A 72089-nucleotide genomic window follows, 5' to 3' on the forward strand; every position below is an offset into this window, starting at 1 on the left:
TTGGATTTACGTTAAAAAACCTTTGAAATTGCCTGAAAAAAACGAAGGTTAAAGTGGTGTTATGTGTAGATCTTCAAATTATTTATAATTAATGAATATTTAAACCAAAAAACACTGAAATTCACCAGCTATACATAAATGACCGAATAATAACTTGCAACGCCATAATGCACTACTTGGCAAAAGCCTTTTTCAAAGTGCAAACACACCATCTTTTTCTTCATGAGTTTAAATACATGAAAGTTGTAAAAGACATAGAAAAAATACTCTTTACATACCATAAAACACCTGTGAGGCAACTATAAAACACCATGTGCATATTTTTATAAAAAAAGAATTCACAAAAGCTTCAAGAGAATAAATATTTCCCTCATAATGGAAGGCAAGAAATGTTTTCAAATATTCATTACCTAAAAAATTCATAAGAATACATTTACGTTCCTTGCCTTCTATATTGTAAACATGCACCGCGTTTCCTTTAATATTAAAAGGAGACACAAGTTCTAAGATGGAGTTTATGACTTCAAGAGTAGAAGCAGATTATACATTTTGTATTTCCTTGATCTTACCAAAAACAAATACTATATACCATGCATCAAGCATTCTTAATACAGGACATTGTACAACTCCCAGAAAACCAAGAGAGAAAATGGTTTCACAGTAAGGCCAGGTGTAAGCAGATACTAAAATCAAATAATATTTCAAATATGGCCAAATAACCTATTAGCTAACCACAAAAAGTGAAAACACCAATTATCCCTATACACATATTTCCAATTCTTCACATAGCTAAGCATATCAGAGAAGCATATCTGTACCAGACGCGCACCTCCATCTCCTCATCCTTGTTCAACCCTGCTGGGGTCTTAGTATGTAGGTCCAGGATGTACCTGCATTCAGTGCATCTTAATTGTGCCACCCTGTTTCCTTTCCTTTAATTAGCTGGAATTTTATCTATGGCAAAGAATGTTAATTTGGACACGTCGCTCTCATGATGGACAAAAAAGTGACACACCACAGGGTATGTGAAGTCTGCTTTCCTGGCTGCTCTTTGATGTTCCAAGATGCGCTTACGTAATGGGAAGACAGTGCTTTCCACATACAACAGGGATCATGGGTATTGGAGAACATAGACACAATGATCTGGGTTACAATATAAAAAGTTAGACATTTTCATTCACTTCCTATCTGAGGTGGAATATTTTGAAGTGTTAAAAATAAATCCACAAGCCTTACAATGGAAACACTTAAAAACCCTCTTGTTTTACTCAACCATGAACCTTTCCTGGAAATTTTTATATAATAACTATGAGCCAGAACATCACCTAATGTTCTACCTTTCCTCTAGGTGATGGAGGGTTTATCAGGTAAATCTCAGCTAATATTAGGATCTTTTTTCACTATGTTCCAATGCTTGTATACCAAATGGCTTTGTGGCGCGAGGAGTTCTAAGTCATAATGAAATTGTGTAATGTTCTTCTCATTCTTTATTTTATCATTAGGATACAACAGTTGATCACTTTTCAGAGGTTCTGCTTTTTTAGCTGCTACCTTCAAGATTTTAGGGGCCCGATGTAGGTAAATATGAAATACTGATTCCTAAATACTGAATTTTACCGATTCGGTATTTAGGAATCGATATTTCATATGTAGGTAAAAAATACAGAATCTGTAATATTCGTTATTACCGAATCGGTAATACCGATTCGGTAATAAGGAATCACCTTCCCATTCATTCCTATGGGCCTGGAGGCCCATAGGAATGAATGAGAAGCCACTCACTATTACTGATTCGGTAAATACCGAATCGGTAATAGGGGGAGCATATTCAAGGGTGGCAGGGTGTCACATTGACACCCTGTTGCACCCCTGAATCGTGCATGTGGGCACATGTGGCGCACATACATGCCCTAAGGGCATGTATGTCTGCCACATGGCACCTTGAAAAAAGCAAATTATTGCTTTTTTAAAGGCATTCGGCATTTACCACCAACTTGTAGTTGGTGGTAAATAACGAATCCTGAATGCAAAAATGCACTCACTTGAGTGCCTCCTACATAGCTTTTAAGGATTCGGTATTTTACCGATTCCTTACAATAAGGAATCGGCAAATTACCGAATCCTTCAAACCTGCCTCCTACATTAGAAAGGGCTAAATACCGGTCGGTAACAGGAAAATTACCGATTTTCGGCCGTTACCGACCGGTATTTACCTACCTACATATGGCCCTAGGTCACTATCCTCTTTCTTGAAACCTTTTTCTCATGAGTTTAGTCTGCTTCTCCAAATCCTCTAAATTGCTACAGATTTGTTTGAGCTTCAGTGTTTTGCATAGAGAATACTCTCTATTAGGTTCCTGGGATGTTAACTGGTAAAGTGCAAGGTGCTGTTGCATGCCGTTGTCTTTTGATGCACTGAAATGTTAATCTTGCCTTCTGTACCACAAGATGTATATCCAATAATGTGATCGCATGGGAGCTCATAGTGACAGTAAATTTCAGATTGTACGGATTCGGATTCAATTTTATCACCTTTTCACATGCTTTTTCTTTTGCCCGTGTCCATAAAATAAATAGATTGTCAATATACTGGGTCCAAATCAAAATATTGTCAAGGAATTCCTGGCTGTTTCCCACCCAGGCCACCTGCTTCTCCCACCAGCCCATCACCAAATTGGCAAAACTGGGGGCAAAGCATGTGCCCATGGGGGTACCGATGTTTTGGCTGTGAAAAAACGTACCATCGTGAACAAAAATATTTTCCTTTAGAGAATATTGAATTATTTCAATGAACATCTTATTGTGCTACAAAACATATTCTGATCTTGTTTTAAAAAAAGACACACAAGCTTTAACTCCAAAATCACGATTGATGCACGTGTATAAACTCACTACATCAATAGTGATTATCAGGTAGGTGTCTATCCATACAACATTTTGAATTTTAACCAAAAAGTCTCTACTAGTTTTATGATATGCTGGAAGAGTCACTACAAAAGGAGAGAGAAAAGAATCAATGTAGATACCTGTGTTCTTCAAAAAGCTGTTGCTGGAAGACACTATAGGCCTGTCCGGTGGGTTTATCAGGGTCTTGTGCACCTTAGGCAATATATAACAACCATTGGCATAGCTAATAGGTCTCGCCTTTGGGACCTTATAAGTGTTTAGCCATGCAACAGTTGATGTTGTTGCACCAAGGATATTGTGCTGCATAACTAAATACCTATAAGGTCCCACAAGCGAGACCTATTGTCTATGCCAATGCTTGTTATATTTCGCGAACGTGACCAAATTAGAGCTCTTTACACGAGCATGAGATTACATTACATAAGTTAGATTCCTGTTTTTAATCACGGGGAGAATAATTTATTGCCCAGAATCACAGGACGTGGAGCTGACGCCGGGACTCGAAGCTGGTTCCATTTGTTTCAAAATCAACACTTCTGCAGAGTAAATATCCCGGCTAGAACCTAAACAAGCGCATTTAGTACGATCTTAAGTCATCTCTTCTTCATGGGTAATCTCTCTAAATTTATAAATGGTAGTATATCTCTGCGTATGTGCTTAATCCCGCAGCACATTTTATGTGTACATTCTCAAACTTTAAAGCAAATTAACAGAGACAACATGCCAGTCGGGGCACAATTTTCAGCAATTTATGTTAAATCTTAAACCAGTTAGTAAAATCTGCCATAATATAGTGCATTTGACTGAAAACACTGCCCTAACAGTGTTTAGGTCAAGTCAGATTCCTGTTTTTGATTCACGGGGAGAATAATTGAGTGCCCAGAATCACAGGAGGTGGAGCCGACGCTGGGCGTCGAAGCTGGTTCCATCTGTTTCAAAATTGACGCCTCTGCAGAGTAAATACCCCAGCTCGAATCTAAAAAACACAGAGAGGGTCTATTAGCAAAAGCAAATCTTTGAGAGCCATCGTGATTAACTCATCACCATTCCTCGTGACTGTATTTCCTTACCTAGCTGTGCAGGTCGCTCTTGTTCAGGGAGGATTTGTAAGGTGATACCATTGTAAGTCTGCGGGGGTGCTCCTGCGCGCGCTGAGGCTGGATGCCTGCTTTGCTATGCTGGCTCTCAGCTTGTGGTTGCAAGGGGTCATTAATTACTCCAATGTCAGCTTCCACCGTGCCGCTGCTACAGCTTGACCAGGCTTGAATTAGTGCAGTTCATTCGTGTTGTTACAACCTCCCTTTGGTACTAACATCAACTTGTTCTGAAGTGAATTTTTGACAGCATAAACTAACTCGGAATCTGACTCCAGGCATATGAAAGCTACTTCACCTCGACGGGGAAACTCAGTAATAAAGTAGATAAATCGGCTGCTAACTATGTTAACATTAGGAAAATAAAGTTAATACGAGACAGATGCCAGAGGCTGAGGTAAAAATATGTTTTCCACAAAAGAGCTGCTCCTAGTGTGATAACCCAAGCGAGTTACAAGAACGTCGTGAGTGTGGGCATCTCACAAAAAGTTACGGACTGGTCTCACACACCACCTTCGTGTCATGCTTCATCATTGACCAGTCCTCGCCCTCCAAAACCTTCGTTTGATGGAGGGCGGGCATACACTTGACGACAAGGATGCACTTCTAAATGACTAAGTGGGGGCCCGTGAATATGTGAGTGGGGTTAAAAATCATTATAGTAGTCAGGAGTGTTTGTTTAATGTGAATGAAAACTATATGATATTAAAATATATGTGACTGTGATTGGGGTAGTTAGTGTCCCCTAACCGTCTAGTGAATGGTCGACATGTTTCTGCCAAAGCGGCCCAATAGGGTCCATGGCATTCATCAGGACCTAGTAGTAAGAAAGGGGCTCCGTTCTTACCAAATGTTGGTAAGATGTTACCACTGTGTGAGTGTGGCGTAGGTCACACTTCACTGTTTTGAACTGCTTCCAATGGTGAAGCCCTAATTAAATGGACAACTTATCTCATGGGGGAAGGGGCGGAGGGAATCCACAGTTTTGTCTCCTTATGACATGTGGTGGATGCGTCCCGAATCCTATACGTCCGCTCCCAGTCCTCCCGAATGTAGCTATGAGATAAGTTGTCCATTTAATTAGGGCTTCACCATTGGAAGCAGTTTAAAACAGTGAAGTGTCGAGGCCATCTGTTTTCAATTAGGGTGGCCGCGTGCGCTTGTTGACATTACTCTACTCTCGCTCTCACCCTTGCCCTCCCTTGTTTTTTAATAAGCACAGCTCTCTTGCCGGGCTTCCCTTCCCTATTACCTATCGCCTGCCACAGTATGCAAGATTCGTCAAGAAAACCTGAGAGTCCCACTCTCCAAGTTATGACACTCGCATCCTCAAAATCAGTGCTCAAATCAAAACTGGACTCTCTGTATACGCCATCTTGCCTTTTCTGCATATCCTCTTGATGCATCTCATTCCTAAAGATGTCATATTTTCTGGTGAAAGTAAGTATCTGCCCCTGAGCATTATCAAGTCTGTCTTGCTGGAACTTTTGTTGTTTCATAGCTTTCACCTCTTCTTCATGTTTGGCAAATCTTTCATTAATTTTGACTTGCATTTCCTTTAGGGTGGCCTTTTCAGTTTTACTTTCAACCTCTGATTTAAATTCTTTAAGTTCATTGGATATAAATGCCAGATCCTGTTCAGCATACTTCATGTGGACTGCAATAATTCCTTTACATGATTTTGCTGTAAAGTCAGCCCATTCCTATATGAGACCGTGATGAGGGGTTTCATACAGGGGGACAGTAAATAAATGCAAACCGCGTGGGACTCGATCAACTTCAACATACCTAATAAGAGATGTCAGCTCCCACCATTTACTGATCTCCTTTTTAGCCAGTTATTCTATGTTAAACATTTTTTGTTTAAGAGTTGCCATACCCATATACATGTCGCATCACTATTATCAATAAAAAGTTTATTAAAAAAAAGAGTTGCCATACCTGACATCAAATTAGTAGCATTGGCAGGTCCATTGCTAACCCCAACACCTTCGGTATCATCAAAGATGTACTTCGCTCTTTCCAGTCTATTGGAGTCTCCGTCCATAGAATCCATGTTATAAATTTCTTTGTGGAAAGTGTCTCACTCCTTCTCGTAGCCAGAACAATTTGGTTACTGGCCATGGGCACTACCGCTGGTACCATATATTTTCAACCAGAACAGTCTTTGTAATGTGAGCTTCCAACCCTACAGGGCAGCTTCAAACAAAACGGGAAAGAACAATCCCGTTGGCCAAATTAGAGAACAATAGAAGAATGCTAAACCCTAATTCAAGGAGTTACCAAACGATTTATTCCATGCTGAAAGTGGCAACATGCTGTCTTTCCTGTCGCGTATTAGCTAATGATAGCCTTGATCACAAGTGCAAATAATTACATTACCAAAAGTTCAAGTGCTTTAAAGGACTAGTAGCCATATGACTGCTCAAGTGAAAATCATAAATATACCAGAATGCACCATGAAGTTTTTCTCTTATCTTCAAACTGCAGTATACTAGATAATACTGGCATCAATTACATCAGATTACTGCATGCAAAATTACAGAGAGTTGGTTCTCAGTGCATTGTCAATAATGGATTCCAAATCAGACTGTGTACTCCAAAGGGCATGGAAGATGTCAATCTCCAAACACAGCCATGGAAAATGAAATATGATCATTTTTAAAATTTGAAACATTCCCACACACTTTTTCACAATGTAGGCAGTGCTGTGCCACTCACATATTCTCCTTCAGATACCAAGAACAGTACCATACCCCTCTTGCGTCCCTTGCTCTAGCCCCACACTTGGTAGTATCAGGATAAGTCCTTTTCTTGTGCAAGGACGAGTGGGTCATGCTCTGAAAATCAACACCAACCAGAGCAGTCTTCATAATGGGAGCCCCCGAGCCCTACAGGGCAGCTTAAAACAAAATGGGAATGAAGAATCCCACGGGCCAAATTAGAGAACAAAAGAAGAATGCTGAAGTTCAATTCACGGCATTACCAAGCGATTTATTCCATGCTGAAGGTGGCAAGACACTGTCTTTCCTGATGCGTTTTGGCTAATGATAGCTTTCATAAATAACAAGATCACTATATATATATATTATCTACTGGCCGCCAGTAAGTAGTTATAGTTAGGACCTTGTTTCCATAGGAAGAATGTTCCTTGTTTTGCCAATAACTTTGCCGCCAATTCACTAATCCTTGTGAAATTTTCAAAACGAGTAGATGTTCACTTCAGCTGGTGTCTTGAAAGTTGTGGGTTGATCGGTCAAGCAAGGGCTGAGAAAAAGGGGGAGTCGCAAAATGTGTTTTCCCCAAGCAAATTCCTATAGGAATTTTAGACATGACTACAGTCCGAACTATTGCATGGAATTACACCAATTTGGCAGAAAAGTAGCTCTTGGTTCAGAAAGCAACCTTTTTGTGAATTGGTCTAAATCCAGTCAGTAGTTTTTGAGATATTAAAGGAAATCCAAATTTGGATATATAGGGACACAGATCCTCTGAGGATCTGACAGTCCGGTGATCAAATCTGATTGGCTGCCAACACTTCTACCAGGAAGAATTGGCAGCAATCTTGGGACTTGGTTTCAGCTGAGTCCCACAAAACATTTAAAAAAAAGAAAAGGTGGCAGAGTGGGAATACCCCTGTGACCTCAACTGGACCAAAAAGAACTTTGTTTTTATTTTTAAAAACAAGTGCAGTCTCCTGCTCTTGTTTACATTATAGCCCCCGGGTGGGCCAGGTCCCAGAGGCATGTGGGCATTTTTTTTAAACAGGGAGAGGGTCCCCCCTACTTAGGCTTAATGATGACCTGTGGATCACCACCTCACCAGGGCATAATATTAACAATGCGAGGGGGTGCTTAGACCCCTTGCTCCGGGGACCACCACCTCCCTGGGGCTAATACAAGAAATAGGGGGGCCTCATGGACTCGACTGAGCCTCGGGGACCACCACCCCCCAGGGATAAGTTAAATATAGAGCTGCCCCCCCCCCCAAGCCTCGGGGAACACCACCTCCCTGGGCTTTCTCCTTTTTAGAAGCAGGAGGGCTGTCGGGTCCCCTCCGGGACCATTCTTTGCCCCAGGAACCACCACCTCCCTGGGGCAGGCCCTTAAAAATCAAAGTGAGGGCCACACAAACCCCCTTTTGGAGCCATACATGGGCCCCCAGGGCTGGCTCCTGTTATGTCCCGAGGTGCTCACCTACGAGACATAGCTGTTTACTTTAGCTTGGCGGGAGCTCATAGCTCCACCAAGCTAAAGCAAATACTCCAAAGCAGGCGGGAGCTCTCAAAATGTTCCCATCCGCTGCAAGTTGTCTCATTCCCTGCCCAAAGACGTGCGGGTAGGGAAAGAGATGAAATAATTGCTCCTGCATGGAGGGAGCTGCCTCTTCAGCAGTTCCCTCTGTGCAGCAGGAATTCTGGCTCCCACATAACGCGGGGAGCAAGCTGGGACTGCGGAGGCCTCTAGGCTCCTTCCGCTGTGCCGAGGAAAAGAGCATAAAGAGGCAAAATAAAGGTCAGAAACAAGCAGAAAGAGGCAGAATAAAGGTGAGAAACAAGCAGAAATAGGCAGAATAAAGGTCAGAAATGGTCAGAAATGGTCAGAAAGAGGCAGAACAAAGGACAGCAACAAGCAGAAAGTTCAAAATAAAGGTCAGTAATGAGCTGAAAGAGGCAAAATAAAGGTGAGAAATGAGCAGAAAGAGGTAGAGCAAAGGTCAGCAAAGAGCAGAAACAGGCAAAATAGAGGTCAGAAACCAGCACCAAGGGGCAAAATAAAGGTGAGAAATGAGTAGAAAGAGGTATAATAAAGGTCAGCAACGAGCAGAAAAAAGGCAAAATACATCTGAGAAACAAGCAAGAAGAGGCAAAATAAAGGTCAGAAATGAGCAGAAAGAGGCAAAATAAAGATGAGAAACAAGCAGAAAGATGCAGAATAAAGGTCAAAAGGGAGCAAAAAGAGGCAGAAAAAAAGGTGAGAAGGGGGCAAAAAGCAGCAGAATAACATTCAAAAACACGCAGAAAGAGACAAAATAAAGGTCAGCAACGAGCAGAAGGACCCGGCAATGAGAAAGCCCCTCCTCCAGCCAGTTAGCCATGCGGATCTAAGGTGAATGTTGACATGGATTAGGGGGAATATCTGGCAACATGTGTAACCCTTCAGTTTTTTTCTCCTTCCTACTAAGAAAGGCCAGTACATGATCTCTGGAAATTAAATGAGATTGGAATTAGGATTGATTGTCTTTTGTGCATCACAGTAATCCAAAATTTGTTTTCATCTCTATCATTTCATTACTAATGGTCTACTCATGTTTGTTCAAAACCTTCTTCAAATCTGTTTCCAGTTTATCCACACCACTCCTTCGAGTTCCCAGTTTCATGCATTGATAGTTCTTATGTACAAACTTTATGCCACTACTGAGCAGTCTCCTAAGAAGCCTAATTTCATGATCCATTTGCTGCGCATAAAGAATTGCACTGAAATGCACTAATTTTGACACGTGTCAGACTTCTACCGCCTTTGGTGGAAGTAAAGTTATTCATCATGCATTGGTGCTAAATATATTGTAATGTATTGTATTGTATTGAAGTGTATTGCATTGTATTGTATTGTTTTGTATTGAATTGTAACGTATTGTATTGAATTGTATTGTAGTGTATTGACATGTATTAAATTGTATTGTATTGTTTTGAATTGTGTTGTAATATATTATTTTTGAATACTCTCCTGAATTCCAATGTTGCATGCTCGACTACCTATTCTGTATTGTGGGTTCAACCTGGATAAGAACACTTAGTGCTGAGTTTTTGTGCTTCTTGAATGTTTATATAACTGGCATGTTTTCACTGTGGCCTGCATTTCAGGCTTTTGGGTTGCCAAATCACACTGCAGCTAAGAATATTTGATGGGAGCTGAAAATCTGGATTACTAGGTAAACCAGGGAGTGCAGATTCCACATTCTGTAACTTATAGAACTTGGAAAATGGGTGAGAGGCCTTCTCCTCAGTGCAGCAAGCGTGTTGTCCCCTGTGCCTGCATTTCTGCAAATAATGTAAAGATATTGTAGACTGGGGAATGCAATAGGAAACAACACTAGCTAAAGAAATTTGCTCAACCAACTACATTTCCATACTTTATTCTACATTTTGGTATGTGTGAATGATGCCCAAAGATATTGTAAAACTCCCTCAATGGCAATGCCAATCCAACTACCCAAGGTGTTTAAAAATGCAACACTGTATTATTTCTGCTAACATTCCTCGAGGAATAGTCGTACACCCACTGTAAAAGTTTTTACATTCTGTTATGCTGAGAAATATGTTACTGGCCGAGGGTCCTTTAATATGTACCCCGTCAATTCACATTGGCCTGAAAATTGCACGCCATTTCATGTATTGAACTACAACAGTGAAGAGGATGCCCACAGTTAATTTGGTCCAGGGTGTAAAAATGGCTCTACTCACACTATTTGAAGTATAAGCCACCAAAAGGCTTTGAACTAATTGTGCCTGTGTTCACAATCATCAGCCTTCCCTGGCATTGTGATGCCAATCTGCTGCCACAGCGCTGACTCTTAAGTCTGAAGAATTGTAGCTACGCAATCACTTCCATGCTCGCTCTGCAGCTGTGGAATTGTGCCTAACTTGGTGCAATAATGATGACGTGGAATTTGGCCCTGTTAAGCTAAAGCTCGCAATAAAAAAAAGTCCCCTTGATAAATTAACAAAAGATATACATCAGACATTTAAATAATTGATGCTACAGAATTGTGTCAGACTGTAACGAACTGAAACAGTAACTAAAACGCTATATCATGAATTGTCAAATTCTATAGATAAGTGACTGAACAACTCAGTAATTTACACCTACGTCAGTAAATAATGAACTGTCTCAAAAGCTTACAAGTTCAATAGGTAGCCTCTTCTGTATTTCACAGACTGTATACGTAATTTACATACTATATAAATAACTTACGCAACCCATTGATAACTAATACGCTGTAACAGGTATTGACATGCTGTTGAACTAGAGCGAACGCCATATGCATAAACTACACATTAATGGAGCTATATAACGGGTAGTAATTTAAAGTGTGGTTATTGTCATGTTGAAGCATTAACTGTCACAGTACCAGTAAATAATAAAGTTTGAGCTAGAGACCTACCATTTCCATAACACATTGTTATTCAAAAGACCGAACTGCCAAGCAATGAGGCACAGGGTCAAGACTGATTCGCAAATAGCTGCGTCTGAACTGGGGTGGTGAAGTCAGCTAAAGAACGATGATGGATTCGACCCAGATCTGTGACTGGGGGTGAGTGTCTGACAAATTTCAGTGCTCTGTCCATCATCTCCTTGTGTTTGCTTTGTTTGCCCTAAGTTAGCAGATTACGCCCAGACGTGGGTCCCTTGCTTGTTTTGCCACTGGATTCAAGCTAGCATGGCTGATGAAAGGTGTTACCCCGAAACCGGCTTTACGATGCTTGTTTCCGGTCCAGGGAAGATCTGGCTTGGCAGTTCGGGCTGGACTGTTCCCATGAGGCACAGGATCAAGACTGATTTGCATATAGCTGGGTCTGAACTGGGGTGGCGAAGTGAGCTAAAAAACGATGATGGATTCGACCCAGATCTGTGACTGGGGGTGAGTGTCTGACAAGTTTCAGCGCTCCATCCATGATCTACATGTGTTTGCTTTGTTTGTTGCCCTACATTGGCCAGGTATGCCCAGATGTGGGTCCCTTGCTCATTTTGCCACTGGATTCAAGCTAGCCTGGCTGATGAAAGGTGTTACTCTGAAACCGGTCCTACAATGCTTGTTTCCGGTCCAGGGAAGACCTGGCTTGGCAGTTCGGGCTGGACTGTTCCCATGAGGCACAGGGTCAAGACTGATTTGCATATAGCTGGATCTGAACTGGGGTGGCGAAGTGAGCTAAAGAACGATGATGGATTCAACCCAGATCTGTGACTGGGGGTAAGTGTCTGAAAACTTTCAGTGCTCCGTCCATCATCTCCTTGTGTTTGCTTTGTTTGCCCTACATTGGCAGGGCATGCCCAGACGTGGGTCCCTTGCTCATTTTGCCACTGGATTCAATATAGCCTGGCTGATGAGGGGTGTTACCCTGAAACCAGTCCTCGGATGCTTGTTTCCGGTCCAGGGAAACCCTGGCTTGGTATTTCGGGCTGGACTGTTCCAATGAGGCACAGGGTCAAGACTGACTTGCATAAAGCTAGGTCTGAACTGGAGTGGCGAAGTGAGCTAAAGAACGATGATGGATTCAACCCAGCCAGATCTGTGACTGGGATGAGTGTCTGAAAAGTTTCAGTGCTCCATCCATCATTTCCTTGTGTTTGCCCTAAGTTGGCAGGGTATGCCCAGACGTGGGTCCCTTGCTTATTTTGCCACTGGATTTAAGCTAGCCTGGCTGAGGAGGGGTGTTACCCCGAAAGCGGGCCCAGGATACTTGTTTTCGGTCCAGGGAAGACCTGGCTTGGCAGTTCGTGCTGGACTGTTCCCATGAGGCACAGGGTCAAGACTGATTTGCATATAGATCGGTCTGAACTTGGGTAGTGAAGTGACCTAAAGAAGGATGATGGATTCAACCCAGATTTGTGACTGGGTTTGAGTGTCTGACAAGTTTCAGCGCTCCGTCCATCATCTCCTTGTGTTTGCTTTGTTTGCCCTACGTTGGCCAGGTATGCCCAGACGTGGGTCCCTTGCTCATTTTGCCACTGGATTCAAGGAAGCCTGGCTGATGATGGGTGTTATCCCGAAACCGGTCCCAGGATGCTTGTTTCCGGTCCAGGGAAGACCTGGCTTGGCAGTTTGGGCTGGGCTGTTCCCATGAGGCACAGGGTCAAGAACGATGTACATTTAACTGGGTCTAAACTGGGGTGGCGAAGTGAGCTAAAGAACGATGATGGATTCAACCAAGATCTGAGACTGGGGGTGAGTGTCTGAAAAGGTTCAGTGCTCGGTCCATCATCTCCTTGTGCTTGACATCACGCACTGTGCCATTTTGCGTCACGCCGGTGGCATGTATAATCTTTCGTCTCTGGTTGGTTATCTGCTAAAAGATTGTGAATTCTGTCCTGTCTGATCAACAACGCACAAAGTATTTGCACATGATAATGAAGAAAACACTGTGTCACTGTACCATTATTGGATGTGTGTTTTACCTGCCTTTTATGGTTTATGGGCATAAAAAAACAGGTAAAATTCTGTACTTTGGTCTTGCTAATAATTGTGGTGTGACTCCATGATCATGATAAACACTATCTTCCAAACATGCCAAATTGACTGTGTTTCTTTTATTTAGCTTCCACAGAATCATGAGTAGGCAAGCTAGGTAGTCAACAAAAGTGGCACTTGGAGTGGTGGGCTCCCAAGAAAACTTTGGCCTCCTGTGCTTATTTCTAAGCCTGGGCAAAGCACTACGCTACGCTCGCGTAGTTTGCGAAGTTTGCGCTACTTCGCACTACGCGAATTGCACGTAGCACAGTGCAAACACGCGTAGCGTAGTGTTGCGTAGTACAGCGGTCATTTTTTGCTTGCTCGCGGTCCTCAACGACAAGTTGGCGACCGCGAGCAAGCAAAATGACATCCCGGCGAGACTTTTTCCTCGTTCGCGATCAGCAACATCAAGTTGGCGATCGCGAGTGTGGAAAATAAACCTCCCGGCGAGTTTCTCAACGTGAGGAGGTCACGTTTCTCATTGCGAGTGGTCGCGCATGCTCGCGACCACTCGCAATGAGAAACTACCAGTCCGCGTTGAGAAAGCTGCCGCTCGAGTAAAAATCTACTCGAGCAGCAGAAAACTACAGCTCGCACTGTGCAAGATGCCGTTTTCAATGATTGCACAGTGCCGGTTGCTTGTCCGCACTGTGCAATCATTGAAAACGACATCTTGCACAGTGCGAACATGTTACTACGCAGTTCGCGAAGCTCGCGTAGTGCGAAGTGCACTTTGCGTAGCTTCGCGTAGCGCTACTTCGCGAACTACGCCCAGGGTAACTTATTTCTTTTTCAAACTAAGCACTGTATTGGGACTTCTGCCGAGCATAGTTCCATTAGATGTGCTAGTGTTATGCACAGTGGTGCTTGGTGTCTTTCAGATCACATAACATCATGTGCTGTCTCACTGTATCAGTTATTGGCATGCTCTAACAATAAATAAACCTCTTTAGCATTAATGGACACAGTTTCAACAACTGAAGAATTAGATAGTGATAACTGATACATGTGTCAATTTATCAAATTTGAAAACTGCAATAGACATTCATTGTCACTCTACAAACATGACACAAGTACTGCAAGACCTAACGTACACAATTTCTGTCACAGTTTTGGGCTGAATAGTTTTTTATATAGGTGATGAATCACCTTAAACAATGGCGAATGGTTGTTTCTCACAAGAACTTTAAAAGGCTGTGCTGCTTTTGACTGAAAATGTAGCAGCATTTATTGACATTACTAAAGCAGACAAACAAAAATAACACTGTAACACAGAAAGCAACATAACAACACCATTAAAACATAAAACAACAAAACAGTCAAAGGAGAGCACAACACACCAACCACAGTACAACACAGGATCACATTACAGTATTGCAGTAGAAAACGCAGCAGCAAAAAACAGAATACATAAACACCACAACAAAATAATATGCACAAACATTCTTGCAGCACAGTAACACCTCTGAAACTTGTTTTCGTAATGCCATAGTAAAAGGTATGTCCACCAAACACTGCCTCAGCGTACCACGAAGGACATGAAATAGTGCAAGTCAAAAATGTTTTGTGAACCGGTTCAAGTTTGTATGTGTTAAAGTGCACATTGTTTGAAAATAACAATCGGCTAATGCCACACTGTATCAGAACTTGGCAAATTATCACAAAATTAGGATCTACCGGTGCTTGATCGAACATATATCATTGACTGACACAGTATATCAGTAAATGACATCTTGTATTGATAATGGCCAAACTATCAGTAATTGGCACACCATTTGTAATGCACAACAAAATGACACAGTTAAGTAACTATGTGTATCAGTAATACCAACACTGTTAGAATCTGGCCCTCTAAGGGTACTGGAGACACCCTATTGATAAATGCAAAAACAACAGTTGATGGACAGAATGCAGAACAATGTCATACATTCACCCCCGTACAGAGATCTGGGCATAATGCCACTGGATTCAATATAGCCTGGCTGATGAGGGGTGTTACCCCGAAACCAGTACTTGGATGCTTGTTTCCGGTCCAGGGAAAACCTGGCTTGGTAGTTCGGGCTGGACTGTTCCCATGAGGCACAAGGTCAAGACTGATTTGCATATGGCCAGGTCTAAGCTGGGGTAGCATGGTGGGCAAAAGAATGATGGATTTAACCCAGATCTTTTGACTGGGGGTGAATGTTTTGATTTGTTCTGCATTCCATCCATCAATTGTGTGTCTTTTGCTTTCTCGTCCTAAGTGCGCCAGGTATGCCCAGACGTGGGTCCTGGGCTCACTGTGCCACTGGAATCAAGCTATCCTGGCTGAAGAGGGGTGAAACCCCGAAACCGGTCCTAGGATGCTTGTTTCCGGTCCAGGGAGGACCTGGCTTGGCAGTTCGGGCTGGACTGTTCCCATGAGGCACAGGGTCAAGACTGATTTGCATATGGCCAGGTCTAAACTGAGGTGGCATGGTGAGCAAAAGAATGATGGATTTAACCCAGATCATTTGACTGGGGGTGAATGATTTGATTTGTTCTGCATTCCATCCATCAATTGTGTGTCTTTTGACACCCTATTGATAACTGCTATGCTATTTTGAAATCAAGAGATTATATCAGCAGGCAGCACACTATTGGTAGGTACCAAAGTGTCTGTACTCCATACACCATATCAGTAATTGGCACACAGCATCGGTAATTGGCACAATCTGTCAGAAATGTTATGCACTCTATCAGTAACGAACACCATGAACCGGAAAGGTTCACATTGGGTCATATATTCATGCATTCTTATTGGCAATGGTTGGCTCAATCTCTTTCAGACTAGAACGACGTCAGATATCAGCAGGCAAAGGCACAGACCGAGGAACTGCACTTGGCAAAGAGACTCAGAAATTGACACAGACCACGACAGACATTTTTCCTTTACTTTTATTATTTTATGTTCACGAGGGAGATCCAAAAGACGTCTTTATTTTTTAAAAAAATAGATGGAGTGAACAGTTTTTTTTTTGTTTTTTTTTACATCCAATCTCTTCATGTCTTTCAGCAGTCCATCGGGGACACCAAAGGTCGCGGTAACGAGGCACTATTGAATGAATGAATCTGTGAGCATGTCCAGGGCAGCAGCATAAAGCAGAGATCCACCCCATAAAAAGAAATCAAACAGACCCCCACCACACCAGGGGATCTCTGGAGATCGAGCAGGACGGACCCAGGAATCATGGCTTTGCAGTCCATTTTACAGATTATCGGTCGCTAATTTTGTACGCTGGGAATCATATCCAGTCTTGTCAAATGCTTTTTAAAAGAGATACCACGAAAACAAATCTTGAATAAAACAATGATGCAGAAGTTGAATATTTTACATGAGTACAACACAATACATTCTACAGTTTACAAGCTGAAAAGCTTTCGTCTTGGGTTTTCTATCTCTGCATGGCGCCTAGACACCCCAGGGTATTACAGCGCTTTATAAATCTATTTTTCATTTAATTTCATGGCTGTGTCATGTTTCGCTACATGTGGGGCTACAATAAATCAAAACTCGAGCAAAATACACAGCAGGCTTCTCCTACACCTTAGCACCCACCCTCAAAGCCTGCCCTTCTAGGGTCACTCCTCAACCCCAGTTCCCTCCCCTCCTCACATTGAAGATTGTTCATGTCATTAGCCACCTGCCAACTTCTCTAAAATATTTACCATGTGAGGAGGGGGCGGGGCCTTGAAGGGTTGGACCTTTGTGACAAGCACTGCCTAAGAAGTACGTTGACCCTCCAGTCCTTCCCCCATCCCCCAGCAAATTAAAACACAGACCTCCTGAGACTGCAGCCAATGTCCAGGAGAGGTTTAAACACAGATAATGGACATCAGCTGGGCAGAGCTTAGACAGATGAGCTGGAGACATACGCTGTGCAAGGGTTTCCAGCTCCAATGGTGCTCACCATGTGATATTGACTCTTCACCAGGTGGTGGTGTGAAGAGAGCCCATATCGTGTGAAACACAGTGGCAATGTGTGAGTTGCAGATCTCAATTAGGGCTGTGCTAAGCCTGAGAGCTTACTTTATTTATTTATTTTTAAGTTGACCATTAGCAAAGCTGGTGAATCATGTTTTTTATCACTATAATAAAGAATGGTATCCTGTGTAGCAGCATAAACTTTCCCACTACCAAGCAGGGTCCGTAGCAGCACCAGTTTATATTTTTTGGCAGAGGTGATGTGGTTCCAGGCTGAGACTTTCAAGAACAGGGAAAGGAGATGGTGTGGCTTGAGTGACCACCTTACTTCATCATAGATCATTTTTCATAGTCCTCAGTTGTTAACCTAAAAATCATTGCTATCAAGTGTGTTAGTCTTATTTATTCAATAGATGAGAAAAAAACACAACCACATCCAGATTTCAGGAGGTTGCTACATTAAACCCGAGGCTGGAAACTGCATGTGTATAGGTATGGGGTGAGGTTTCCACCCTACCTACCCATTATGTTTCTCCATCTTAGTGCAAGTGTCAATGTGGAAACACACATCTTTGCAACCCTATGTCTCATCCCTAGGCACAATTCAACGTTGCAACCCTCTGGCAAAATTAGGACATTTCTTTATCTTTGGAAAGTGTAACATTACAAGAATTTGCAAGACTATACTGACATAAATAAAATGTAGCCTACCATAGCATACCCTACCCTGAACGGTGCAGCATTGACACGCACCATGGCAGAGTTCAGAGGTCTGTTTCTGCTGGTCACACTGTGTTAGGAATACGCCATTTTATATTGGGCCTTTACATAGAGTATTACTGGAACAAGCAGATTAATCCTCAAAACGAGAAAGCTAAACTGCTAATCCCAGAATATAAAGTGCTATTGGCTAAAAAGTTAGGCCCGGTTGAAGATGCCTTTGCAAGTGTAGGTCCGGTTAGCATTTATAATCACATTGCAGTTCAATATATTGGGCAAGGTCAGAAATAACTCAAGAAGTTCCATGCAATGTTTGTTTGATTTTGCTACTTTCAAATGTAATCATGATGGGGCAAGGCCACCAGAATGCTAAGAGAAACTGTCTGTTTGGCTTTGCCAATGTTTTTGTAATGTTGTGTACACCTTTGTTGAGAAAACATTTAAAAAAGAAAAAAAATGTTATTATTTTTTTTTTTTAAGCACATTCGCCCACCAGTCCCTGACAGAGAAGGAGAATACTTTCTGTCTGGGTAACAATACTGTGCTTAGTCAAAAGTGCCACTACTCACAAAGAAAGGAACAAATAGCTAAAGCTCTCTGTCCCTCTGTCCCATACTGAATATTGTGGAGGGTGGAAGCAAAATGTGATTAAGCTACTGTAGACCAATGAATGAAGAACCCTGGCTGAAAGCCTTTCTACGTAATTATACTACATGTAAATTTTTTGTAAAAATCAAAAGATCTTGGCAAATTTCTACGTATTTATACTACATGTATATTTTTTGTAAACATCAAAAGATCTTGGCAAACATCACACCTAAAAAAGAGACGAAACAGGATGTAGAAAAAAATAATGTAAAGTTTTTCCTTTGCAAAGGTTGGGTTTTTTCAAAACTTTTCAAATTTCTCCACCTTTGCACATTGATCTCAGCAAAAATGCACTTTTAGCCAGAAAATGATTATGCTAGAAAGTTCATCAGTGTGTAAAGTTTTGGGAAATGTATGAAACATTGCAGCCTTCGGGAAGTGAGAAACTTTTAGAGTTCTCAAAACTTTGAAGGCAAAATTAAAATGGCACCCACACTTTGATGGATGTCCAGCTCACACCTTTGTGAGTCATTTTGAAATATTTGAAGGAAGTGAACTGGGCTTTGTTTGCTAAGTAAGGTCTTCAAATAATTTAGTACAGGTCAGAGCAGCTAAAACATTAGGAAGTCTGGATAGAGCGTAAGTAATAGTGCTACTTTTCCCATAATAATTGGCATGCATTAGTATTTAGCAACTGGATTTTGGTAGCCCTGATAAGATGCATAGACAGAGTGCATAAGGGGCTTACAAAACGTAATTCAGTATGCACATATGCTTTGTTGTGTCGGGCGCTCGTCAACATGTGTTTTCAGAATATTGAGTCTTATCCAACAGAAAAATAACAGAGCTAGTTTTAATCTCTCAGACCAGAAGAATACTGCAAGAAGAAAAAAATCTGTTCCTTAATGATCATTAGGCAGATTTATAAGAGAAAATAGGTTATTTCAAACTCCCAAACAACATCTTTAGTCTCGCTATAGAAGCACCCGGAAAGATGTGCCTTGGTGGCCATCTTTCCTAATGCAAACCAAAGACCTTAGTTATAATCCGAGATCTACCCATTTATCTAAGAGGTGTGACCCTCGGCAAATTACTGGGAGAATATTCTGCTGCCCTACAGTAGGAGGGAGGCATAGAAATAAGCTTAAACAGTACTTTTGTTATACCAAACAATGGATGTTCACATGTATCTGCTGAGGGTAAATCTTCATTTTACATGTATCCAGCAAGGTGCCTGTTTACTCTCAGAAAACGCAGCCCTCTCTTCATTACTTTCAGGGTTATATTGCCACTTTGGTGGTTGCAGTCAAAATGGGTGGGTGGGCGAGGTGGTTGGCCACACTAGGCTTGTTAAAAACAACTTATCGATAAAGGAAGGGGGCCCCTTCGCTACAGGACTCAGTTCTCTTTCTTAGTCGTGCTGTTCGTTTGAGTGTCCTTTGTACTATTAACCTGCAACGATGGCGTTTTGCTACAAGACGGAAACACTTCAATCGCGCTGAACTAGCACTTACCTGCTACCCAGACACTCTTTACTAGGGAAGTGTCAGCACTTTTGTGGAAGACCGTGCTTTAATCAGACCGATCCAGCCAAGCTCGCTGGCTGTCACAGTGAAGCACTTTAATGTGATACTACTACAATCACTTATGAGGACGTCTGTAGCACTTTAACTGTGCAGAAACACCTGCAGGAACCAGAATCTGTTAATGTGACAGGCAGTACCAGCAGTTGCTTTTCCGGGATGAAACTCTTTAATGAGACCTCAGAGACGCCTCTCATAATAACTAACGCTCTTAAATTCGACAGTACAAGCAGCACTTTGCTGGATTAAGTACTGAAACACGTTAATGACGCAGTGTGAGCACTGAATGGGGCAGGCAGAGTAGACCACTGCAGGAATAAGACACTTAGTACAGGCAGGTCCTTTCATAAAAGACTGAAACACTGGAATAGGACAATGTCTGGACCTATGTGCCACACTCAAGCACTAATCCAGGGATCTGATCACTGTTTTGTTTTCAATTAAGTCCTGCTTCTTGAAGCACCTACGATTTTATCCAAACTCTGCCACGTGCTGGTGGCAAGACAGTTGCCTAAAATCACACGGCGACTTTAATGAGCAGTCAAGATTGAACCGCAGATTTCAGGCTCTGGACCTGAGATGATTCGGTATAATTTCCACAAATGTACTTACGTCTTTTTACATTTAATCTGTGCAACACAATTAGCGCTGCCCTGTTTCTACTATATTAGCAAAAATAGTCCAAAATCCTCCTTAGCCCCGGCGGTTCACTTTACCTCCTGGCACACTATCCCTGTTGCACTGTGGAAAGGTGACTGTGTAAAAGGATGGCCTAGTCAACTCAAGTTTGGGTTTATCCATATGTGTAAACTAGAATCGTAGCATATAGCGCTGCGACTCTAGTGGAAACATGTTGATTATCCAAACATTTTAAGCCTTCACAATCTGCCACATTTAACAGAATCTCTTTGGCTCCCATGAAGACACGTGACATAAACACGTGCCCATCCTTCCAGAGACCAGAGAGTCCAGAAAAGACAAACAGAGAGGCAGATGTCTAGCCAAGTTGGCCACCAGGCACTTCCCACCAGCCTTGTCCCTCTTCAGCTGCCAAAAGTGCTCATCCTATAACTTCTCAAGGTTTTACCCACCCGCCCAGCTGTTTCTCCACAGGCTGTCTTTACGTTCATAGAGTTAGTAAGGAATGTTATCCAGTACTGAGTAACATATTTTAGTTAGTCGTGTATCGTATCTATACAGTGCAGCCTACGTCATCAATATGTCTCTTTGGGCTAGCTTACCACACCCAGTCTTTTGGGACCATAAACATGCTTGCAAAAGTTCGTACTGAAAGGAAATATGTTTCAAGAAATATCTGACACCAATGTCTTTCTTTTCATCTGAGAAAACTAGTAGGGATTTTCTAGCGATCAGAAGCCAGTATCCAGCGTGAACTCCAACCTGCCTGTTCTCCCAGAATGCCTCGAGGTATAAAACCACAGGTCAGGCTGCAGCCTGGTAAGTAGCATGTCTATGTTTCTCACACACTGTGAGGGTTGGGGTGCTGTCTCCCATTAATTTTGTGGCAGGAGCTCCTGCAGCCACCGTTGGGCATTCTCTTCCCCACAATACAAACGTGTTGGGGTTTTTTTGGGCTGGGGTGGTGGTAATTTGGGAAAACTGACCGAATAATGTATTTATCTCTGTTGCACCTTTTGAGAACTCCAAGGCCTGTTTAATATATTAGTGCGTAAATAATTCCTATGTCAGGTGAGTAGTTAAAACGCGAGAAACCCAACCTTCATGATCTGAATCGATCAGAAACGGGTGAGGTATTGGCAACATCCAGTAAGTACCAATATCACACCAATAGTAATGTTAGTCTTGCAAACTCGTTTGCCTAAGGATCAGAATTTAACTCCGAGTTTGCACTCAGGACCCAGTGAGTGTATGATTACAGTGCAGCCCTGTTTCTGCCACCACTGCTGATGGACACCACAACCCTTTCTATAGTCGCATGGTTCGAATGTTGGCCACATCTGTCACCGTCTCCATCCTGCTGCTCTATTCCACTCAGGAAGAGCTACCACTCACTCTAGAATTGTCCTACAGCCTCTCATTACTTCCTTTTCGTTCAGGGCTCCTCCCACTGAGTTTTAACAACCCTTCTCCAACACCTGGTCCTCTCCAGTCATCCCGGCCCAGACACGTATTGAATACAACCTCCATTCCAGAGGTCTTGGAGCTATGCTGGGCCCGTATGTATGTGGCCGATCTTTGACATGGAAAATTTGTGTGGCGGAATTGTTGCGTTTGCAACTTTAGGTATGGGATTGTAGGTGGTTCTGTACTCAGCAAAAAATGTGGGTGCACATGGAACATTTGTGGGTGTACACAGGGCTTTAAGTGGACCAGGTCTTGCCAGTGCAGAGAACCAGCAGTTTTTTAAACGGAGCCTCGTAACGGGTTTCTATCGGGCTCTGTTTTGTGCCTTGACACAGGCGGTCCGTTTTTCCCGGACTTTAGTGACAGAAGGCACATAGATGTGCATGTGCTCACACTGCTCACTTCTCACTAGTGGAGAATTTACGGCATGACGTCTTGTCAGGTGAGAGTTGAAGGGGAAGGGAAATCCTTAAAGAGAGTCATTTTCTCTCTGGATTTCCCTTCTATTTTTGAAACTCAGGAGCAGCAACATTGTCGTGGTGACACCAGGACTTTAAGTCGAAGCTTATTCAATATTATATACAAGCCATAGTTGCTGCTTATTCATCTTATACATCTAACAACCATTGACAAAGCCAATAGTCGTGACTTGTTGTAGGTAAGATGTTACTTGTTGTATCATATATCTGGATGCAATGACAGAAACAGCAAAATAAAAGTCGGGCGGCACACTGTGCAGAAACACAGATTAATTACATTGATCACGCCCCTTAGAGAGACCCCCCTGTTTTTTCATCCAACTTAAAGCCCTGGGTATACACACCACACTAGCTGCTGTCAAAGGCAAGATGGGAATGTGGTATGGAGCTCCACTTTATTTAATGGTGCGTACTGGAAGGGATTTCTTCCCAGTGAAAAAGATCTTCTCTGACAAAAAAAGACAAATATGCCCACTTCATGTACATAACAAGGTAGATAAGAGAGAGAAAGGGGTCCAGGAAGTCTAGGGCAGGATATGAAAGAAGAAGAAGAAACCAATGAGGGACTAAGGGCATGAAAGAGAGGGGATGGTACTATAGGATGGAATATGGATAAGAGCGACAGGAAGCAAGTATTGGGGGGGCAGGGAAAATAGGGGATGAAAGGGAGAGAGAAGAATATGGGTCCCAGTGAAGAGACAGAACTTCAGGTGTATAAGAATAAAAGAGTGATGGGAAGTCATTTTAAAAGTACTATAGAGGAAAGAGATAAAGCAATAGGAAGCCAGCCTGAGGGATAGGGAAAAAGTAGAGAATAATAGAAAGGGAGAGCACAAAGAGAGAGAAACCCATCCTGTGGGATACGACAAAGACAGAGAAGTGGAGAGAGAGAAAGAGTCAGAGAAGAGGAGAGAGGAAGAGAGAGATAGTGCAATCAAGAAAAAGCGAGTGAGATAACGAGAATGATAATGAGAGAGGGAGTATGAGGCCTGGGGAAGAGAGAAAAAGCCAGTGTAGATAGATAGGAGACTCTGCAATCGTACCTTTACTAAACGTAAGTCCATTAGTGAATCAGGGCCAGAGTTTGTTTGTGTCAGAGAGAGAGAGACAGAATGTGTGTCTGTGCGTGCGTACCTGTGTGTGTGGAGGAAGCCAGTTTCAGTCAGAGGGAAAAATGGAGATGAGGCAGAGAGAAAGAGACAGAGGGAGCGAGAGATAGAGGTGGAGAGTGAAATAGAGAAGAAGGAAACGTGGGGCATTGGAAAAAGAAAGAGAGGGGGAGAGTACCGGCGAGAGAGAAACAACAGGAACCAGGAAGAGAAGTGGGGTACCAGTGTTGAGCTCAGAAAGAGGGGAGTGAAAGTGATTGTGGTGAAGTGAGTCTCCGAGAGCTCAAGAGGGGGTGTAGCAGCTGCAGGGTGTCCAGGTATGAGACGGCTGGGAGTTAAAAGAGAATCCGGACATCGCACTGTTTACCGTCCAAGAGGCAACATCGTTTCCTGTAGCTCACGATGGAGTCAGACAAGTAGAAACTCCGCTCTAAATAGCAGGTTCGCACTACGGGGCACTGGGGTAAAGCCGGAAACCCGCCAGGCTCAGAGGCAGGCGGGGCTGCAGGAGCCATCAGCCGGAGATCTATGTTTGTTGTACGTTATGGGTCTGCTTCCCGTGTTGAACCAGGTGAGAAATCTACAGGTGTGATGATTCAAACCTGTGGTGTTACAGTTTCCACTGTGTTTCTGTCCACTTGTATTTATTGCTCGTATTTTAAGCGTCGTAAACCCTGTTTGGGGGGTTCTGCCGCTTTCCAGAGTTTGGGGGCTCTGCATTTACCAGCCTTGTCGCTGGTGTGTCAATTTGCATTTCCTGCCCACGTGTGTTCTTTTGAGAATCATCCTGAAACTCCTCAAGGCGCTATCTAAAAAGCGACATCCGACTGCTCGGCGTGGATGTGCCTGGAGGGATTCGGTTTTGTGTGTTGTGATGCACGAGGCTCACCGCTCGCGCCAGTGCCCAAGCTGACGACAGCTTGGACAGACAGACAGGCAGATCTATAGAGCTGGATCTTGCCAGCGCTAAAAGTCTATAATTGACAGCTCACCGGGTAGAGGAGGGGGTGGGGCTTTGAAGGAGCGGAGCTTTGTGTCAAGAAGATAGCTCAGTTGGGTAATGCATCTGCTGCAGAAAACTGTGCGAACTTCATGAGTATCAGGAACATGGAAAAAAGTAACACATGTAATTCGCAGGAAGGTGAGACCAAGCGTAGACAAATAAACAATTATTATTCATAATTATCCAGAAAATCCACGCGATTCACTAGCTCTGGACAGCTGCAGACAGAAAAGTGAATATGTCTGATTTTGATGAAAGTATAACTGTTTGCAGTTTCTGCAAGAAATATGAGCAACATCCGATCTTTAAAGTGCTTCTTCCCTGCTAGTGGCGCTGATCGGAATGCTGACTTGAGCTGTGGACTCAGACCACTCTAGTTCCAATCTCGGCGTTTCCACCTAAAGGGAATGATCCTGGGCAAACCCTCCTGTCTTCCTTCTTCCCCGTTCTCTTCCCTGCCAAAGGGCAATCAATGTGTGCTTCCAAAAACCACATGAGGGGGCGATGGAGGGGAGCGGTGGGTGTTGGGTGCTGGCGGCGCGTGGCGCTTTATAGCACTTTGTACACGTTTCAGTATGAGGAGGGAGGGGCTTTGGGCCCAGGGTGCGTAAACCTAGCTACAGAGGCACAGACCCTGTAATACAGCGATCTGCTGTAAAAAACGTCTCTCATGCTAATGCCTTCGTTTTATGTGCACCGATAATAGCCTTTTTTGTTGCTTGTCATTATATCATCCGACACTGTGGAAAAAGTGAAAGTAAAGTGGTTTCTTGCTGCTATTATTCCCCACGCGATGTACTAGGATTTCACGGTATGGAATCGGGTCTGTTTTTTAACGCTGCATGTGCGTGCGTGCACCCCCTCATGTGTTTCTTTCCCACGGCAGGGAAGCCCGGCCAGTCACTTTTTTAGCTCCACGCGCCATCTCGATGGGAAAGGTCAGGTTTTAAATTCTCCCCAGGGTGTTTGCGTTGTCTGCTGTGGAAATTAGCGTTTAATTATAATTTACAAAAAATGTTGGCTTTGTCTTTTGCATAGCATGACAGCTCCCTGTGCTTCAACCCACTGAAAAGTCAAAACCTAGCGCTCATGGAAAAATGAGCATGCCTGGTATTAGGCGCTATATTTAAAGAGAACGGCTAGGGCCTTTAAAGCCGGGAGAGAGTGAACCCATTCCAATCATTAGACCATAGCACGGCGACCCCCCTTGCCCCCCAAAGTGCCAGATCTGCCACTGTGTAAAACGCGATGGGTTTGACTAGAAAATGGACTTTTTACATTAAAAAAAATCTTGGCAGACCAGACCCTCGAGAGAAAGTGAGTGAAGGACTTCCACTGCACGTTGAAATGCCAACTTCGGCTCCTACCAGAGACAGGAGGGAGAAGAGGGCAAGCGGGTGAGACAGTCATTTAAAGAGGCACCGCTTTTAACTGCATGGCTGCAGGTACCTTCTGAACCCTCGTGAGAACACTGCAGCCTGCGCATACCTTGAAAGGATGGCCCTTTAACTTGTGTACATTCCCACGTAACCCCGACAGCTGGTCTGCTCTACATTCAACTGACAGCATGGGAGGGAGCAGCCTGGAAGTGGCTCATATGGACACGGCTTTCCCTGGGCTTGCACCCCCGCCCTCCGTCACATGTGTGTGAGCCTTGCCTCTGCATAAGAAGCTGCCATGGAAACAAAACAAGGATGTCTCCTTGCCTATTGCACATATATGTGGCATATCTGCCCGTGCTATATTCTCTCTCGGTTATGTGACGTTACCCCACATGCATTTACCCCACAGTTTTTATTCCGCAAAATCTTTTACAACGCGGGGCTTTACAATGCAATTTGTTACAACACATTCCCCATTCCAACGCAATTACTATTCTAACTCCAGGGGGGGTGTTAGTTTGGGGAATGCGTTGTAAAAGTTTTGCGGTGTAAAGCCCTGCATTGTAAAAGTTATTGCAGTGTAAAAAATGCGGGGTAAACAATGTTTCCCTTCTCTCTCTGGTGTGCGTTCCCTGTAGCCGATGTCCCATCTAAACTGTTTCCCACACCCCGCAGAACATCACAGAGTGGTGCCCCTATTACCACCTCCCACACTAGCAGATTTCCAGGTCTGTGGCGTAAGGCAGGCCCCTGTAGCCCCCTGCGGCGCAGAGAGGCCTTCCACCGTTGAGAGGGGCCCTAATTCTTCCGAGGGTCACCATTCAGCACAAACAAAATGAATATCTGTGCGACATGGGAGATTCAGGGTCTCCCATCACATTTTGCAGGAGAGCGCCCATCCTTTTGTGTTACACCACTGTTCTAGGTCAATGTGTGTGTTAAAGGTTATCTTGTATCCTGAGACTTATAATGCTGCTTTTATAACAGGATCAACAGAACCACAAGTCCTAGAATGCAATGAAAAGTACTAGGCTGGATGAACTACTCATACATAGAATTAAGAAACTTACATTCTGTTCTTCAGAACAGATGTGCAACAAATTGTTTAACCAGGCCGCTAGCCCCCTGCATCACATTCTGTCTTAACCACTAGGGTTGAAATTCAGGCTTCCGGATTTGACTGAGATGTTTCAAGTTTCCCAGTCCCATTCGTAAGTAGATCATTCAGTCTAGGGTTTCTCTTTGCCTTCTGGAACCACAGTCCTGGATAGCTCTTTGTAAAATTGGCACTACAAGTCCCAGAATGCAAAGAAAAATACTTGGCAGAGTGAGTTATTCAAGCATAGATCTAGCAATCTTGAGACGTCTGTGTGGCCGAACTGTTTGATTCTGACCAATTTACGCGATTTTACTTTGCATCAGGTCCATACTCTCCTAAAAGAAATGGCTTCACTATGCGGGCAAAAACAACTAGACAGTTCCAGAGTAACTACAGAACAATCACACACCACTGCTGAATTTTGCAAAGAATGCCTCACACAGGCAGGAGAAAATCTAAGATTCCCTAGTTACTCAGGGAAGACATTGGCTTCCTTAGATTTTGCGATTTTATCTTAATTTTTTGTGTGAAATGTATGTTGATGCATGCCCAATTAGTTCACCTGGGCCTGTTTTTGAGTCTAGCACGAAGACATGAGCATCAATAGCCTCATGCAATTAAAAACATTACAAAAAATAACATGAATACAAATAATTGCTTTGGGTCAGCCCTCTTCATCCATTGGTCTGTTCAACTGTCATTCACATTTTGATTCCACCCACTACCCCACAGTGGGTCAGCCCATTTGAGTCACTGGCTCTCTCACACTATGCATGATGGCATATTATTTCCCCAGTCATATGCACATCGGCCTAAAAAGAAGTGTGCTTCAGTGCCAGGGCCTGTAGACAAAATGCTTGACTTGACAAATATTGTTTTCTTTCCTTTTCTTTATCATTTTTTTATATATTTTTCCATCATTCTTGTATGTTTGAACTCTGCCTCAGTATTTCAAAGCCATTAGTATATTTTCTTTGAGCCAATAAGAACTGCATTTTCTTGTGATGTGCATTAAAGCTGCAAAGGATTTCTACACCTGTCCTAAGTACATTTGCCTCGTAGGAAGCAAAAATACAGTTCTTTTGAAAGTATTTGCAATGTCTTTTTTCTATGTCAAACTTTTATTCAAAGGTTATGGCTGACAGTTTAGCCTGCAGCATTTGTTGTTTTTTTAGTTAGGTGGCACCTGCTTGCAATAACACGTTTTAAGTAATTTAGACATCACACCAGTGTGTCAAGGCCAGACCTATTGGCCTTATCAATGTGTCTTTTCTTTGGATTCTAGTAGGCGAAGTCCTGAATTCATTCATCTCGTGTTTTTTTCACTTGTAATCCTGAATGAGCCCAGGAACAGAATGAGTGACACAATACAACATTTTAAAAAATGGACTGGGTCAGCTACTGACTACGGAACTGGAAAACTTAAGCGCCCTAGCCATCCCTGTGATAAAAAAATTAAAAAATTAAAAATAAACGGCATCACTCTCTTTTCATGCTATATTGCTTTCATGGCAGGAAAACAAGTCCCACTCTTCCACATGTGCACTTAAGCAGCCAAATGGAAATAGCATGTGAGAGAGAACGTCAAACTCAAGTAAAAGCACATTTTTGATCATAGGAGAGCCAGCTTTAAAAGGTACTGCGTTTTTCATAAATCCTGCTTTTGTGCATCTTTTGTGGTGGAGCGACACAGAAAGGCCTGTCCCATAACGGCTGACTGTGTTGTTCACTGCTTCTCTCCCGCCTGCCTTGCCCCAGAGTTCCCGCTCATTGAAGGTCACGTCTCAACGATTCTTCGTGTGACGTTGACGACGTCAATATGCGTCATCATGAGCAGCCCCTTGTTTTTTCTGAAAAAAGACGCAGGACGTGTTCAGCCCATGGCCCTCTGAAGGGGGCCGACATTTTCAACCTTCCCGGAAACCTCACGTGACCTCACTTGCACAGCCCAAATGAATCACTTACTTTTTTAAATGTCCCTTTCGAGATAAGCACACGTCTGTGTAATTCAGGGAGTACCTATGCAGGGGGTCTCGGCAGGGGGTACCAATTCTCCTCAGTTTGAAAATGGATGGTGCACAAACGATCAAACTGCAAAGTCTCTAGCTTTGTGGCTTTCAGCACTACACGTTCTATTAGCTACACAATAACGTACTAGTTGGCAGTGTGTGTGTTGTTTGTATAAACATACTCCTGGCATAATGGTGGTGACCAACCCCAAAGTACTTGTTATCTCCATAAAATAATTTTCATAAATAAGATAAATAGGAAAGTGTGACCTGTGGCAGTATAATGAAGAGAAAAAGGGTCCACTTTAAATCAATAAATTAATATAAACAGTATATTAACATAATCTCTCTTTCTCTCTGGAATCTTACAAAAATACTGATTCTAACTATAAGGCGCAATTGCTTTTCAGAAATTTTTCAATGAAGGCATTTGTATCTGGATCCTCGTATACAATCAGTCCCACTTCTTTCGGGTGGAGTCGGTCCCACCTTCTCTCTCTTGCCTCCCCTACCACCCCACCCATAGTGAAAATTAACACCCATGGTTCCTCTGACTCTTGGTTTCTAAACTGTTCGTGCTTAATTTGTGGTGGACCTTCCCCAATTAATGGCCAGGTAAACAAGAAACAAGTGTCTAGGCAAACAACGTGGGGTTAAGAAAAAAATAAATAAATTAGGGCCCCTTATGTCTTTTTCTGCTTGTCTGACACATAAATTAAGAACAGATATAAAATACAGTGAAATACATTTTGGAACCATGTCAGCTCTTCATTCTTCCTTATCAGCAGCTTTCAGCGAAGTGTGCAGTCCACGGGTACTCACAAACCTTGTGTCCCGGGTACTTAATTTTGGATGCGGACTGAGGCCATGGTTCAAGTTTTCTGTTGTCCGTTCTGTGTGATAGGGTTGATCTTCTCCAGGGACACATCAGCCTCATAATCCAAGATCCCAGACAAGGCAGGAGACATTTTGTCCAGGGGCCTTGATGGGGCCCCTTGGTCCCCGTCCTCCTCTTTCTTTAGGTCATCTTCCTCTGGACAGATGATGGCGTGGGGGATCAAGTAGACCAGGTTGCAGTCGTTTGGAATGGACCCCTTGGGCTCGTGTTGGCATGAGAAGAGAACTGCTCCATTGTTGTTGATACTCACCGTCTCAATGGCATTACTGGAGTTCGGACAGAGCCTGTAGCAGCCTAGAAGAGTTGAAAAGGCCTTGCGGAAGTCGGCATTGAAGGCGTAGATGATTGGGTTAAGAGAGGAGTTGGCCCAGCCGAACCAGACAAAGACATCAAAGGTAGTGGAGCTGATGCAGAAGGGCTCTGCCCCACCAGAAGTGTAGCTGGGGTCACAGAAGGGCACCATGCAGTTCAATACGAAGAAAGGCAGCCAGCAGCAGACGAAGACCCCCATTATGACGGATAAGGTCTTCAAGACCTTGGTCTCCCGCTTGAAGGACATTTTGAATGAACTTTCTGGTTGCTGGCAATCCATGCTGCTGTCGTTGCCTGTGCTGCTCTGGCAGTTCTTGGCATGCACCGCTGCCCTTTCCAGGGCAGAGATGCGCCTAATCTGCTTTGCTGCAATCCTGTATATCCGTGTATAAGTGACGATCATAATGGCTACAGGAATGTAAAAGCTGATGAGGGAAGAAGAGATGGCGTAGGTTCTGTTGAGGCTAGAGTCACAGTTGTCCATGGAGGCATCTCGTCCTTGGACGCTAGCGTTCAGGTCCAGGAAGCTGGTGGTTCTGGCCTTGTGCCAGTTGAGCTGGACTGGTATGAAAGAGATCAGCACCGACAATGTCCATGCCACGCTGATCATAACGAAGGCCACCTTAGGGGTCATTTTCCGTTCATACCTGAAAGGGCTGGAGATGGCCCAGTACCTGTCCACACTGATAACACAGAGATTCAGAATAGAGGCCGTAGAACACATAATGTCAAAAGCCACCCATATGTTACAGAAGGAGCCAAAGGGCCAGTAGCCAGCGATCTCTGACACAGCTTTCCACGGCATGACCAGGAGGGCCACCAAGAGATCCGACACAGCCAATGAGATAACAAAAAAGTTGGTGACTTTGGAACGCAGGTGTCGGAACCGTACCACAGCTGCACAGACCAGGGTATTACCCAGTAGGGTGGACAGTACCAGCACAGAGAGGAAACAGCCTGTGAGGACCCGAAAGGAAGAATCCCGTTCCAGATGCAGCCCTTTCCCATCCATTGTGGTGGTGTTTGAAGTCATCGCTCATTGTGGTCGAGAAACATCTCGAGATCCTCTGTCATGGTGAGCATGAATTATATCCATCAACTCAGAGGCTGCTACAGTATCAAAGTCCAAGTGTCTGCTAACTGGCGTCTTCAACCCTGTCTTGTGTGCACCGCATCCTCCTTACGAAACACACCATGGGGCACCTCGCCAAGCATACAAGAGGTGGTAGCCGCAGCAACGCCTTCTACAGCGGGTAATCCTCTATGAATGTGCCTGCATGGAAGAAGCATACTTTCAGATCAACCACTTCCAGGAGGACATCTGAAGCTCCAGAACCACGTGCAGGCGTGTTGGCACATTCGCAAGGGTGCACAAACTGGCCCTTCAAAGAACTATTGATCATTTCTTACAGTGTCCATTTCACTCACCCTCCAAGTCTACTGAGGCGTGATAGGCGAGGTGGCTGTGCAGACAGCCAGTCCAGAGATTTGTTTACTGTACTGTTCACCAACCTCTTCATCTGTCACATTATTTCCAGACCTAAGTTGCAGGTTACAGGCATACAGCTGAAATTAATTTCTGACCAACTTCTTCCACCAGCTCCAAACTTTTCTGGGGGTTGGGGGGGTCTCTGAACCCTGGGGACAAATATAAAAATATCTTTCAGGACTTAGTGCCTCAGAGTGTCATCATCCAAGCTCTCCCTCCTAAAGCTAACAGATACATGCTTACCTCTTCTCTTGTGGGGTCAGTTCCTTGGGTCCAGATGAATACCCGCTCGCTCATAGATTGTCATCCCAGAAAGCGCAGATGCCACTCGGTGCCAGGTATCTGCTGTCCCAAGAAGACAAGATAAGGCCATCTCAAGGCGGCGCGAAGCCCACAAGAAGCCAGGGGGTTCCCTTGCATGTTTTTCAGGGCCACGGATCCCCAGTCGGTACAAAAAAGCTCCTCGTTTCATACGGTCTTCACCTGGGCGCACGCCAGCCGCCTCTTCTGTGTATTTTAATAATCCCTTTGGTCGACTGGTATTCTTTCTTTAATCCGTTGATAAACTCTGCGGACAATCAGCGTACACGTATTTCCTACAAAAGCGAATTCGCGTTAACTTTAACATACACTGGACATGACGTGGAAAAGGGATGCAAATGCATCTAGGCGAAGACAGGGAATAACTAGCCAAACGGCGGTTCCTCCAGGGAGTTGTCGGCCACGTTAAAGAGGCGAGGACCCAGGAGCTTTAGAATAAGGTTGGGGTTCCACAGCCTGGAGATGGGATGGGGCACGGTGAATGACGGGTTTTCTGCCCAGTTTTTCCCTCCTACGGGGAAAGTGGTCTCTGTTGAAGGTGCTCGTGCAGGGGTTTCTAAACATCTGTCTACAAGTCGCCACATTCGAATTTTGCCGGCAGTTGTTCAATCCAAGGGAGCAAGCGCCCAGTGTAGCTCCTCCATTCCATGCGCCCCCTCCCGTGCAGAAGGCGCCCTGTTGATGTTCACGGTGCGGTGGGTGGGTTGCACCTTCTCCGCCCCTGTCCCGGAGTAACAGAAGAAGGCTAAACCCACTTCATCTTCAAAGACTGCCCCAAATGCCGCCCGCAAAGCTACATCCTCTCTGTCGTCAGTCACCCCCTCCTGCCACGGATGATGGGGTGCGGGCACTCCCAGGACACGACATGCTGAAGCGTCTCTCGGTGACAACACACCTCCAAAATGTAGCAGCCCCCCTTCAGCGCGCCGGGGACTCGTCCGTGGGAAGGCCCTCGGGTTTCTTTTGCAGGGCACAGGGCACGCCACCCCGAAGCTTCACTCGCAGGGCCGATGGCTGGTCCATGGCAGAGTGTGACGCCTGGCTGGGCGCATTAGACCGGATTCTTCACCCTGGATTGCACAGGATCAAGTCGGGGAAAAAACATAAAACTGAAATTAGTGAATGGCAAAACGACATGTGAACTGTGCTCAGTACATACTTCATTTAAATTCCAAAACGACGTCACGCACTTCTGCAAACAGAGAACATGGCTTCTGATAAAAAAAACAGGGGTTTTCATTTAAACTGAAATAAACGGCTCTTTATACCGGGATCAAATAAAATATAATTTTATGGCTAATGGACCCTTTTATCCAAACGAACAATTGCTTCAGACGTGCAAACTTGATTAAATACATATTTCCTCTAAATGCACATGCAGCCCTCTGCCCCCTGGGATCCCCTTTAATGGCGCTACTGGGGTGTAAAGTTGGATCCCGCTGCTCTCCGAGGTTGCTCTTGGTATCCTTACCTTTAAGTGCCCTCGGGGTATGGGCGGTGGAAATCTGGGACAGGCACATGTCGGTCCCTGAAAAGTCCTGCAGTCCGATTCTGCACTGGAGAGGGAAGTAGTGCCCGCTCATCCTCTCCCTGCCTGGTTCCCAGCTCTGTCCCAGCTTTAATGATGCACGGTTCACATCTCTATTTAGTTACCGTCAGGAAGCCACAGGATTATGGTCTTTGCGTGCCCTCTAGTGGCTACTTTGTTACATTACGGTGTTTTACACCCAACTGAAGATCGATGTTGCGCTGTGAGCGGAAGCAACGCAAATCTTTTCTACCAGAAAAATAAAAAAATTCTCGGCAGAAGCTTGCCAGCGTATGTTCATTTTTTCTTAAACCGAAAAAGAGATTTTTTCTCTGACGAAGACTTGAATACAATTAGAAGTGATTTATTTGCAGCGCTGCAGTGGCGCTAGAACAGCTGATGCAGGAAAAACGTGAACTATGTTGTTGAAGAATGCGTGGATAAAACACATGAGGATTTCCGTTGATCTACTGTTCATGACGTTGTGAAAATATGTCTAATTTTTAGCATTTCTTAGAAGCGGAGTTTCGTACGTTTGAATTGGAGGGCTCTTTTGGCTACTGTTTTCCCTGTGGATTCTTTGTCCTGTAACAGTCCCGCAGTCAGACTGCACAGACTGCCACTCAGTACTTTCGTCACACTGTCACAGCGCCGTGGCGGCATTCTGAGCTGTCCATAGACGAGGCCCAGTGCCGAGGCGGCTCTGCGTACAGGGGGGCGCGGGGCATTTTCAATACTCATTTTCTGTAATCAGTGCCTGTAATATTGCTGGCAGGGCTACCCGAAGCAGGCTATGTATATTTATGTAAATTGGAGGGGCCTGGCACATTCCGCTTCGCCCGAGGCCCCAAAAATCCTAGAACCGGCCATGGGAGGAGGAGGACGAAGACAGAAGGTTTTGGCCAGGATCATTCCCTTTAGGTGGAAACGCCGAGATTGGAACTAGAGTGTTCCGAGTCCACAGCTCAAGTCAGCATTCCGATCAGCGCCACTAGCAGGGTAGCAGCACCTTAAAGAGCGGATGTTGCTCATATTTCGTGCAGCAACTGCAAACTTATACTTTCATCATAATCAGACATCTTTACTTTTCTGGCTGCAGCTGTCCAGAGATACAGCGACGCATAGATTTTCTGGATAAAAATTAATAATAACAATAGTTTATTTGTCTACCCTTGGTCTCACGTCCCTGCGAATTACAGTTGTTACTTTTTTTCTATTTTCCTGATAGGCATGAAGTGGCATATTATCAAGCACGGCGTCATAATTATCGCCGCTTTGGCGGCAGAAAACTGCCGCTAAAGCGGCGATAATGGGCTTGATAATATGCTGCAGAGAATTCCAATAGAAGCCCAGCTTCACAACAGAACATGGGCTTCTATCGGAATTCTCTGCTGCATATTATCAAGCACATTATCGCCGCTTTAGCGGCAGTTTCCTGCCGTCAAAGCGACGATAATTGTAACGCCGTTTCTTGATAATATGCCCCGAAGTTCGCACAGTTTTCTAAAGCAGATGCATTACCCGACTGAGCTATCTTCTTGACTGTGACGTCACTATGTGGTGCTGACTTTAGTTACCGGGAGAAGCTTGTGTCTCTCTTCTCCAATCCATAAGGAATACCTGTGGTCATTGGTTCTCATCTTACGGACCTCAGAAGGATAAATACCACATTTATCATTTCAAGCCTGCGACCATCAGTTTACTCATGGAGGTCAGTTAGGCAGGCGCTCTACCCGCTGAGCGGCCAAAGGTAGACTTTCAGCGCTGGAAAGATCCACCTCTGGAGATCTGTCTGTCTGTCCTCTGGCTGCAAGCGGTTTCAGCTTGTGCGCTGGTGCGAGATGAGAGCCTCGTGCAGCAGAGCACACCAACCCGAATCATTCCAGGCACACCCACGCCGAGGAGACTGACCTCGCTTTTTACATAGCGCCTAGAGGAGTTTCAGGATGATTCTCGAAAGAACAGCGTGGGTAGCAAAAATGCAAATTGACACGCCAGCGGCAAGGCTGATAACTGCAGAGCCCCGAAACTCTGGGAAGCGGCAGATATCGTCGCCAAAACCTGACGGAAAACCCAAACGTGGCTTGCGACGCTTAAAAAACGAGCAATAACAAGTGCACGTCGAGTGGGCAGAACACAGTGGAAAGGGAAATACCAAAGGCTTGAACCATCACACCTGTAGATTTTTCACCTGGTTACAGGTGGAAAGCAGACCCATAACGTACAACAAATATATATCTCCAGGTGATGACTTCTGCAGCCCCTGCCTACCCACTAAGCCTGGCGGGTTTCCGGCTTTACCCCAGTGCCCTGTAGTGCACACCTGCTGTTTAGAGTTTCTACTTGTCTGACTCCATCCGTGAGCGACAGGAAACGATGTTGTCTCTTGGAAGATAAACAGTGCGATGTCCGGATTCTCTTTTAATTCCCTGCCGTCTCATATCTAGTCATCCTGCAGCTGCAACACCCCCTCTTGAGCTCTCGGAGACTCACTTCAACACATTCACTCCCCTCATTCTGAGCTCAACACTGGTACCCCACTTCTCTTCCTGGTCCCTGTTGTTTCTCTCTCCCATTTACTCTCCTCTTCTCTATCTTTTTCATATGCCCCAGGTTTTTTTTCTTTCTTTTTTCTCTCTCTCTCTCTCTCTCTCTCTCTCTCTCTCTCTCTCTCTCGCTCTCTCTCTCTCTCTCTCTCCCCTTCAGTGAGTGACACAGCTAACCATGGCTGCAAACAGGGCTTTAAGTGGGATAAAAAAACTGGGGGGTCTCGAAGGGGCATGGCCTATGTAATTAAGGGTGTGGCTTTAAGCCAAAAATCTGTAATTAGCATAGTGTGCCGCCCGACTTGCCTTTTGCTGTCTCTGTCATTGCATCCAGATATATGATACAACAAGCAACATCATACCTACAAGTCAGGACTATTGGCTTTGTCAATGGCTGTTACTAACTGCAAAAAGAGAAGGGAAATCCTGAGAGAAAATGGCTCTCTTTAAAGGATTTCCCTTTCTCCTACAACGCAGCTCACCTGGCATGACGTCATGCCTTGACCTCTACTACTCAGTAGTGAGCAAAATGAGCATGCGCACATCGATGTGCATGCTCTCACTGCAGCCCAAGAAAAAAAAAGAAAACGGACTACCTTTGCGAGGCCTGAAAATAGAGCCCAATAGAGACCCGTTTCGAGGCCCCCTGAAAATAACTGCCGGTGCTCAGACCCGAACAGGCCCGGCCAACTTAAAGCCCTGGCTGTCAACAATTCAATGGCCTTAGGGTGATCAACACCTGGATGGGCCACGTCATCTCAAGATAAGATATCAGAAAGTGAAATTCTCGTGCTATGAAGGGATTCATCTCTGAATTCCTTTATAGAGTTCACTGTAATAAACAATATTTGTGATTCAACCAGGAGGCACGACGCAATAAGTCGCCTACTATAACCCTTTTCGGGTCGAGTGCCTCAGATTTTAGATGGACCCATACCTAGGTGGTAATTAATGGTCAGCTCACATCTCTGTACCCAAGTCTCCCCATCACAAGTGTTTGTGCACAGTATGAGAAATAAAGTTGCGGACATGAAATGGTCAGATCCAGATCTGTTTACCACAGAAAGCTGCTCCTAGTGAAGTGTGACCCTACTACAGTTTATAAGACTATTGCGAGTTAGGATATCTCACAAAAAGTGACGGACTGGTCTCACACACCACCTGGTGTCATGCTTCATCATCGGCCAGTCCTCGCCCTCCAAAACCTTCGTTTGATGGAGGGCGGGCATACACCTGGAGACAGGGATGCACTTCTAAACTAAAGAGTGGGGGCCCGTGAGATGGAACGTGAAGTTAAAAATCATTATAGTTACCAGCAATAAGGTTTTAATGTGGCCAGTAACTATATGATACTAAAAACAAAAGGACGGTGGGTGGGGTGTTTAGTGCCCCCTAACCGTCTCGTGAAAGGTCAACATGTTTCTGCCTCGTCGGCCCGAGCGGGTCCAGGGCATTCATCAGGACCTAAGTTTGAACTGGGGGCTCCGTTCTTACCAACAGGTAGCAAGAAAGTACCACTGCGCGGGTGTGGCGAAGGCCGCACTCCGCTTCCTAAATGGCTTCCGAACGTCAAGCCTATAGGGAGAAGTGAACAAACAAATGTATAAAAACTGTGGAATTGGGTCAAAAGAAACATGACATTACAAGACAAAAAAGGAAAGAAACAGCGCATGCGTATGTTCCTTAAGGTGAGTGACTATTCACGTGACATGTGCCACTCTATGTGTGTACACAAAAAGATCGAGAGTTTTGAGTCTCTCGTGGGTCTTACCCTGGTTGAAACAACTACTTGCCACATGGGGGGTGGGGAGGGGAAACTCCTGTTCATTCTGGAGGAAGAGAAGGTAAACCAAAGTATTCATCAACCGGTAAGTGGGAGATGAAGTATCACATGCGTGTATAGTCCACGCTCATTCACACAGTAACGAACCGGAAGGGTCCAGTTACAGCATTCACTGCAGTCATACTCTTACTGTCTCAGGAAAAGAATCCCGCGTTCATCCTATGGTGTTGCTCCCGGTCCTCCCGGATGTAGGAATGAGGCCGCGGGGTCGGTGTTTAAATAGTGTGCTCGTGGCTTAATGAGAGGCAGCGCTGGATAGTTGAGGCTGAGAAGTGGCTCCTGGTGTGTGGTTTCCGGTGTCCCGAGCGGACGTGAAAGGGATGCGTGCGGCGAGGTGCCTGGTTGTGTCATGGCTGTAGCGCTGGACCAATGGTTATCCTCGGCGGCGGTACGTGCCCAAATAAGGGGAGCGGCTCGCTAGACACTCACGTGGTTGATGTCACGTGTGAGCGAGGAGCACCTTCGGGGTCGCCTAGGTAACGCGGGGGTGACGTGGTGAAGCGGGTTTAGTTGCGCTCTACGAGGACCAATGCGGAGTGTTGTTGTGGGCGTGGAAGGCCGTGCGGGAGCAACCATGCTTGAAAATAAAGATACATGGAGGGCGCACGTCTGGGGTTGCCCTGGTGACGCGGGGTTGCCCTGGAGACGCGGGGGAAGCCGCGGTGGAGTCGAAGTGATTCACTAGGGTTGAACGCATAGTGTATGTAGGCGGGGTGAATCATTCGCCGGTATGCGTGCGTCAGAATCATTGCACGCGATCAATGTCCCAGTACGGAGGGGGTGCTGGTGCTGGCCCAGGTTGCGAACACCTAGATAAGAATAGGGCGCAATGGACGAGCGGAAGGACTTAGAGTGCCCAGGTGGTGCAGCGAGCGCCAGGTTACAAAGAGGATCCTGGCTCATGTAGCTGGCGCGGGGGTGTAGGAAGTGTGTTGGGAACAGGATAAAAAATGAAGGCAGTCTTTTAGTGCCAAAAGGGCGCGGATGTCGCCAAGTTGTAGAGGGGGTCCTGGTTCGGGTGGCCAGCGACGGAGTGGGAAGGTGGTGTAGAGACAGTGAGTAGTGACACGGGGGAGGGAAAGGTGTCACAGGTAGCAGAATTGAACAAGTTCAAGCCATAGAGTTGGTGTGGCGCGTTGGCGTCACAAGAGGGGGACAAAAGTACATAGGAGGAAGATTTATCTACCCAATTGGAGCCAGGGGATATCGTCGTTGAGGCCCTTCTCATGGGACCGCAGACGGTAGACCCACCTTTGTTCCCTTACGTGTAGCGCTTTGGAAAGGTCAAATTTACTTCTATTCATGACTTCAAGGATAGTCCATCAAAGGTCAGTGTCCTTGTGGTGTTTTTCCAAGAAGTGACGTGTGAGTTTGGTATTTGTTCTTTTACACCTGATGGTACTGCAATGTTCGTTGATGCGTATCCTGATTTTCCTGGTTGTTATGCCAACATACTGGAGAGCACATGGGCATGTCAAGAGGTAAACAACATTCTCAGTATTGCAATTACTGAATTTACGTAGTTGCCACGGTTTTCCTGTGCCTATGTTGACTTCTTTTGTGTTGGCAGTAAGATTACAGGATGTGCATCCCCCACATGTGAAATGTCCCATCACACGCGGTTGGTCCCAAAGCCTCTGTTGTTCAGTGCCATCTGAAGTTGGCATGCTGGCGTGGACTAGTTGATCTCGCAGGTTTTTATTGCGTTTAAATGCAAACAGTGGAGGTTCCCACTGTTTTCCAGCGCTGTTCAGGATGTTCCATCTTTTTCGAATCATCTTCTGCACTGTGTTGGAGAGAGGAGTGAATGTGGTGACACATACTGTTCTTTTGGTCTTTTCTTTTTCCACATCCTCCAGAAGTGCTTCCCTTGGATTGTTTCTCGCTCGCTTCTTAGCCTTGCGTACCATTTTTTTCGGGTAGTGGCGATCAACAAGTTTCTTTTCTAGGTGGGATGCCTGTTCTTCTAAGGTATCAATATCAGAGCAGTTTCTTCTAACGCGAAGAAATTGTCCAACCGGGAGGTTTTGTCTCAGGGCCTTAGGATGGTAGCTCTCATATAATAGAAGGCTGTTTTTATCGGTGGGCTTGTTGTGCACCTTGGTGGTGATCCCTTCGTTGGTCATAGTGATGTCTAAATCAAAGTAGATGGCATGATTTTTGTTGATTGTATGGGTGAATCTAAGTTGTTTATCTTTGGTGTTAACCCACTGGACAAAACTTATTGCTTCTTCTTCAGTACCGTTCCATACTATAAGCACGTCGTCTATATAGCGTTTCCAAATCCTAAGATGTTGTAGGAATGGATTGTGTGGATTGTGGATGAAGTCGTCCTCAAATTGCTGAACGTACAGGCAGGCCATACTGGGGGCAAAGGTGCTCCCCATTGAAGTACCAGTGATCTGGTGATAGATTACTTTCTCGAACTCGAAGAAATTCTCGGTGAGCGCAAGTTCCGCACATTCCATCACGAAATGTTGTGGGGTCAGAAAATCCCACTCTCTGTTGAGGATGATATTTTCCACAACTTCCAAGGTGCGCCTCTGTGGTATGCTCGTGTACAGAGCTTCTATGTCCATGGTTATTAGCCAGTCATTGGTTGTATCCACCATGAGGTCTCTGAGGAGGCAAAGGACATCCTTCGTATCCCTGAGGTAAGACAATGATTCTTTGACAATGGGGCGGAGGAACCAGTCACAGAATTGTGACAGTGGCTCTAATGCTGACCCTATACCAGACACGATTGGTCTGCCTGATGGGGGCATTCGGTTTTTATGAATCTTCGGGAGTGTATAGAATTTGGGCATTCTGGGTTCCTCACTTATGAGGAAGCCGGCCTCTTGTTTAGTGATCCAGTCGTTGCTGAGTGCTTCTGCTACCACGCTTTTGATCCTGGCCATGAGTGGTCCTGTGGGGTCAGTTCTGTGTATGGTGTAGCTGCTGGAGTCAGAGAGTAATCTCAAGCATTCCTCTCGGTACATATCGCTATCCATAATGACTATGGCTCCCCCTTTGTCCGCTGGTTTAATGGTTAGGTCTTTATTGTTACTTAGATTCTTAAGGGCCGTACGTTCTTTCCCAGTAAGGTTGTCAAACCCTCGCGTGTTCTGGAAGTTGATGTCTTCAATGTCCTTTAGCACGGCCTGTTCGAATGCAAGTATATGGCATGAGATGTTTTGATTAGGTGGTTGGAAAGTGGATTTTGTTCTGAGCCCAGTTGACTTTTTTTCTTCTTCCGTACCTTCTTTCGTCTCTCCAAAGAAATCGCTGAGTTTGATTTTTCGGAAGATCCAGATCTGCACAGCTGTCCCTCATCGAGTCCGCACAGGTTAACCACCTGCTCAAAGCCTGGGGTAATTGGCAGAGGGAGAGACCTCTGCGGGCGTTGGCAGCTCGGGGAAGCAAGGGTGTTGGGGCCAGGGATGCTGTGGGGTGGCTGGAGAACCAGCACCTGCTCAAAACGCACTCAATTCTGCCGGGTGGTATTTCCACCTGTTGGAAGTATTCCAGCATGAGGCATTCCTCGATGCGGGAACTCCACGGGATTTGAGATCAGGGAACGATCTTACCTGGGGATACCTATCTTCCTAACCTGTCATCAGGGGATACCTCTATCCCTGGCATGTAATCAGGGGATACCTCTCTCCCTGATCTGTAATCAGGGGATACCTCTCTCCCAGACATGTAATAACCCCTTAATCAGGGGATATCTCTCTCCCTGGCCTGTCATCAGGGGATACCTCTCTCCCAGACCTGTAATAACCCCATAATCAGGGGATACCTCTCTCCCTGACCTGTCATCAGGGGATACCCCTGTCCCTGGCCTGTAATCAGGGGATACCTCTCTCCCTGGCCTGTCATAAGGGGATACCTCTCTCCCTGGCCTGTCATCAGGGGATACCTCTCTCCCAGACTTATAATAACCCCTTAATAAGGGGATACCTCTCTCCCTGGCTTGTAATAAGGGGATACCTCTCTCCCTGGCCTGTCATCAGAGGATACCTCTCTCCCTAGCCTGTTATCAGGGGATACGTCTCTCCCTGGCCTGTAATAAGGGTATACCTCTCTTCCTGGGCTGTCATCAGGGGATACCTCTCTCCCTCACCTGTAATCAGGGGACACCCCTCTCCCTGGCCTGCAATCGGAGAAAACCTCTCTCCCTGGCCTGTCATCAGGGGATACCTCTCTCCCTGGCCTGTAATAAGAGGATACCCCTCTCCCTGACGTGTCATCAGGGGATACTCCTCTCACTGGCCTGTCATCAGGGGATACCTCTCTCACTGGTGTGTAATCAGGGGTTACCTCTCTCCCTGTCCTGTAATAAGGGGATACCTCTCTCCCTGACCTGTCATCAAGGGATACCTTTCTCCCTGGCCTGTAATCAGGGGATACCTCTCTCCCTGGCCTGTAATAATGGGATACCTCTCTCCCTGACCTGTAATCAGGGGATACCCATCTCCCTGACCTGTAATCAAGGGGTACCTCTCTCCCTGGTAATCAGGTAATCGGGGGATATCTCTCTCCCTGTCTTGTAATCAGGGGATACCTCTCTCCCTGGCCTGTCATCAAGGGATACCTCTCTCCCTGGCCTGTAATCAGGGGATACCTCTCTCCCTGGCCTGGCATCAGGGGATACCTCTCTCCCTGGCCTGTAATCAGGGGATACCTCTCTCCCTGGCCTGTAATAAGGGGATACCTCTTTCCCTGGCCTGTAATAAGGGGATACCTCTATCCCTGGCCTGTAATCAGGCCCTTGGTTATTTGGTGCAAAATCGCGAATGCCTCGGGTTTTACATGCAGAGATTCTGTATATGAAATTACCAATTCTGGCTGGTATCTCTGCATCTAAATGTCCCTATTATGAGCGTTTGTCCCCAGAGCACCCAATTACTGGTCCAAGAGAGTGGTATGCCCCTGTTAGTCTACCCAATCACAAGTGTCCTGTGTGCTCCTGCACCTGGGATTTCCAGCCGTAGGGACGCCAGGCACCATTTCTCTTGGCAGAAACACCAGCAGGTAAAATCAGGTGTGTTTATCAGGCAGAGGCAGCAGGCATTAACACAGACCAGCCTCCACTCGATGCCTTCTAGCATATGGAGGCACATGCAACAATCACACCATCCAGCCAACAGACACTCCTGCCCTTTGACATGAACCCTGCCTGGCAAACCACAGTAACCCCCACTCCAATTTAACATCTGCTCAAAACAAATGGCCAGTTGGAGCTGAATTGTCCCCAGTATCAGGGATAACCACACAGACTATAATCACTGGGTTTAAGACTGCATGGTTAGCCCCCGGGCTTTCAGTGGGTCGGGTCCCCCCTCTCTCAGACCAGATAGTAATTACAAACGAAGATTTCAAATGGTCCCTATCATGCCCTATATTCCTGTCCTTAACTTTAGTGGCAGAAATATTGATATATTTCTGATCAATAAATGTAAAACACGTCAAGGTAATAAATACATGTTAGCGATGTAGTTCCTGTTTATATTTCACGTTTTACCAAACCTTGCATTCTCTAAGGGGCTGATTCACAGAACTAATCTGAGACAAAATCCTAAACTTGCTACTTTTGGTATTCACAGAAAGTATTTAGTAGTAGTAAAGTTAGGATTCCTAACTTTACTACTACTAAACTGAGACAAAATCCTAACGTCACTACTTTCGGTATTCACAAAAGGGATTTAGGAGTAGCAAAGTTAGGATTCTTAACATTACCACTACTAAATGCCTTATGTGAATACCGAAAGTCGTAAAGTTAGAATTTTGTCTCAGTTTAGTAGTAGTAAAGTTAGTAATCCTAACTTTACTACTACTAAATGCCTTCTGTGAGTACCAAAAGTAGTAAGTTTAGGATTTGGCTCAGATTACTTTTGTAAATCGGGCCCTAAGAGTGTTGGCTATTTCCAGGATGTTCTATTTCTGCATTTGTTTTTCGTGTAGAATATTACTCTTATATAGCTCATAGGACCCGGAGACCTCCAGTCTGGCCCAAACCCCCAACCACCCAAACGAGGTGCCAACAAATCTACAGAGACGCTTTGTGGTTGTGGATTAGTTTATTCAAAAATAGGTATATCACCCTTGTGAAAGTAAAATGGTCATAACAAAAATTCAATGTGTAAATACACTTGGAACACATAACAGTCTCCAAAACTTGAAGAAAGTGTCAGTAGAGCATGTGCATAACATAATTGAAAAGGAGCTTTTATCAACATCATGAAGCAAGGGCCACCTCGCAATCCTTTTAGCCATTGGACTGCACAGGTGCAACCACCTGCATCTGTGAGGGGCAGTCCCGCACCACTGTAGCCTTGTCCTTGCTATGGGCACCGCCCCCCAAACACCAAGCTCCCCAGGGGCTGCGACGAGGTGGGCAGGAGCAGCGCACCCCGTGCCGACCCCCAATGATCTATCTGAGCGCCCTAGTCCACAAGCTGGTGTACATCCTCTGGTTGGCTCAGGACTGCAGAACCTTACTTACCTCTTAGTGTTGTCCTGGTGGGGAGGACTGTTTCTGGAGGACCTCCCCCTGCTAACTAGGGGTGACTCCAATATTCTAGACCCCGCCAATCTAGACCTCATGCCTAAAAATAGGGTGGGGTGGGAGGGTAAATTCTCGACGATTCACTTGCTGTCACCGCGATGGCCAGGTCAAGAAAGAGGCCAAGACCAAAGTCCAAGGGGTCTTTATACCCCTTGATCCTTTTGGCGGCGGCGTGTGGAAGTAGTGCTGAGTGATGACGTGCCTCCAGCTGCCCACCCCACCCCCATCGCGGGACGTGGCAGCCGGAAGCAACAGAACTGGTCATAGCCACCCTTGGCCGCCACTCCGCAGGATTGTAAGGGTCCTGGGCCACAGAGGCCCTGTGTCCTAAGCGCTGTGCCCCCCCATGAGGGAGGGGGGCGCTCTGTCCATACTCTCTGAACCAAGTCTCATCCAGGTGTTAACAATGGGTCACAATTGAGAACTGCCTGGATCTGAAGCAGTATGAGTGCCTGTCAGTGTGTCAGAAAGGTGTTCAGAATGCGTGGTCATCCAATCCCTGGCCTTTCTACTGAGCACACAAGGAAGTGGCCATGTATTGCACTTGCAATAGTGATACTGTGCAAATGTGTGTGAAGGAGTTAAATAGTTGTCAAAATATCAACAAGGTGAAAGTAAAAGAAAATGTTTGAACGTGTGTGGGAATCGCAGAAATGTAGTTTACATGATTTAGCCAAGCCCTGAATTACAAAGGCCACACCCCTTTTAGAGACTCCCTCATTTTTCATCCCTCTTAAAGCCCTGGTTAGCCCTGATTGGGGGAAAAGTATTACCTCACTTAACAACTGTCCTGAACAGGTGGTAAATGAGTGAGGGGGACTATGTATGTGGGGGTCTGAGGCGCGGAAGTACCCAGGCACAGGGATTCTGTGGGCCAGCTAAGGGGGCAGTAGGTGAGTGGCAGGTAGCAGTAACAGCAGCTGTTTCCAACTTGTAAAACAGGCTCGATGTTTTTGCACCCAGTAATCCTAGATGCAGGTTCACCAGAGCACCTATCATCAGGAGGAACAGGATTCCACTCAGGGACAGCTCTCTGCCTTCTTGGTTTAATAGTGCCCCAGATTTTACATGCAGAGTTACCATGGGCAGAATTAAGAATTCTGGCCAACATATCCACATCTAAACCTCCCTCTTACAAGTTTTTCTCCACAGGGGGCCAGATTACAGGTCAAGCAGAGTGGTATACCCGGGTGGGCTATGGCTCTGCCAAAACACAAGTGCCCTAGTGTCTCCACACCTGGGATCTCTCGCTATAGGTAGGCTAGCTCCAATTATCGATGTAGAAATACCACCATCAGCAATTCCATCTACAGTATCTCAATAGCTAAATCCGAGGCACCGAGACCCGAAATGAGGAATAACCAGGACAAGCCAGAATTCTGATTGTTTGCACAATTCCTCTCCCATTTGCCTCATGTTCTGAGTAGGTTATTATGATAAGGAGCAGGGGACAACGCAGGTAGCGGGCAGAAGTGACGGGTGGGAGAGCATCAGAGGCAAGGGAAGCTTGGATCAGTTATGGAAGAGCATTGTAGGCTCCTATCCTAGAGGAGGTGGTCAGGCGCAGGGGTGGAGGTGGGGGGTTTCACACTGCTATTTTATCCATAGTGCCTGCCCAACCTGCACTTAATTTCAGCTGTGGCCTGTGCAGGTAAGAGCGGTGGGACCGAGTGGGGAAGGATTTCGATGGATGACGACGGAAAATCATTTTTTAAAATTTTCCCTCATCATGAGGATGACACCCAACTTGTCCTATCGCTCTTAGCCGACCCCTTCTCAACAAATACAAACATCCACAACTGTATGAAGAATATCTCAGCCTGGATGAAGGACAACTGCCTCAAGCTCAACACAGACAAGACACCACCCTTTGGAATGACTCCTGGTGCTGTTGGAACTTGGATACACCCACACGCCTAAAGACCATGCCAGCAACCTCATCATCATCCTTGACAGCAAACTCTCCATGAAACGTCAGGTCAAAGTCATCTCCTAAGCCTGCTTCCACACACTCCGCATGCTCCCCAAAATCTTCAAGTGGCTCCCCATAAACAGCAGGAAGATGGTAACACTGGCCCTCATCACTAGCAGATTGGACTACGACAATTCACTCTATGCAGGCACAACCACCGACCTCATACACAGACTACAGATGATCCAAAATGCAGCTACTAGACTTATCATCAACCTGCCCAAGAGAACCCACATTACCTAGCACCGGAAAGATCCCCACTGCCTCCCGGACCAGAAGAGATGCCAGTTAAAGCTCCCAACACACACATACAAGGCCCTCCATGACTAAGGACCCATCTACATGAACCACTGTCTGCTCTTCCACTGACTCCACCAGGAACCTCCACTCCACACACCTCGCCCTGCACAGATCCCACGCATTTGCCACTACCGCGCCAGAGGACACTCTTTCTCCCATCTTGCCACCAAAGCCTGGAACACCCTACCCTTCCACACCTTACCCTCACTGACTGACTTCAGGAAGGGGCTCAAGACCTGGCTTTTTGACTGAGACCTTCAGAAAGCACCTGAATACCCTCTCACTTAACAAGCCATGCTTTATAAATACAACTTTATTGATTGGAGTGGTAAAAGGCTTTTGTCATTTTACAAAAGCTTGCTTGAATGGCACTGTGCTTATCCTATACTTAAAGACTTTGTTGTAGAAATTTCAAAAGACGTTGGGCCTAATTATGAGTTTGGCAATGGGCCTCCATGCCAGTGCCCTGCTGCCACATCGCCAAACCTGTCCACTCACCGTCCTCCGTATTATGAGTTGCAATCCTGGTGGGCGGTCCTGTTTTGGCGGTCCCACGGTAGTGTCTTTTAAAGGCTCGTATGTCAGCCTTGGAAATTCACCACAATGAGAGCACCAAAGCTGTCTCTGCACGGCATGGACTATGAAGTCCATGCCGTGCAGGAACAGGGGGTGGATACAGGCAGGGAGGCACACTATGCGCCCCCCCTGCTTGCACCCCCAGGCTCTGAGGCAACAGGAGGCCCTGTAGGGCCCCCTTAGTTTATTCATTGCTACACTTTTCATGGTAGGCTCCCCACCATGAAAACAGTGGTGGTGAGAAAACTCTTACTATGCATGGTGAACATATTTCAGTCTCACACCACTGCAACACTACAGAGGTATCAAGGATCCCCAGCGGTTCCAGCAGCCCTTTGGCGGTCCAACCGCCAAACTCGTAATAAAGCCCGGGCATAAAACTCCTCCCCATTTGCAGAGTTTCCGAAATTTGTCAACTCCCCATTTCACAGAGAACTCGGAGTTACCACTAAACTCCGCACTCTGCAATGGAGCAGAGATTTTTTTGGTTAATGTGCTCAAAATGTCCTTTCACGCGAGAGTGACATGCTGGGCGTTCGCAATCACCCATGAGATTTTCATGGCCGTTCGCTGGTGCCATGAGATTTGCTAGCTGGCCGCATGCTCCCGCTAAATTTTGTGGTCACCAACACTTCATTTGGCACGCCCGTGACTTCCAGCGGATATTTTCTGTCATACGCAATCCTGAATGCGCCAGATCTTCCGATGCTGCAATCTGGGGAAGATTCTCTCCTCAAGAAGTATCAAAATCTTTCAGAAATTACGATTTGGAGTTAACCTCCAAGAATTGACATTTGGTGTTGGGTTTTTTTGAGCGAGAAGTCCTTTAAAAATAATTTTTTATCAACTGGAAGGAAGTGCCCCAGACTCTCCAACTTCCTTTTCCTGTCCAGCAGGCTCCTCCCAGTGCTCTGTCCATTTCATGGTCACTTTTCATTTGGATTTGGAGCTGGAAGCATCACTCTTTGTGTTTGCTGCATATCCTATTGGATTTAAGGACTTTGAGATTTTACAAGTACGTTGAAAAACTGATGTTGTTTGTTTGATTGGGGCCATACACCTGGATTTATTTGTACTTTGAATAGATTTTTAAAATGTATTGTGGTGAGTGGCCTGTTGTTTTTCAGTAGGGGACTAGTGATTTCTTTGCATTTCATTTTCTTCTTTTGTAAAAGAAAAATGTTGCACAGTTTACTACATTTTCTCCATTTTTTTAATACATGTGCAATATTGATTTCATTCACTATGTGGCTAGTCTGCCAATTGGCCTTCCAGACAGTAGGCCCAGTGATGGTCATGTGTGCATGAAACAACTGTTTCTATGGTGTAAAACAACATTTAGGCCATAGAAAGATTTGGATTGAAATACAAAATGTTTGAGAGATGCACGAGCGCGCAAAAAAAAATGGCCACCGCCCGGTGAGCTCTGCTTGTAACAGCCCGTTTTTCAACCAATTACTCCGATATTTTCGTCAGAATATCCTCCTTAATGAGGTAGCTGTGCTCCGAAGCTCTTACCTGCTGCTGTGAGGCTTTTCCAGGAATTTCTGTCATCGGAAGTGGTGTTTTCTTCCCTCCTGCTCCAGCTCCCAGCTCTGCCTCGAGGTATTGCCCAGCTTGTCTGTCAGGGGGTGGAGTAAGTGTTAAAGAGAGGGCCTGGCTTTGGTCTAACCACTTCCACAGTCTGTGTTAGCTGCTGCACCAATCGTTTTTCAAGCATTTTGTCTACAATAATCACCTTTTCCTTGATTTTGGATTTCTCTACATTCCCTTCCTCCAGTTAAATCTAAAGTGGTAGAGTCGAGTGAACATTCTTGGACATTAAACTTCTTCCGACTTCAAATTGTTGGCGCTGTAATTTACATACTGGTTTGCTAAAAAATATGCTTTATGATTGTCCTTCTGTTTTAAAATTTTGGACTGAAGTTTGGGATATTATAAAAAAGATACTTAATATTCATGAAGATTTTTCATTCAAATTGTTAATCTGCAAATCTGTTGTTCCTTCTGAAAAAGTAAATGACTTAGAAGGTAAACTTTTTTATTTTCTGTTATCAGCAGCTTTAAAACCCATTACAACTTGTTAGAAAGATGTTTTATTATTACCTGTTTATGTTTGATGTTCATGGGTTACTTTTACCAGAAGAGGAGCTCATTTATCTTTGCATGCTATCAATCATAATTCTAATTCTTAGCATTCATTTTAGAGACCTCTTGAGAATTATTTATCTTCTTAGATACGTAATTGTTTCTAGTTATTTATTGCTATTAATATAGTCCAGTCTTTATTCATAGTAGCTCTACTTTATTCATTATTAATAATATATTTATATATGCTTCTTCTCCTTCCCTTCATTTTTATAGTAATATTATATTATATTGTTGAAATTTAATTGCTGTTCTTAATATTTTACTATTGTAATTGGGTATTTTTACGGTACTATTTTTTGTATTGTCATTTGTTTATTATAAGATGTAATAAACTATTTTGAACACAAAAACATACAAAAAAGGTGCTTTTTTGTTGTATTTCACGTTTTTTTCTTGCAAACCGTGTATAGGACTAGGTGGGGTAATTCCTCTGAAGGATGTGTGTTGATGTAAACTTTCATTTTTTAACCCTGTTAATTTTTGTTTTTGGCATTGCTGAATTAATGCTGTGTTCTCTGTTTTACCATGCCTCCTTTGTCTGGCCAGTGTTTGCCATATGCCACCATTTGCTTTTTTTTCCACATGCCATGTGGCCACTGGCCAGGGGTCATTTTGTATAGTCAGTGGACTGTCCATGGGTCTGCATGTGCTCTTTGTTCTACAGGCCTCCTTCCTCTTGTTGTGAGTGATCGTGTGGCTGGCGGACATTTTGTATATCCAGCCAGTGTGCTTGTGCCATAGGCCTGCATGTCTACTTTGTGTGGCCATGCCTTCTTGCTGGTTGTTATTGTTGTGACCATGTGGGTGGCGGCCATTTTGTGTTGGCAGCCAATGTATTTTTGCCATAGGCCTACATGCGTTCTGTGTTTTCTAGGCCTCCTGCTTCTTGTTGTGACCATGTGGCCACCGGCCAGGGGTCATTTTTGTATAGTCAGTGGACTGTCCATAGATCTGCATGTGCTCTTTGTTTTACAGGCCTCCTGCCTCTTGTTGTGAGTGACCAGTGTGCTTTTGCAATAGGCCTGCATTGTCTTCTTTGTGTGGCCATGCCTTCTTGTTGGTTGTTGCTGTTGTGACCATGTGGCTGGTGGCCATTTTGTGTTTCTAGCCAGTGTGCTTTTGCCATGAGCCTGCATGTCTTCTTTGTTGTGGCCATGCTCTCTTGCTGGTTGTTGTTGTTATATGATCATTTAGCTGGCGGTCGTTTTGTGTAGGCAGCCAGTGTGCTTTTGTCATAGTCCTGCATGTGTTCTTTATTTTCTAGGCCTCCTGCTTCTTGTTGTGACCATGTGGCTGGCGGCCATTTTGTGCATCCAGCTAGTTTGCTTTTGCTATAGGCCTGCATGTCTTCTTTGTTGTGACCATGCCTTCTTGCCGGTTGTTGTTGTGACCATGTGGCTGGTGGTCCTATTGTGTAGGCAGCCCGCATGCTTTTACCACAGGCCTGCATGCGTTCTTTGCTTTCAAGACCTCCTGCTTCTTGTTGTGACCATGTGGCTGGCAACCATTTTTGGTATCCAGCCATTGTGCTTTTGCCATAGGCCTGCATTTTTGCTTGCTGGTTGCTGTGACCATGTGGCTTGTGGCCATTTTGTATAGGCAGCCAATGTGGTTTTGCCTTATGCCTGCATGCGTTCTTTGTTTTCTAGGCCTCCTGCTTCTTGTTGTGACCATGTGGGTGGCGGCCATTTTGTGTAGGCATACAGTGTGCATTTGCCATAGCCTTTCATTCGTTCTTTGTTTATGGCTATGCCTCCTTGTAGGTTGTTGTTATGCATGTATTTTTTCTTATTTGCAAAAGAAAAATGTTGCACAGTTTAGTACATTTTCTCCATGTTTCCTAATACATGTGTAGTATTCTTCTAGTTTAATCCACAATGTGGCCTAGTCTGCCAATGGGCCTTCCAGCCAGTAGGCCGAGTACTAGTCATTGGTGCATAAAACAACTATTTCTGTGCTGCTTGTTGGATGAAACAGTTTTTTTAGGCCACAGACGGATTTGGATTGAAATATAAAATGTGGTTCTTCTGTGGTATTTAATTTTGTTTGACGTACACAGTGTAGGTGATGTCTTTGAAGGATATGTGTTGTTGTAAACAATTTTAGCCTAGTTAATTTTAGTTTTTGGCATTGCTGAATTAGTGCTGCTTTCTCTGTTTTACCATGCCACTTTTGTCTGGCCAGTGTGTGTGTTTGCCGTAGGCCACCAATTGCCTTGATACCTCATGCCATGTGGCCAGGAGCCATTTGTTATACAGTCAGTGTCCATGGACCTGCATGTGTTCTTTGTTTTACCAAGCCTCATCCTCCTGCCTCTTGTTGCTGTGACCATGTGACTGGCTGCCATTTTGTGTTACCACTAGCCAGCCAGTGTGCTTTCCCTATAGGCCTGCATGTCTTCTCTTTGTTCCCAATTCCTTCCTGCTCAATATTGTTGTGGTTGATGAGAATGTGGCACTTGCTTTCTGCCATTTTGTGTGCCAAGCCAGTGTGGTCCTTTGCCATAGGTTGCATGGATGGTGGAGCAATGAGATACCAGTTTAATAACTTATTATTGTATCTTTGAGGATAAATTCAAAATGTTATTTAACAAATAAATTATTAATTGGTAAACTATAATTTTTATTTTTCCAAATATTTTAAATTTTTGGTGTTGTTTTTACCATTTTTCACTACATCTGGCATCAATAAACCTCATGGCTGCTATAGGTGCACACCAGCATTCAATGACTAGGATTATTCTTTCCATTGTCATTTGTCAGCTGCACCTCCCAGGTTGCCTCATCAAGCAAACAGTTTCATCCCTATGTTGTTGTACTTTTTGCTCTCTCTTATCCTTCCTGAGTGTGCAGTCAGTCACCATGAAAGTTTATGTTGGTGTGGTTTTCCGTTTTACGAATAGATACACTGTATTGTTAATAATTTATAATAGGGAGTAACCAGTGACCACACTAAAAAATATTGTGTTTGCTTGTACTACTAATTGAACTACAACAATGCCACATTTCACTGATGTTCTTCTTGCTTCTTTTCTTTTAGGTGCACAAGAGACAACATCACCCACAGTACTGTCAGAAAGAAGGCCTGTGCATGGCGTGACGCATGAGTGACCTACACATCACAGACATCTCTTCCACTTGTGAAGCTAAGTGCCACTGCCAACTGACAGCTTGAAGATGGCCCCAAAGAAAGGTGCTACCAAGAAAGTGGCCAGTGAGAAGAAGAAGGAGAGTACCACCACTGCTATTTAGCCACAGAACTTTTTGGGGGAAAAACTGTGCCTGGTGCATTAGCCTCTGGGGAGCAAGCTGAGAGCAGCAACCCCAAGTCAGTGGACCCACCCCAATCTAGGCCCAAGCCCATGTCTGTCACAGAGCACCTAGTCAAATCACGGCAACGTCGATGAGCAGTGATGTTGAAATTGACTTATCTCTATCACAAAGTAGTTCATTCAGAGAAGTGGACAATAACAACAACAGCCACAACTGCCAATAGTAGTTCCTCCCAAAGTAGGAGCAGTTTAAGAGATTAAGCTTCATGCTGAGGAATTAGAGCAATCTGCTCTTTCAGAAGATCCATTGTCTTCCAGATCTCCAGCTACAAAAAGGAGGGTTAGTGGTGCATCCTCTTCTTTTCCAAGCCCCCCTTCTTATGAACTAGACACCACTCGGATCCCACCTCAGTCTGAGGATGTGACACACCACGAGACGAGGCTAGGGAAAGGGAAGGTTTCAGAAAGCTGTAGAGTTTTGGAGGCAGATGTAGAAGAGAAGGATGACAACAAGCCAGTCATCATGGATGTTAGCCCAGCCCCAGTGGAGACCGACGTTACCCCATCCTTACTTGGTGGGGGGGATGTGGCAGTGGCACCACCACTGCCAGCTTCCATATTTGCAAAGATCCAGCAGCGATTTATATCCGCAACCACCTCTTTAGAAGTAGGTATTGCAGAGAGTCCATCGTCAAAACGTCCACCTACTGCCAGTTCATCTACCATTGGCTGTGGCACCAGTGTCAGAAAGTTGAGCTCCCCAGTTCGGGACTTCGTTTTGGTTAGCCAGAAGGAGGTGAACATTGCCAGATGCTCCCTTTTTGGAGCAAGTGTTAGTCCAGGTAAGCTTGGTACAAACGATGGTACCGGAGGCCAGACAACCCATTTAATAAAGCACCATATGATCCGTTGGGAGGAGCACCATAGCAGCCAAAAAATGGCAAGTGTTGTTGGTGAAGGGGGTGAAAGCAAGCTGAGCAGGGAATCCAAATCCAATCCAATCACGTTGGAAGGTGAAGAAGAGGAAGACATCTTTGTTATGCAAAGCAACCCTCTCCCCAGCAATGCAGTAGTATCATCCACATCGGCAACATCGCAATGGCACAAGACTCCGGTCGGGACACTAAGGCTACAGAGGACAATGACTGCCCCGCTGAAAAGCACATTGAGACTACCACTGCCTGCTCTCAAGAAGTCACCTGCATCAGTGGCATCAGCAAAGACAAAAAATCAAGCTACTATTCCTGCCATGTGTAGGCCGGGAGGGCAGTATGAACGCATACACCCAACATTTGTACAACATGAAGCTGGCTAAAATGTTAGCGCTGGACCTCCTTCCTTCTTCTTTTGTGGAAGGGGTGGATTTTCTTGAATTTGTGGCAGCCATCTTCATGAAATGGAAGGTTCCCAGCCGGTCCTATTTTGCATTTCCAGTGCTTCATCATGATGTGCTGGAATTTTGGAAGGCTTTAACAACAAGGCCTTTGAATGGCTGCAATATAGAGGGCTTAAGACTGGATTTGTTACCACGGACAATGGCAGTAATATAGTTAAGGCTATGGCCGATGGTGGTTATTTCAGGGTCCTGTGTTTGGCGCACTGCATCAACGTCATTGTACAGGACTTTCTCAAAAAGAGACCAAGTAAGCAACTTACTGTCCACCTGCAGACAAATCTGCACTTATTTCAGCCATTCATTTAAAGCCCGGAAACAGCTGAGGGTCATTCAGTGTGATAATAGAATGCCAATTAAAGCACTCATACAGAAGGTGCCAACACGTTAGAACTCAACTTATTACATGCTTGAACACCTGTTTGAGCAGTACAGATCTACCAATGAATATGTCATGCAATGATGGGATACAACTGTGAAAGGCATGATCATTGAGATGTGTCAACGGGGCCTAGTCAATTGCTGACAGAGATGCTGCTTCCTTTTGAGGTGTTCACACGGGAAGTCAGCTAAGAGGACAGCACCATGGGCAAAGCTATCCCGTTGTTGCACATGCTACAGGAACAGCTAAAGGAGATGTCTGCAATGTACTCCGGTGGAGAAAAAAAGATGTTTAAGACTTTGTGGAGAGCTTAATCCTGCGCTTGTCTACTAATACAAGGGTGCAAAGGAACTTAGTGTCCTCCAAACATTACATCTGTGCCACAATTCTTGATCCACGGTACAAACCATTACTGTCCACTTTCATTCCTTTTTCAGACGGGGATGCTGGAAAATACAAAACATGCCTAGCTGAGCAAGGCAGTGAGCTTGAAAAAGCATGTCAGGGAATTAGAGGCCCACTCTTCCAGGGCACAAGCCCTGCGGGGCAGCCTTCAACTTCAGAGCCTGATGGCAATGCTGTTGGCTCACAGCAGTCAAAACCAACAACATGAACACCATCAACAACAAGCACAGGCGCATCAGCCCCAAAATCTGCACCTGTGTGGGTTCTACAGGCAGGGCTTAAGTCCAATGCAGAGGCGAAGGCAAAAGAGGTCGAGTAAGGTGGAGCACCAGCAATGAACATTGAACGAATGGTCAAGGCCTATCTGGATGACACAACAGAGGTCTACTTTGATCAAAACCCATTGGTCTATTGATATGGGAATAGGCGCCAATGGCCAGTGCTCAGCAGTCTGGCAATAAACTGTCTGGCTAGCCAGGTAGCCAGAGTCTTCGCTGAGCATGTTTTCAGTGCTGCTGGTGCCATTGTCAAGTGAGAAGGACCAGTCTCTGGTCCCAAAACATTGAGAGATTAACCATGATCAAAATAAATCAGAATTATATACCACCACATTACTAAATACCTGAAGTACCACAGTAGGAAGATGAGGGAGACTCAGGGCATGGAAGTAGTGTGTTAGATGACCTACTTCTGAGCGAACCACCAGAGTTTGTGGATGAGCTCTACTTTCTTGACTACCAGGCCTGGGCCAACAACAACCATAGAACGTTCTCTCTTAGTCGCTAGTCTATTGCTGATCTGCTTTCTTTCTTTGACACCCCAAAAAATTAATAAATGATGTAGCTACTAAGGAACATTATTATTTACTTTACTATTTGTTTGTGTCTAGTTAACTAATTCATCCCCACGGCTTACTCTTAGACACATTTTATTGACGGGTTGGAGTTGCAACAGTGAGCAGTGAAGAAGTCCCGAACCACCCCCCCATTTACCACAAGGGTCATTGGATGGAGAATACAAACAAATTTGTGCCTGCCTCCAACCTTGGGCTGTGACCATCTATCCTTTCCTTGCCCCACATGTGACATTATAATTTAATTTACACTGGTCATTCTCTGCTTCGTGAACAAATGGATCTGCATTGTACCATGAATCGATCACTGTGAGCACACTAGAAGAACAGGTAAATGAATGAATGAAAAGAGTTTTTGTATAGTGTGACGTTCACTCCAAGGAGCATATTGGCGCTTAGCGGAAAAAAAGGAACATCTGGTGATTTTCACAGAAGAGAGGGTTGCTGAGAGTGAAACGTTAAATAAGAGAGAGCGCTAGGTGGTCTCGGGTAGCAAAGATTCATGTTTTGAGGAGTTTCCTAAAGGTGGGTTCCATTTGTGTGTGCCTCAGCTGAGTGGGTAGGGCGTTCCAGGCTTTTGTTCCTAGTACTGCCATACTCTTCCCACCCCGGGTTTTCAATTTGAAATTGGAGACAGTTAGCAGGTTCTCTGATGTGGACCGCAGAGTACGTTTGGTGTTGTATGGCTTGATTTTGGGTCTTAGATATTCTGGTCCAGTTTCGCTTATGGCTTTGTTAGTAATGGTCAAGATTTTATCAAGAATCCTTTTGTGAACCGGTAGCCAGTGAAGCGCTTTGAGTGCAGCTGCTGAGGAAGAGTCCCTGGGGAGCTTGAGTACCAATCTCGCCGCAGAATTCTGGACCACCTGCAATCTTTTCACGACCGTCTTTTTAGTTCCTGCATAGCGACTGTTGCAGTAGTCCAAGCGAGATAGAATTAGTGCCACTGCAACCGTCTTCCTGGCAGGCAGCGGGAATAGTTCAAAAAGTTTTCGGAGGTTTTTTATGGTTTGGAAACACATGCCTGCGATGGCAAGTGCTTGCTTATGGAAGGATAATGTGGGGTCAAATTTTATTCCTAAATTGTTTACTGTATCAACTGTTGTGGGTGGGGCATCAGAGTCTGAGGGCCACCACTGGTTAGGTCTAAATACGTTGGACTTTCCAAACAGCATCATTACTGTTTTGGAGCTATTACATTTAAGATAATTTAGTTTCATCCAATTCATCACTGCAGTGAGACAGTGGTGGAACTTCTCTTCCACCGCTGTGGAGTTTTTGTCAAGAGTGAGGATCAGATGGGTGTCATCAGCGTATGCAATTGATTCAACATCGAAAGTAGCTATCAGAGAGAGAAGTGGTGTCATGTAAAGATTAAATAGGGTTGGTCTCAGGGAGGAGCATGCATTGCACCCTGAGTGATTGTTGTTTGTTGTAAACTTGTGATGTGTGTTGAGAGATGATTCATGTGGTGGCAGGTAGTGTGACACTAGGTGTTTGTTTATCTGTAACAATTACACTTAAAATGTGTTTGTCATGATTTACAATGTTGGTGGCCTACAGACGGCTGATCAATTTTCCCCTGAAGTTATTTTTTCCCCTTTGAGAGATAGCGAGATTCCTTTACCGGGTCCACTTCACAATCTACACTGCTTTGTTTTATTATTTTATTCTTTATATTCCTCAAAGAGTCAGACCCGACCAGTCACTTGAATAACGCAAACACAAATCTAGTCTACACATAAAAGTACTCACTCTTTTCTTTCTTGTTGGCAACAACAAAATTGTACTACTGGCCGATCTACGGCATTCGAGTCAGAACTCAAGACACAGTTGGTATGGAGCTGGGCACCATATTCAGAGTCATACTCAGGAGCATCAAAGATGATGGAATGACTCAGGGTGTGGGTGTGACTACTTCAAGAACTGCCACCAGAAGAAGATGGAACTTTTCAAATTCACCAACCGATTTTGTGATCACTTTGAAGTGGCCTAAAGGTAAACTACAGACCTATACAACTTTGTGTAGTGGTGGTGAGCGACAGTGGTGCGTTGATTTTTAGTTGATTGGAAAAATGATATGTTGCAGGGTGTGTGTGTGCTCTGTGCTGTCTGGCTCAAATTCAAAGCTAAGTGGTGGTTGGGTGGGGGGGCCTGTTGTTGACGGTAACTGGAAACAGACATTTAGCCATTCTGCCTCTGAGTCTTCTCAGTGCACTCATTAGGCAGTTTAACTTCTTTCTGCTTGATTCTACAATATAATTTTTGTTTTTCAATCTACAGGCCTGCTTACCCTGCGCCATACTGGAAAAACAATATAACGTACACACACTTACCTTACCGAACCTCATCCGCCAAGCACCCAAGATTGACAGACAGTCCAAGAGGAATGCAGATGCAACTCCCAATTTGACAATAAAGTATACTTTTTGCTCTTTAATCATTAGAACTGTGTTTTTTGTTTATGTTTACTTGACTCCTACAGATATTTTAATTTTATTTGCTATCTTTCAAATTTCGGTACCACAGAACATAATATAACTAGGGTCTCTCTGGGGGCAGATGGACAATTTGATTTGGTTTACCTGTACTACTCATCATCATTCCTCCATTTCCTTTTCCTCCCATAACAAATTTATGATGGTTGGCTGCCAAGATGAATGTTGTCCCTGTGTAGTGTTTGTCTTTGTCAAACCTTTTTCACAAATCCCCCTTACAATTCATTCATTGAACCCCTGGGCTGTGTGATTTATTGAGGTATGACTAAATTACATTTACACCAATAATTGATCACACACTTGGTGTGCGGATGTGGTGAAAGCAACATCAACTCAGTTCAGGCCGAGGAGCTTATTCAGCTCTAAGTATAGAACACACTGGCAATATTATATTTAGATTAGCCACCCACGCACAGTATTCGATATTTAATTTTTTTCCCAGAGGAACATAATTGCCAGCATCATCCTTCAGGCACTGTATTGCGTCACAGGTTACGCTTGTCCACTTCGTAGCTCGAGCCGACTTAATTTTATAACTTTTACTAGCTCACCATTCTGATTCTTTCTTCTTGCATTTCTTTTTGGATTATTTTAATCTAGCATAGTTTATCACATTTTCACTATTGTCTCTCTTCTTCTTGTGTACTAGTAGTCTAGTCTCTGGTGACTGTCTAATTTCTCTTGTAAAACTTGCATATAATAACGGCATAAACTCAGTTTTTATTTCAATGCAATTAGTTCCCAGTGATGAATATTCCTTATTTTACAGTTTGAGGTTAGTTAGGAGGGAGTGGGTCCTTGTTTCTGGATCTGGTGCTTTCACTGTTTGACTAGTGCACTAGCATGCTGCTACTGTCTCCTACCACCACAATAGCACCTCGGGAAACCATGCAGCCATCACTTCATCTGATCATGTAAGTTGAACTGCAACAATCTATATACAATGGAGATTCACACACCCACCCCTTCGAGTCCTTAGGGGTTAATATAGTTGCAGACTGCAGAGACTAGGAGGAGAGAGTAGTAGGACAAGTGAGGGTACGGCATAACTATTTAATTGTTGTTGCACTTTTTGTTGTCAGCAGATTTGAAAAACTGGCAGCGGGCCGGCAGCAAAGGCAGCAGTGCGAAGTAAAACAGTAACCCCAGAAAAAGATTTAAATCATATGCACAACTATAAAAAAATATTTCCCTAACAAATATAAATAATCTCGCAAACCCACAACCACTGGCCGACCCGTCTCCCTAACCCTAACCAACTAACAAAACCACAAAAATACTCCAACTTCCATATTCCCACTCTCTCCCCAATAAATCCCACCCACCAAAAATAAGATCAAAAGAGGGACAAAAGAAGCATAGCGGCGGGCTAGGAGCTTCCTCTCCAAATTGTCCAAACGCTCCTCCATCCTAGCTTCCATGCACTCCAGCCTCTGGAGTATGTGGCGCTGAAAAGCTCTAAAATAGTAGGGAGCAGCAGTGGTGGAATGGCGGTGAGTGGCTGACTCGTGACCACGGCGATAGACTTCCGGAAGCACTGGGGCCTGGCTGGGGCCCAGGGCATTTGCAGCTGAAGCTGCTGTCACATCCTCCTCCTCGGCCGTGATGGCCTCCAGCTTCCTTTGCCGCATCCTGGCTGCTACCTCCTGCCTGTTGGGTTGTGATGGATTGACAGGAGTAGCTACATCAAGAAAGAACAAAAACAAATTGTAACCAATACTCTTAGCAAAGCACATAAAATTATGTAGTGGCACAGTAGCACTAGCAGTACATAACATTTGCTGGTATCCTCAGGCCATTCCGTTTTGAGGTGATAAGAGTTTCAGGCATTAAGCACTATGAAGTATACAAGTATTCTTCTCTCTCTTGTTGAGCTAAATCAATGTAGGCATGCCTGCTCAGACAGACATAGTTGTGTTGTGTTACTTTGCTACTGTCTATAGGTGAAGCAGCTCTACTAGACAATTATCTCTTTTCCTATCATAGCCATGCTCTGTTAAATGCCTCAATATCACTCTGGCTACAAGGCAAGAAGAAAAGTTACTATGAATGATAAACGTCAAATGAGGTACTCTAACTAATTATAAAGAAGACACTTATGCAGACAGACATCCTCCTGTCTGCCCATGGGAAAAGCAATCCACTACAGTACATTGAACGGATTAATGATTTTGTATTTGGCACATTCATCACAGACTATCCCATCCACAAAATGCAAAGTCACCTATTCTTTAGTCCAACTTTACTCCCTGGCCTCACCCTCCGTCAATACATTTGACATTACTTGTACAAAATAGATTTGCTTGGCAGTGAGGAAAATATTTATTAACTTAGTCAACTGCAGGTAAGTTAGAGGGAATAGGCCGGACAGGTAGATGTTTCACTGATCATTATCATCATCAAGTGCCTAAGCTTTTGCCTAAGCTTTTGCCTAAGCTTTTGCTAGTAGTGAGTCACTTTGTTTGGCACTTGTTTAAAGCAAAACATTTTAACTGATGTAATAAGTTATGGAAGCAATAATACAATATATCACTTGGTCAGATGAATATTTCACATACAGAATGTTTTTATTTTATTTTATGAAAGGCTGGGACAGAATAAGAAAGTTAGGAATGGACGTGAGTTACTTACGCACTAGTAAGTGAATAAGTGGGCACTGGGAGTGAAGGGAAACATAACTATTTATTTTTTGCATTGTCATGACATTTGTAAAGGGGCCTTCACATTAAGTGAGGCAGATGCACATTGCACAGCCAACAATGCAGTGCTGCCAATGTAACCATGCAGCCGATAGGTCACCCATGGCTGTCACTGGCAAAATGCCATAGGTATGGACTCTGAGGAAGGCGAATGATGATGATGGGTGGGTACTAGGAGGGATACATAATACATGTTGTGCTTGAAATTACTGTGAGTCAAGGGAGAAGTCTGAAACACCACATCAACTTTTAGAATCAAAAACCTTGATAAAAAACCATTCCTTGTTTACTCTTCTTCCCAGGGATTTTTCCATTCATCATTGCATTGTTTTTCTAGTATTGTTATTCTTCACCCTTGGCTTTGCTACTCAGTCACCATTTAAGTTTTTCATTCTCTCTCTCCAGTCTTCACATATGAATGCCATCGATCCATCCATATATTCATCCATCCAAACATAGGCTCTAATTTTCAACAAACCTCTCAACAACATACATTTGTCATTTAACGACCCATGTGTCCTTTGACCCATCAAACCCACCGGAGGATTCCTTTCACACATACACTTTCACCTTCCCAGGATTGCAAGTATCCTTTCACCTTTCATCTATCCTTCACTCACCCATGCATCCTATCAGTCACCTATAGTATATGCAACCTTTCACCCACGCATCCTTCCCTTCCACTCATATTGTATTTCACCCGCCCTTTCTCCTTCCGTCCTTCTTTCCCTTTTCTATCAACCCATCAAGGTCTTACTCTTCATGAAACTTTCTCTGCTGAGTTGAAGATAGAAGAGGCCATTAGTTACTCAACTCCACTGTATATGCTAAGTAAAGAGGGGTGTGCTCAACTGTTCACATGTCTCAACAGTACAGTGTACACCCTTGCAGTGAGTATATCATTAATTGTCAATAAGCAAACAATATGACTTACCACCACCCGCCACTGCTGCTGGATCACTCCCTATAGCTGCCATACCTGCTACCTGGCTGACGCCGCTGGTGGTCAGTGAGGCTAGAAAAAACATTACACATTTTTTAGTTCCCGGATACCTCTCCCTTCAGGTTGGACATTTTGCTGGTGGCATTTTTTAAAAGCCTCTCAAGAAGAGAACCCGTAAAGGACTGGAGTGGCTAGAGCGATTGGTGAATCTGAGTTTTTGAAACAAAATAAAAGTGCAAAACTGGACATAAGGTCTTGTTTGGCAAATGCAATGTGGCCGTCCTCCTCCTCATGCTTCCTCCCAGTCATGGTGCATGGTAATCAGTTCATCTTCAACTGCTGCTAATAATACTAGGCCTAGATAAGAAGAAGAAAACACAAATTTGGGTTGTCCAACGTGACCATGCCCACTCTCTCGTTTTACTGATTGAACAATGACATAAGAAAGTAAAAGAGAGCCTTCTCATTTCAACAAACATGCATAGAATACCTTATTTGGGCATGCAATCTGCACGGCAGAGTATTAGTACTATTAGTAGTACATGACCATGACCAAAGGGTTCTCTGAGTCTTACAGTACCACCACTAGGCAGTCCACAGAATATATAAGGGGAGATGGAAAGCTGACTGAAAAAACAGAAGAAAGGAAGCTACGGACAGACTAGTACAAACAGAGACTGTTTGAGGTAAAATGCAGACACTAGAAATATAGAAAATAAATCAATAGGATAATGCAGGGATAACAAGAGCTTTTAAATGGATAGATCGAAGAGGACCTGCGAAAAAAATAAAATCAGGAAATGGGTAGAAATCAATAGTTCAAAATAAGGAGTGGTAAAAGTTAGGAAAATACATCTTAATGTTAACAACAGGAGGACTTACTGGGGCCAGCAGAGCCATCGGCTGAGGAACGTTCTTAGCTCTTGGAGGCACCTTCAGCTCCCGCACCCACCTTGGTTGACCTCTTGCCCCTGGATGCTGATGTAAGACATAATTAAAGAGACAAAAAATGATTGATGGTAAATGAATACTCTCTTCAAAAAGATTTTTTGACAGGAAACCACAATTTCAATAACATTTAACTTTTCTAAATCATATCGACTAGTAGTAGACCATCCTATCTATTTATTACACATTTCCGAAGCCTACCTTGCCCGCCTATTCCAAAGACTTTGGAATTACTAATAAATTGCAATGAATGATGTTTGCTTCTAAGTTCCATTCTAATTTGTAATCATTCTCAACCCTCTTTGACGGGCCAATTCACTAAGTCTGCATTTTGTCTTTAAATGCATAGATGAACGCATGTATACACCAAGTTGGTTGGCTGCTTGTCACTGTACGAGCTACAAAAAAGGTTCTAGGAACTGAAGTGAGAGGACACATGGCACTAAATTACAAATACTAACTACCACTATCTTAGTGACAGGACAATGGAAATTAAACTCTCTCTAGTCTGCATTACTTAAAGTTCTTACATCAGTCCAAGCGAACACAATGTCCCAAAGTCAAACAAGTACAATTAGGTAGCGCCCAGCACCTGTCTAGAATAACGATCACATAATGTAAGATCTTTAAAAGTAACTTACCTGCATGTGAGCAGCATGCTTGCTATTTGTGAAACAAATATTAGCAATAACAAAGACCACACAAGTAATAATAATATTAATAATTAGCTACTCACCAAGCTCCGCACAACCTCTAGCAGGTCCTGCTCTCGGTCCAGGATGTCGAACCACCGATGCGTCAACTGATTGTGGGTGTGCGAGGCCCCAGGGCAGTGATACACGGCCGACCGCACCCTCGCCCAGCGCTGCATGCACTACTGGAGTCTGTACCTGGACCCGGGCCTGCCACTTGCTGCCAGGGTGCAGCAGAAGTGGCTCTAGACAAAAAACTAAGCACTGCCACCTACACCACCGAAAACAAGGCCCGGCTGCACCCCTTCCGGGGGTCGCCGTCCACAAGGAAGGCGGCTCCTGGTAGCTGCCTTTTTTGGGACATCCTTCCCTGTTTTGATGCTGGGGGGGTGGAATAGAGAAAATGTAGAAAGTATTAAAACAATAGGAATAAAAGGGAGGGAAGTAAAAACAATTAGGAAGGAAGAAAGTAGAAACAAACACAAAATACACACTTAGGAAGAAAGAGGGTAAGCTAATAAATAAAAAAGATCAGATTTTTTTAAAATCAAGGATTGAAGAGATTCAAGAAGGACGAAAAAGTAGGCCCCAGCACCATAAACAAAGTGGGAAACAAGATGGCCATGCCCATGCGTGACTGCGTGATGCAGTTTGCGCTATATTTCCACCCGAAAATGCAATCCGCTTTCCAGTACATTGGAAATGTCAAGCGAAAGGGCGGGACAAGCCACTCCGCCCACTCATGGAACTCCGCGTAGCACGGCAGAGTTTATTTGCGGCTTTGCTGAGTTCTGCGTAGCGCTGTTACTTGAACTCCACCCACCTTTACTCGTACTACGACAATCAGACCACCGGTGCGGCGGCACCCGCACTGCCACCGCGCCTACAGCAATCCATTGGACTGCAGTGGTCGTAATTTCCCTCTTTGTTCATTTCTAGCTCGGCGTGCTTGGCACTGTGCTAAATCTATGCTTAAATCTTTGCTAGAGAAACTGACATTTGAGCTGAGCATATTAAGAGTATTGCTGGTGTTTAGGGTGCTCTATACAGAAGCCGTTCTCCACCTAAACTTGGGAACTACCTAGAGTTCTCTGCTTTATGTTTGCATAATTTGTGTATCACTCTAACTCTGAAAGTGATTTCTTTTTACTAATACTGGGTGCTTCCTTGTGTCTGCACAAAGCTTAACTTCTCTGAAGAGCTATAATGAAAGAGAAACACATGTCAGGGGGATGCTTTTATTCATTCCAGGTTGGCTTGGATGGTATTTTACCTATCCAAAGCTGTAATACTGTAACTGGAGTGGTAAAAGGCTTTTGTCACTTTACAACTCGGCTTGCCTGGCACTGTGTTAATCCTATGCTTAAAGACTTTGTTGTAGAAATGTCAAAAGGTTTTGTCCCTTACTATCTCAGCGTGGATGGCACTGTGCTAATCCTATGCTTAAAAACTTTGTTAGAAAAACAGACATTTGAGGGGAGCAAATTAAGAGTGTCGCTGGTAATATAAGGTTCTCTATACAGGAGCTGCTCTCCACCTAAACTTGGGAACTACCCAGAGTTCTCTGCTTCTTGCTTGCATAATCTATGCATCACTCTATCCATGAAATGGAATTGTTTAGACTTTTAATAGTATATGTATTTATATTTGTTTCATTTAACTTTATTTTGTAAAACCTTTCCTATTTTGAGTGTGGACAGTGTATCCAAATCCCCCTATTAAAAATGCAAATGTCATCAATGTTAGTGGCACATGATATAGAATAGTAATTCAGACCCCCTTTATATGTATTTTTCCCAATGTTTGTGGAACCTGAGTTAAAATAGTAAATCTGCCCCCTCAAATAACCACATTTCCCCATTGTAAGTAGAAATGGAGTTAGTAAATTCGCCTGCCACCCCCACAGAAAACATATCACCTCCCCAAATGGTTAGCGGACAAGGGTTAAGATAGTGAATCACCCCCCCATCCCCAAATGTGTGCACCTACCTCAATCTATGTTGGGCTGGAGTTAGAATAGTACATCTGCTCGTACCCCATAAATGTACACTTTCCTCAATGTTTGTGGACTGGAGTTAGATTGCTATATCTGACCCCCCCTCAAAAAAAATATGGACTTTGCCCAATGCTTGTGGCATTTCTGTTAGAACAGTGCATTTAAAACCATCTCTTCTCCCAATATAATTACTTTTCCCAAGTTACATTGGGCTGGTGTCAGAATATATGTACTTTCTCCAGTGTCTGTGGAATTGGGGTTAGAATAGTAAATCGGACCCCCCCCCCCCCCCCCCCCCCTGTATATGCACTTTCCCCATTGATTTTGGGAGTTGTGTTAGGATCGTAATTTTCAAAATCAAATATGTATACTTTAGCTAATATTTGTAATTTTGGAATTAGAATAGCAAATCTGCCTGTGCCCACACAAAAATATATGCACCATCACCAATTTATTGGGACTGCAGTTAGGATAGTAAATCTGCCCCTACCACACACAAAATGATACATATGTGAACCTTCTAAAATGCCAGTAGGACTGAAATTAGAATAGCAAATATGATCTGTCCAAGTATATGGCTCAAGTATATGCACTTTTACTAATTTAATTTTGATTGGTGTTAGAATAGTCAATCTGATTTCCCTCTCCTACCAAATATATGCATTATCCCCAATGTCTATGGGACTGGAGTTAGAACAATACATCTAACTCCTCAAATATAAGGCTTTCCATATTGTGTGTGGGAATGGAGATAGAATAGTAAATTTGGACTGCCCTCCTCCCCCCAGAATATATATGCACCTTACCCAATGTTAGTCGGACAGGAGCTAGATTAGTAACTCTCATCCCCTCAAAATATGATCACTTTTGCCTATTTTAGGAGGACAGGAGTTAGAATAGAGAATAGTAAATGTGACCCCCATACACCCAAATATATGTACTTTCCCCAATGTTTGTAGGACTGGGGTCAGAACACTGATTCACACCCCTCACAGATATGCACCTTTTCTACTATTTCTTGTTCTGAAGGTACAATAGTAAATCTGATCCTCTCAAATATATACACTTTCTCTAAATTAATGGGGCTGCTGTTAGAATAGTCAAGCTTCACTCTCACAAACATTTATACATATGAGTGCTTTCTCAAAATACTAGTAGGACTGAAGTTAAAATAGCAAATCTGAGACCACTGTTCCAAATATACACACTTTCTCTAATGACAGAGGACTGAAGTTAGAATTATAAATCGAAATATATCTATTGAAGTGGATATGTTGATTATTCTACTTTAATTAAGTCAATAATTTTCTACCTATCTTCATGAGTATTGGATCTCGATATTTTGCCTTGTGATGTTTTGCCATTATATTTTTGTACGCAATATTTTTGATGACAATATTCCAAAATGCCTCCCCTTAAAAAAGAGACAAACATTAATTGCTTTATTATAGCATTCTTTCCACCTGCTACTCATCGTCTTTGCATTCTGTATAAGGGCAATGTGATAATGATCTGCAAATTAGCAGAAATATATTAGATAGTTTCTCCCTAATTGATGCATTATCCTACCCTGTATCAACCGAGGCTGTATGATTTTGCAACCTACTGGCCCAGTGGCATTCCAGTGGCAGCATGATATGTTTAACTTTGATTTGGGGTTACAATACATGATATTGATAACGTTCAGCTATTATGCTCCCTGCATATTTTATGAAGTTGACCATATAATAACAGTGGGCTATTAGCTTTATTTTCTTTTTTTGAGTATGTGATCTCCCTGCCCTTAGAACCACTGTTTGTAGGTATAGCACATGTAGCATGACGCCTGTAGGAAATAGTGTTTTCCCCTCTCTCATCATTGTCTTGCTTTGGACTTGTAGAGAAGACAAGAGGCTGAGCGTCTGTCAGTAAGTGTTGTTAACTCAATTGTATGAGTATCACACATGGGGTTAGGGTGGTCAATGCAGGGAAATTTAGTTGGTGCACATGGCATACAGGGAAGATTACAGCTTTCCAGGTTGCCAAATGCTCTGCAGTGGCTTGCTATTTCCCTTCATATTGGGACAAAAAACGCAGCAGCGAGTCGTGTGACCCTTCAGAAAAATGAAAAGATCATTGTGGGTACATTGTGGGTACATGCACCTCCTCAGTGAAAAGGAGCGCTTCTGCTATAGAATGCAGCCTTGTAAGGGAAAACAACACGTGTTAGGCGCAGTTCTACTCTCACTCAATGGGACTAAGGGCCTCATTTACTATATTTTGACACAAGGCAGCGCAGCAAGCCTTTCTGATGCACATCAAAATAAAAGGGCTGGATACAAGATATGGCGCATTCCTGTCCTTCTCCCGTGCGCTGGTGCACAAACAGAGCTATGTGTCAATTAAGACACCCTTGCATCATGTTTCCAGGGTGCCTACGTTGTCGGGATGATTGTTTTTGTGCAGGAAGGGACAACCTCCTACACAAAAAATAATCATTAATGGCATTTTCCTCTTTCTTCTTCAGCACGCAAGGAAGGGGAAAAATCAAGGAGAAATAAAAGAATTCCTCCTCATTGCACACCTCCTAATCCTCCCCTGGGGATGCATAGGATCGTACTCATTCCCAGCTTTACAAAACATTGTAAATCTGGGAATGTGTCAGGTTCCATGGATGTTGCATGAAAATACCCACAGCAACACCCATGGAATGCCCATTTCACGCAGAGTAATTCGTAAAGGGGGCCATATTTACAAGGCCATAAAAAGTCACGTAGGGTGACTTTACTTGGACCTGTAAATTTAGGCAAGTCCACTGCACCGCTGGTGCATCAAAAAAAGTGACACACCGGCAGTGCAATGGGATTGCAAATGAGGTCCTAAGTTTATAGAAAATGTTCATCTGTTCTCCCACCATGTGCACAGGTGAAAGCCTTCTCCCAAGCCCAGCCATAGACTCAAAGTAAAGGCAATATTAGATAGAGTACCAGAGGCTATTAGATGTCCTTGTGAAGTTACCACAAAGGTGTTCACTTCAGATCCTGATCTATGGTATTACTCTCTTGCTTTTGATGCAAGAGAGAAGTTTATAAGTGACCTTTACTACAGCACCCAATTTATTTTACATTTTTGTTTCAAATGTGTCTACTTTACTGCATTTATCGGCTGTTATAAAGAATGGCAGCTTTATAAACATAAATTTGGAAAGATTTAATAATCAATGCCTTGATGATTTTTGTGGCACACTATGTAAATGGTCATTAACTATATTATTATGTATGGATCAGTCTATTAAACCATACATGAATGAGTATTTTGAACAGCAAACACTCTGAAATAAAATACTTCTATGTGCCCCCAAATTTTGTAATTAAGGAAATTCTCATCCTGCACCCAGAGCCACCTGTGTATGATTCAAGTATCTGCACAGTAGCAATGTCCCAGAATAAAGTGCTTGGCCAAGGGCCCACCCTGTATCCAGGGGAGATGGGGTTTAAAACAATTGTTTGACCAGGAGGCTGTAGTCTTAGCAGATTAAGGTGAATGGGGTGGCCTAAAACTTTGGGCGTTGCTGGAGTGTTTGTCTAGTAGATCTGATAAAATGGGATGGGTTTAAGCTAGGACCATAGGTCACACCCTTTACTGAGGCTGGGTTCTGCGTGGTTATAAACTAGAGTCTGTTGGCTATGTTGGATAGAGGACTGAACGCAGGATCATGATCATCAGCACTCAGAGGTTGCTGAACAAAGGCAAGAGCTGTACAATGAAAGCTATAGGGAGCAAAGTAGCTGGTACTGGGTGTGGCCTTCAGAGGAGAGTGTGATGCAAAGCCACACACGGAACCCATCGTTTTCGGGACATGGCAATAGCAGAGCCCATTAATTCCCAGCATCAAGGAGACCAGGCTCTGACTTTGGGGTAAGTCCCTGTCCTGTACAAGTGCTGGCAGTTCCCAGAGGGTTCTAGTCCACAACTGGAGTTCACAAGATATCAACAATGTTGTCCAATGTGGGGAGGGTGTTGAGCACCACCTTTTGGGAATGTGAAGCAACACCTACCACTCAGAGCAGCTCAGACACTGCCAGAAGCCATGTCCAGAGGACACTGAAAAATGGTGGCTGAGCGCAGTGCAAAGCTGAGTATGTGCCAGGAGGCCATGACCAAAGCCCAGGCACAGTGAGGTCTGACAAGAGGGGCAAATGGGTGCAAAGCAGGAGTAAGAACCATGCCCTGTGGCCAAATACTGTATTCAGTGGACTCTGTGGACCTTAGGAAAATGGCTAAAGGCCTCATTATGAATTTGGCGGTGCAGGAGCGGTACCTCCCTGCTCCTGCACCACCAAACCTGCGATTAAGCCATCCGCCTGACTATTCTTATGTCTTGCGTATGGTTCTTTGGTGTTCCCAAGGTGGTGCCTATGAAATGGGCAGAGATGGGAACATCAAAATCAATGCATGACCAGCATGGACTGCAGCAGTCCATGCTGTGCAGGTACTGGAGTGCCTGCACACAGGGGAGCACAACATGTGCTCCACTGCATGCACCCCATGGCCCTGAGGCAACAGTGGGCCCTGTAGGACCCCCTTTGTTTCCTCTCCACGACAGATTTCATGGCGGGCTCACTGGCATGAAAACCATGGCAGAGAGGAAACTTGTACTATGCTTTGCTGGACCGCTGCAATCCCACCAAGCATACTACGACCTCAAGACCACTGCGCCACCGCCAGATATTTCTAATCCATGACGGTTGTGGCAGTACCATGGCAGCCCAGCCTCCCTGGTTGTAATAGGGTTGTTTGACGGGCTCCAACCCACGCGAGTCTGGTGGTCCGTGGACCACCAGACTCATAATGAGGGCCTAAGTGTATGGAGAAAGAGCATCCCTTGTTTCCAGAGCTCACAGGTGCACAACTGCAGGACGTCTTGTAAGTTCTATAGGTGAGGTGACCAAGCTCAGAGAATGGACAAATGCCAAGCCTTGTCCTGAGGGCTCACCGGGATCTGCTCTGCCCATTGTGCCTTGGAAGCAGATGGACTAAGTGCAGAGTTCAACTAGTTTATGCCTCGTGATGAGAACTCATTAAGCATTGTCAAGGGTCATGTCCTCTGGGGTCTAGAAACAGTGAAAATGATCATATGACAAGCTCAAACACCGATTCCTGTGCCTAGAGCCCATGAGTCTTGCCGGATGGTTGTACCTTGCAGGTATGTTTTAATATGGTCGGCATAGCGTAATTTTGACTGTAACATTTTGAGAAAATCCATAACAAATTAATGAATATACGTTTTTAGAGCTAAATGTGTTCTTTTCTGCTAGTAGTTTAACTTTTTCACACAAAAACTGACTTTGGGTAAACATATCTCACAAGAAACAAGCAGGAGACAGGTTTGAGTGAAGAAATGTCTCTTGGTGAGATAATTTGTGCATGAACAAGTCTTTTATAACACTTAAATTAATTCACCGTAACACACCTAGTCAAATGCTCATGAACATAAAATGATGACACAGATGGTATCACAAATGACATATGGCCTGATTACTAGTATAAATTGTATTTATCACACACGATAATTAACAATACCACGAGGTATGTTATTTATTGATTTCGATAAATACCACCTATATGAAATTATAGGGGAATAACATGGGTGTTTATTGCACCAAATTCTGCAAGACACAGTAAATACCGTCTGGTTTTTCCCCTTTAAATTTCAACAGGTTTAACCTGCAAAAAAAAAAAACTAAATGTTGAGATATTTAATACATCCATTAATTAGCGAATGTGTTAAATACCTAACAACTTGTAATTCCAACCCATGCATAAACAGGAATTTACGAACAGGGCCAAATTAAACAAGCAAATCGTAGTCAAGCCATCAGGTTTTGACTGGTTGTAAGGTTGGTATTCCATGTTCCTGGCGTCCATCAATAATTATACCTGTATGTCCAGGGTCCAAAATACTACCATCCCATATCTCTACTTGACTCCATGGTGAAGGTCATTGGTAGACTTGTTCTGGATAGGCTGTTGCTTTGGACCTCAGAAAACAATGCCTGGTCCGTTCTGGGTTCAGGAAAGGACAAGGAACAGCTGAGCAATTCTTGAATTTGTACCTAGTAGAGAGTAAAGACAAGTTTACAAAATGTAGTTTTCTCCATTTAGCATTCATAAATCTATCCAGCGCATTCAACTGTGTTAATAAATCCAAACTATGTGATACTTGCTAGCTTTTCATTTGCTTCCTCCATATGGAAGAAGCCAATAACCCCATGTTTGAGATTTTCAAAG

The 72089-nt window shown here is 44.3% G+C and overlaps 1 protein-coding gene across 1 annotated transcript; it reads right to left on the reverse strand.

Annotated features, from left to right (window-relative positions):
- Window positions 1-16182: 16182 nt before the first annotated feature.
- On the reverse strand, window positions 16183-32902 carry LOC146811058 (D(1A) dopamine receptor). Its single transcript, XM_085618094.1, has 2 exons — window positions 32196-32902; window positions 16183-32101 (listed from the first exon to the last, which is right to left on the reverse strand). The coding sequence occupies exon 2, from the start codon at window positions 31494-31496 to the stop codon at window positions 30126-30128; it is 1371 nt and encodes a 456-aa protein (XP_085474220.1). The 5' UTR covers window positions 31497-32101; window positions 32196-32902; the 3' UTR covers window positions 16183-30125.
- Between the last annotated feature and the right edge of the window lie 39187 nt (window positions 32903-72089).

Source organism: Triturus cristatus, chromosome 7 (genome assembly GCF_964204655.1).
Source record: "Triturus cristatus chromosome 7, aTriCri1.1, whole genome shotgun sequence".
NCBI lineage: Eukaryota > Metazoa > Chordata > Amphibia > Caudata > Salamandridae > Triturus > Triturus cristatus.

Coding starts and splice junctions, on each gene's coding strand:
- LOC146811058 (XM_085618094.1), bottom strand. CDS start 31,496: ATGACTTCAAACACCACCACAATGGATGGGAAAGGGCTGCATCTGGAA.